This window comes from Sciurus carolinensis, chromosome 16, assembly GCF_902686445.1.
Source record: "Sciurus carolinensis chromosome 16, mSciCar1.2, whole genome shotgun sequence".
NCBI classification, from domain to species: domain Eukaryota; kingdom Metazoa; phylum Chordata; class Mammalia; order Rodentia; family Sciuridae; genus Sciurus; species Sciurus carolinensis.
The window spans coordinates 56374214-56439379 of record NC_062228.1 but is presented as its reverse complement, the minus strand read 5'-3'; the positions used below and the strand labels follow the sequence as shown (position 1 = coordinate 56439379).

Below are 65166 nucleotides of genomic sequence, written 5' to 3'. Positions count from 1 at the left end.
TTGAGTTTGGGGATTTGTCAGCAAGCCCTGGCCACGGGGCTGCATAGGAAGTAAGTGATCTCAACGGGTCCATGCAAGACTGAGGAGCTGGACGAGGAGACGGCAGGGACCCCAAGACAAGAAAAGAGTGCGCAGGACCGGGACGTGGTCGGAGGGACCAAGTCTAGAACAGTGGAACTTGATGACGGGTTCAGGGACATGAGGACCAGGAAGGACCTCTGGGCTGGGGCTGGGGCTCCGTGGTGGAGCGCTTGCCTGGCTCCTGAGGCACTGGGTTCAGTCCTCAGCGCCACAGAAGAGAATAATAAAGGTGAAAATAAATAAATAAAAATCAACATTTAAAAAAAGGACCTTTGGATTTCGGTCTTGATTAGGGTGGTTGGTTGGAGGGTGTGGGGCAGACTCAGGCTATCCAGTGAGGACCGAGTGCCCTGGACACAGACAGTGCAGACGGCTCTTTGGAGAATCTCCATGGGGAGGAGGGAAAGGAAGATTCAGGGTTGGGTGGTCTTGTCCCCAAGCTGGGGAGGGCCATCAAGCAGGAGGCATCGACTCCGGGGCAGAAGAGAGGAATGGAGGGGTGGATGTCATGGGAACCGTGCCAACAGAGCTGGCAGGGACGGGGCCTGTGTCCAGCCTGGGCCAGGTGCCCCCTCTGCACAGTTAGATCCCATGAAATTCCCTGCCATCGATGTGGCTATTCTACAGGAGAGGACACAGGGGTGAGACAGGTGAGTGGCCTGGCCAGGGTGTCACAGCCAAGAAGGGCAGGGTGGGAGAGGATGAGGCCTGCATGCAAGGGACAGGGGACACTTCGACCTCAACAAGGAGGGGGCCGTAGAGACCGGAGATGTTCCAGCCTACAGCAGGAATGTGAGCAGGGTCTTGGCTTCCAAGAGGGACAAGTGGAGACTCACTCGGATGCAGAATGCGAGGGGTCAGCTCGGGAGTGACTTAAACAGCCCGGAGGCAGTCCAGCCCAATGACTTTACTTCTCTGTGCCTCAGTCCCCAGTCCCAGAAACAGGGTGATAATGCTGCTGATGGTCAGGATTGGGTGAGTGTAGAATAGAGTAATGTCTGCACACAGTAAGAACTCAGTAAGTGGAAACTCCCCAGCGATTCCCAGCCTGTGTGTTCTGTCCCTCTCACATACCCCTACAACTGTCATCCAGGGACAGTTTCCTCATCTGTCACTCTGAGTGTGGTTTGGGGTCTTCCTTCTGAAAACAGCGTCTCTCCAGGTTCCCTGGGCCACTCAATGCTGCCCAAGCCTCTGGTCACCTTTCTAACAGACTCCATGCCACCGATTTTGTTCCTGGTCACTAAATTCTACTTTCCTTCCCCATTCCTGCCCTTTTGATTCAGGAGTGGCCCTGTGACTTGCCTGAGCCAAGGTAAGAGGGTAGAAGTGAGGTGTGACCTGGGCCGAAGCTTTAAAAGTCAGTTCGAGGTTCTGTGTCTCTTCTCCGTCATCCATGATGATCCATGATGGGTTGATAGTCACGTGCTATAATAGCCTGGAGTTCCAGAGTGACAGTAACATGCAGGTGACTTGCAGAAGCCTTGTGGTTCAACCAAGATATGCACCTTCCTTTTATTTAACTGAGATGTTGGGGCTGTTTGTTACTGAAGCACAGCACAGCCTATGCTGACTGGCATGTTCGCCTCTGTGCAGTCTGTCCAGTCAGCTTCTGCCATGTGTGCTCAAGAACCTGTACAGATGCTGAGGGAACAGACTAATGAGGAGCCTTGAGCCAGAGCCCACAGCACCAAAAAAGTCTGGGGACAAGTTCCGGGTACTCCCTGAACTTGTGTGTAAACTGCATTCTCCCAAAGAGAGAGGCTGTAACATTCATTGTGCTTTCAAATTGATCAGTGACTTAAAATATCCCAAGATATTGATTCTGGAGTCAGACTGCCTGGGTTCAAATCCCAACTTTGCCCTTCACCAGCTGTGCTGCTGTGGGCAAGTTCCTTAACCTCTCCGTGCCAACTTGAGCAAGTTAACCTCCATTACTTCACCTGTAAAATGGGTACAATGAAAGAACCTACCATGAAGGTGTGCTGCAATGATCAGGGAGGGGAGCCATCTGCGCACCTGCACCAGAGCTCGGTGAGGGGCCCCGGCACCAGCACACAGGGTCCCCATCGGCATTGGCTCCTCCCCTTCCCCGTCTACATTAGCCAGCGTCATCTGTGGTTGCAGATGAACTGCACATTCTCAGAGGCTTCATATGGTCAAGGTCTACAGTGACTGTGGTCAGGAGACTTTCCCCAGGACGCTGCCTCGCCGGGTCCCGTAAGTGGGTCTCTCTCTGCTCCGCTCCTCTTCCCTCCATCCCTCGCCTTCTCCATCTAGACCTTCACGTCCTCTGTTTCAAGGGCCTTCTCCTCTGTGAGTGTCAGGTCTCTCCTGCTGAGAAACGTGTGACTCGAGGCAGCTGCACGTCACTCCCCCGAGTCCTCGTGTTGACAGAGCGGTTTTAGCTCCCTCGCTGTCGGCTGAGGTCACTCCTGTGCATCTGGGAGCTGGGCTGGGGCTGGCAGGCGCAGGACTGGCAACCCTCCACGTGGCCCCTTCCTCCTTCAGGCTGTGCTGACCTCTTTCTGGGTGAGGGTGGGGTGCTGTGGGGCCCGGGGCAAGCTACGGAGCTCAGGACACTTTTTTTTTTTTTTTTTTTTTTTTTTTGGTACCAGGAATGGAACCCCAGGGGCGCTTAACCACTGAGCCACATCCCCAGCCGTTTTTTATATTTTATTTAGAGACAGGGTCTTGCTAAGTTGCTTAGGTCCTCGCTAAGTTGCTGAGGCTGGTTTTGAACTCGAGATCCTCCTGCCTCAGCCTCCTGATGAAGCCAGAACTGAGGACAGGCAGTTAGTGTAGAAATAGAGGATCGGGTCAAATCAAGGAAATGGAGGCCATGAAAGCCATCTGCCTCCGGAAGTTGGAGACTGCCCCTGGGAGACTGGAATGTCAAGGATCTCCAGAGCCCATTGAGTACCAGATTTCCCTGCTCTTATCAAGGACTACAGGCAGGGAGCTGCTCATCAATGCCCCCTGGGCCCTTACCTGGCTGAATCACCTTGGCCCTCCCCCTGCCTATCGCTTCTCACTTTATGCAAAACCAGGCCTAGTCACGTAGGCAGGAAGGAGAGATGAGCGGGGAGAGAACTGGAGAACAAAAGAGACCTTAACCTATAAAAGATGCAGCATGCGCTCACTTCTTGGGATTCTAGAACATCAGCCATGGCCCCTTCCCTCCCGGGAGAAGTCTGTATTGTTACTACTTCTAAATAAAACCCGCTTCATTCGCTTCCTCGTTGTGCTTCTCTCGTGTTCAGATCTCAACATTAGAGGGAGCAGAACTCGTCACCCGCAAACGGCGGTATCACGGAGCCGCTGGGATCACAGGATGTGCCACTGTGCCTGACTCAGCCTCATGTCATTCCTGATCCTCAAAGCAAGTCACAGATTCCAGGGGAGGGAAAGAGATGTCCCCTCTTGATGGAGAGGGGCAGGGAGGTAGTCGGTGGCCTTTCGTGGTCAGCCAAATAAAGCTCCCCAGGAGACGTCCACTCCTGACCTCCAGAGCAAGTGTGTTCCTCATGTGACAGGAAGGATTTGCGGTGTCATTAAGGGTCATGGGGCTGGCACTTGTCCTAAAGTGTCTAGACTGTCCCTCAGCGCGGCGGCCACAGGCCCAGGGAGATTCTAACGCACACAGAAAAGGTGATCTGAGGCTGGCAGGCACTGCCTTGAAGACTGGTGAGAGGCGACACAAGCCTACAGTGCCACCTTCCAGAAGCTTCCGGGCGCTGGAAGAGGCAGAGGACTGATCTTTCCCGGGGCTGCAGAAGAAAAGCCCCTGCGTGGTGGGCCTGCCGAGACTGGTTCCGGCCTTTTGGCTTCCAGCACTGTGAGGACAGACCTGTGTTTTGTTTTAACACTCAAGTTCACGCTGATTTGTTACCAAAGCCTCTGGCCTCCCGGGTCCTCTGTATCTCCACATCTTGAACTCTGTTTTTTTTAAATTGTGATAGAAATCCAGGCAAAACGTCCCACTGTGACTACTGTGGCCCCAGCAGCCGTCACCACCACCTTCTTCCAGAGCTTCGTATTCGCCCCAGAAGGACACCCCACTCTGCTCGGCAGTCCCTCCGGTCCTCCCTGCCCCAGCCCGGCAGCCGTCTCTGCCTTCTGTCCCCAGGGACTCACCTCTTGGGGACATCTGACTTAGGTGACCTTTCACACCTGGCTTTGTCCACAGAGCAGGGCGTTCTCGAGGCCCGCCCCACCTGGAGGGGACATCGCACTCACCCCTGGGATGGATGGCGGGTGCTCGCCATGTGGCTGGGCCTCACTGGTTTGGCCATTCTCCAGACCTGCGCTCCCAGGTTCCTTTGGTTTCTTTTCCAGGGCTCCTGGGCTTGCAGCATGGTAGGATTGGGAGGTGCCCTGGTCAGAGGCCTCCAGAGAAGCAGAATCAATCTGTGAGCATGGAGGGGGAGGGAGGAAGGGAGGGAGAGAGGAAGGGGGAGGGGGAGGGAGGGAGGGAGGGAGAGAGGGAGAGAGGGAGGGGGAGGGAGGGAGGGAGGGAGAGAGGGAGAGAGGGAGGGGGAGGGAGGGAGGGAGGGAGAGAGGGAGAGAGGGAGGGGGAGGGAGGAAGGGAGGGAGAGAGGGGAGAGAGGGAGGGGGAGGGGGAGGGAGGGAGAGAGGGAGAGAGGGAGGGGGAGGGAGGAAGGGAGGGAGAGAGGGAGAGAGGGAGGGGGAGGGAGGAAGGGAGGGAGAGAGGGAGAGAGGGAGGGGGAGGGAGGAAGGGAGGGGGAGGGAGGAAGGGAGGGAGAGAGGGAGAGAGGGAGGGGAGGGAGGAAGGGAGGGAGAGAGGGAGAGAGGGAGGGGAGGGAGGAAGGGAGGGAGAGAGGGAGAGAGGGAGAGAGGGAGAGAGGGAGGGGGAGGGAGGAAGGGAGGGAGAGAGGGAGAGAGGGAGGGGGAGGGAGGGAGGGAGGGAGAGAGGGAGGGGGAGGGAGGAAGGGAGGGAGAGAAGGAGGGGGAGGGAGGAAGGGAGGGAGAGAGGGAGGGAGGAAGGGAGAGAGAGAGGGAGAGAGGGAGGGGGAGGGAGGGAGGGAGGGAGAGAGGGGGAGGGAGGAAGGGAGGGAGAGAAGGAGGGGGAGGGAGGAAGGGAGGGAGAGAGGGAGAGAGGGAGGGGGAGGGAGGAAGGGAGAGAGAGGGGGGGAGGGAGGGGGAGGGAGGAAGGGAGGGAGAGAGGGAGAGAGAGAAGGAGGGGGAGGGAGGAAGGGAGGGAGAGAGGGAGAGAAGGAGGGGGAGGGAGGAAGGGAGGGAGCGGGAGAGATTGATTTTTTAAGGACTTGGTTTGTACAATCATGAGGACCAAGTTCAAATTTCGTAGGTCTGCCTGGCATGCTCTATGGAGACCCAGAAAGAACTGATGTTGCAGGTCAAGCCCAAAGACCATCTGGAGACAGAATTCCCTCTTCCACCAGGGACCCCTGTGTCTTTCTCTTAAGGTCTTCAACTGATCGGATACGGCCCACCCACACAATTGTTTTACTCAAAGTCAACTAATTTAAATGTCAATCTCATTTTTAAAATACTTCCGCAGCATCATCAGGTCTGGTGTTTGATCAAATATCCGAACATGTAGCCTCCCCAGGTGAGCACATACCATTAGCCATCCCGAAGGGTCTCTCCTCTTTGCCCCTCTCTATTCATCCAGCAGCCACTGCCTGGTCACTGTCCTTGGCTGAGCTCCACAGAAGTAAGGATGACAGGCAAGTGACTGACCTGGGAGGGACCCTAGGACACTGGAGTGTGGCAGGAAAAGGTTGGAGACATTGAAGGCCCTGTGGATGGCAGGCTCTCCCTGGAACCTCCAGGGGACTCTGCAGAACTGCCTTTGCCTTGCCGGGGGCTCCCTGCCTCCCTCTTCCAGAAGGAAGAAACGTGGACACCAAGGGAGGGGCCCTCAGGGCTGCCTCCTGGCCTGGCCTGGGGCCTTCTCCACACCTCCAGGCACCAGGAAGGGCTGGTTCCTGCCCTGTTTGTGTCCCCTCAGGTCTGCCTGGAGGACTGAAGCCAGACTCCAGGGAGGACTCCAGAACACACAAAGCGGGAAGAGGAGCGACGGGTTTCCCAGGCTGAGAGGAGCTCGGGCTTGAGCACCTCCCAAGACTCCTCAGCTGTCTCCTCTCCCTGTCCCTGCCCCCTGCCCCGCTGGCCCGGCCTCTCACTGCAGTCCCCTCCCTGGGAGGTGGGGGGAGGGTGTCGAGGATGATGGATGGAAAGGAGCAGCTGGGGTCAGCAGAGAAGGCTGACGACTGGAGGGCAGGGGCAAAAAGAGGAGCGGGGAGCAGAGGGCCACAGAAGGAGACAGGAGGGCCAGGGAGGCCCCAGGGATGGGGACAGAAGGACCCCGAGAAGCAGACATGGATCAGAAGTCCACTAACGTAAAAACAGCCGCTGGGGGAGAGCAGAAGAGAGGCAGGAGTGGAGGCCCAGGTGGAAGCCGGGCTCCCACCCCTTGGCCGGCCACGGGCACAGGGACACCAGGGACTTCAGAGGGTGGATGAGTGGCAAAGAGGGGCCCCGAAGGTGAGGCAAAGGTGACCAGAGACAAGGAGGTGCAGGGAAAGGAGGAGCTGGAGGAAGAGGAGGAATGGGAGGCCCAGAGAAAAGGCCCAGAGAGCAACTGGGGACAAAAAAGAAAAGTAGACGCAGACAATAAGGACTGGGAGGCTGGGAGAGGAAGAGCGGGGAGCCGCGCCCTGCGGGGAGCACTGTGGCCTGAGCTCTGTCCCCGCCAGGGCCAGGCCGTTCCCCCCGGTGGCCTCTGCTGAGCCATGGCTAATGGTATGATTGCTTGGTGGGGCGGGAGGGAAGAAGTGGCGGGCCGCGGTGACAAATGAGCCGCCAGAGTCGCGGCAGCGGTGATGGATGGCCTGGCGGGCAGGGGTGCGCAGGGGCGGGGGACCCACCAAGATAAATGTTTCCTTCTCCTGGAGCGGCGTGTGGGGAGGAAGGGGGACAGGGCCACTCCCCATTGAGGGCCCGGGGTGGAGGGGTGGGAGGCTGAAGCCAGGAGGACACGGGGGAAGCGGTGGCCCTAAGAGAGATACTGTCTAGACAAAGAGACACGGAGGAGAAGCAGACAGACAGACAGTCTCAGGCCCCGGGCACAGAGATGGGCCTCGTCTTCCCACGCCCCCAGAGTCCAGGAGGAAGGGTTGGGGACAGAGACTGGGCCCCTGAGGGAGAGAAACAAACAGCTGATGACAGAGAGGGGACACTGAGGCTGAGCTGGCAGCACAGAGACAGTAGGGGCCTGGCGTGCCCCTCACCCCATCTGCTCCCGCATCCTCCAAGGGCAGATCCTGGGGCCTCCAGGGTTCCAGGGTGGCCACTGCTTGAGGCTACACCGCGGGGGTCTGGGCACAGGTGCGCCCAGGGGCCAAGAGGGTCCTGTCTAGGTCACTGGGAGCAGCCCGGCAGGGCAGGGACCTGTGCTGGGGACACCGGGCAGGCTCTCAGAGGCTGGAGGGGGCGTGGCCTGGGGTCCTGGGGCGGAGACGCGGGGGTGCAGGGTCAGGACTGTCACCGCTGCAGAGCAGCCCAGAACCGGCAGCTTCCAGACACCTACCGGGGCCCTGTCGGCCACCACTGCAGGACAGGCCTGGGCTCCGGCCCTGCTGGGGAGAGAAGGGTCCAGCGAGGGCGTGAGGGACAGTGGGGAGAGAGGCCTGAGTTCAGGAAGAGAGAGGCAGGCCTGGGCGTGCATGCGTGTGCGTGCGTGTGAGCGAGCGTGCACAGCGCGGCGTGCATGGCTGGGGTAGCGCGGGAAAGCAGGGTGCCCCCACGCCCTTCCCGCCGGCATCGGTTTCTCTCCCCGACGCTGTTACTTTCCCTTTCCCGCATCCAGTCCCTTTCATTAATGAAGATTTATGCCCGAGCCCCAGTTCCTTTGGGGGATGGAGGGTCCTGGGCGCACAACAGCGCGGAGGCGACCTGAGGGCTCCGTCAACCTGCCTGTCTGCTCGCTCCCTCTCCCCCGCCCCCTCTGGGACTGTCCAATGAGGACACTGGACACTTCCTTCAACACCAGCTCAGGCAAGGGCAAAGGTGACTTTGGCACCCCTCCACACCCCAGTGCACTAATGGAGGCTGGGACCCCAGTTCCTCCATCCCTCACCCTGAGTCTCAGCTGAGGGTGGGGCGGGGGCGGGGCCGACAGAAGCTTGGCATCTTTAATTAAAAAGTGATTTAAATTAATTTTCTGCTCCAAAACCCCTATCTGGGGGGTGGTGTGCACAGCAGTGATTAAGGGCTCTCCAGACCCCCTCTCCTCTGCCTGCCTTAAAGGACCAGTGTCACCAGCAGCAGGACAGTCAGTGGTGATCAAGAGAGGGGGGGGGGGCTACACTTGTGGGGACGTAGGACTCAGCCAAACAAAGCCCCTGGAGTCCTGGCACACACTATTTTAATATTTTCTCCATTATCTGCCTCCAGCCTGAAGCAGGGTGGGGAGACGGAGGCCCAGGGAAGGAAGAACCTGTCTGAGATGTGTCCAGATTCCCAGGGAGACCCCAGGAGATGGCCATGGGAGCCAGGGTCAGCAGTGTGACCAGGGTGGGGGAGAGAAAGGACAGGAGAAAGTGGAAGAAAGAGACAGAGGCAAGGTGTGGGGGAGAGACAGAGAGAGAGCACCCAGGAGGGGGCTTCCAGGGGCCTGGGGAGGACCAGGCCACCATCCTGTCCTTGTCCTTGTCCTTCCTCTAGAGCCTCCCACTCACCCTCTCCCATCAGGAAGTGCTGCTGCGGCCTAACCCAGGCCTTATGCTGCAGCTCTCCCCAGCCGGCCTCACCCCTGTCCTGGGCTGGGTGTGGGGGTGCTCATTTCCATGAGAGGGGAGGATGAAGGCTCAGGGTGGGCCGTTTATGAGTCATGAAATGCACCTTTCCAGAGCCCGGCAGGGTGCGTCATGGCCTCCAGCTGCCTCCTCTCCTTGCCTCCTCTTTCCTTCTCTGAGCCTCTATTCTGTTCACTATGGGTCCCCATCTGCCCATCTCAGGATCTTTGTCACCTCCCCAACTTCCGCCCCCTCTCTGGGACTCCATCCCTTTTCTTTGAAGTCATGGTTTATAACTCATGGGAGTCAGGCATAAACCTTGGGCACCTCCCTGGAGAAAAACATGAAACACTGAGTCCAGGGTTTCCGTGCTATCTTAGGGGTCCTCAGGCCTCCTAACACCTGACTGTAGGCCCTGCAGGAGCCTCAGGACACCACAGGATAAAGACCCCTCGTGTAGACAATGCCTGCCATGCAGAGCCAGAGGAGGTGGCACTCCTGTGATCCCAGTAACTAAGGAGACCCAGACAGAAGAACCGCAAGTTCCAGGCCAACCTGGGCAACTCAGTCAGACCCTGTCTCAAAAAATAAAAAGGGCTGGGGATGTAACTCAGTGGTAGAGCACCCCTGGATCCTATGCCCTGTACCTCCCTCCCCCCAAGCCCCCCAAACCAAAAAACCCACCAAACAACAAAAAAGAAAAGAAAGAGCGAAGGAGCCAGAGCAAGCCCACTGCAGAGCCCAGGGGTTAAACCCTGGCTGCTCTCTTCTGCCCCTGCCTCTCTGGCCTCTTCACAGCAGGTTCCTGCCCCAGGGCCTCTGCACCTGCGCTCCCTGGGGATGCTCCTCCTCAGCCCACAAGTCTCCCTCCCTCACCTCCTTCAGGTCTCTGCTCCAGGTCACCTCTGCTGAGGGCTCCTCTATATAAATCACCCCCATGCACATTCTGCTTTGTTTGAGAGTTCCGGTCACTTCCAGGCATCCTTTCCTACATACACATTTATTTACTTGATTTTTCTCTCTCCTCCTCCCATCCTAAGCCAAGGTGAGCACTGTGAGGTTGAGAAGTTTGTCTTTTGTTCCCTACCTCATGCCCAGGACACCATCCCGGCACACACGGTGGACTCTATAAATTGCAATGAACAAATCTTCCTCTTTATCTCACTAGAACGTCCATTTCAAAGCTTGTCTTAGGAATCAGATAGGAGCCGTGGCCCTTCTCTCCCACATGCTGTAACCAGAGGCGCAATATGCCCTCGATTCTGGAGATTCACAGCCTGGCTGAGAGCCCGAGGGGACTTGAGGATGAGGACCTTCTAACAGGCAGGAGTCAGAGCCCGGCAGAAGCACAGAGGGAGGCGCGCACGCGCACGCACACACACACACACACACACACACACACACACACACACACACACTCCAGTACTCACCATCTTCAGAGACAGGAGCAACACACGCTTCTGCACACACACTCACACACATTTGCCCCCAGGAATGGTCCAACAACCAGACATGCGCCCAGACACCGGCGCGACACGCACACACACGCACATCAAGGCACGCAGGCCCAGGGTGTCCGGGTCTCCCAGGGGAGGGCGGGCCGAGGGCTGGGGGGAAGCTGAAATATCGGAGTTTGGTGCCTTCCTGCCTCCTGATCTCTCTGACTCGGTCTCAGTTGACACCGCGCAGAGAGACACAGCCCGGGAGTCCCAGCGAGGGCAAGGAAGGGTGGCAAGAGGAGCGGAGGGAGAAAGCCCGTCGGAGACCCGGGCGGCCGAGGCGGGAGGGCGGCGCCGGGAGCGGTGCAGGAGGGTGGGACCCGGCGGACCAGACCCCGACCCCGGGGCCTCGGATACAAAGGCCGCGGGGACAGCGGCTGCGAGGCGGCGGGGGCGGGGCGGGGCGGGGAGCGCGGAGGGGGAGGGGAGGGGAGGGGAGGGGAGGGGAGGGGAGGGGAGGGGAGGGGGCTCCGGCGCCCGCCCCGCCCCGCCCCGCCCGCGCCCCAGCCGCCGGCGGACAGTGGGTTAAGCATCTCCGCTGTGGAACTTCCGGATGTGACCACAGAGAGGGAGAGACCCGGAGCGGGGAGCGGGCGCGGGGAGCGGGAGAGGGGAGCGAGCGCCGGCACCGCGCCGGCCGCCGCCGCCGGACCCGCCGCTGGGAGCCGCCCCCGCCGCTGCCCCGGCCGCGGGCCGCTCCGCTGGGCCGCGTCCTCGCACCGGCACCGCGCGGCCACGGGCCCCGGGGCGGGGGCCTCGGGCGACCCTCGCCGCGGCTGCCCCCGCGATGAGCCCCCGGCTGTGACCCCGCGGGGGCGGGCCGGGTCCATGCTCCGCGCCGCCGCCCCGCCCGGCGCCTGCCGCTGACGGCGGCGGGTGGGGGGCCCGGCACCCACCTCCTGCCGTCCCCGGGGGGCTGCCGCCCCGGGCTGCGCCCTCCCCACCCGCCAGGCTCTGGAAGGACCCTGGAGCGGCCGCTGGCATCAGCCCATGGCCCGGAGGGTAGGAACGGGGACAGGGACCCCCAGCGCCCCAGCCGCTCTTCGCGTCCCCAGCCCAGCAGTCCCGTCTCTGGGGCTCCAGCCCGGTGGGCCCATCTCGCCCTCTCCACCCGCGTCTCTACCTCACCCTCTCAGCCCCGGGGTCTCTCCCTCTCTGTGTCTCTCTGTGCCCCCTCTTTTGCCTCTGCATCCCCCACCTCCCTGACCCTTGGCGTCCCCTTTCTGCTCCTGGGTCTTCTCTATCTCAGGCCCTTTATCCCTAACCCCCACCCCATCCTCTTCCTTTTCTGCTCGCCCCTCTCCTCCCGCCCCGTCTACTTTTGTTTGAGTCCCCTACTCCCAGGCTAGGGGTGGGGACAGTGCTGGGAGAGGTGGGGCTCTCCAGGCTGCTGGACAAGGGATTCTCTTTTTTGGTCTTGGGGACGCGCGAGAGAGGAGACAGGAGAGGAGGTGAGCACCGGCTTTGGGAGGGTGGGGGACGGGAACATGGTAGGAGGTGAGTACCCACTTCATAGAGGGGTGATGAACAGCAGGAGCAGTTGGATTCAACTTCAGGGCTCTGGAGAAGTTTGAAGAGGAAACCAAAGAGCGAGAGGGAAGAGAGACGCAGAGCCTGGGCCGCTAAGGGTGTCCAGGGTGAGAGGCGGAGCCAGGGCAGGAACACTCCTGTGCTCCGCCCTTGCCGGTCCTTCTGCATCTTGGAGCCTGTGTCTTCATGGCCAAGGACAGGGCTTGACCTGGCGATAGAAAGGTCCCTTGACTTCCCAGGCGGCGGGGAGGCGCTTGGTTCCCTGATGATGGAACTCAGAAATGGCCTCTGGATGCTCTGGACTCTTTGGGGGCTGTTTGTAGAAGTGTGTTTGTAGGTGGCTGGGGCTGTCTTGTGCCACCTCACTCATGTGTTACCCATTCATTCGTTCCTGTGCCTGGTGTCCCGCTGTGCATGTGTAGGGGCCTCTAGGGTAATTTGGGGGATGGTACTCTAAGCCTGCAGGTTATAGGGGATGTGCACCAAAGTGTATCTGGGGGGCGTTGGGTGTGACTGACACACGAGAGGGCACGTGGGTTGTGTGTATGCGCCACGTGGTGGGGTGGGCTGTGACAAGTACTTGACACATTCAGACGTGCATATTTGACAACTGAAATGAAATGGAAGTGGCAGAAGCTGCGCGGGGCATACAGGCTATGTATACATGGTGCCCTGTTTCTACGGAGGTGTCCTGCCAGAGCTTCTCTCTCCCCCCTCCCCTTCCTGCAGCCCCTCTCCCTGTCATCTCTGTGTCTCTGACTCTCTCTGCCCTCTTCCCTCTCCTGGCAGTCACCTGCCAGACCACCCAGGACCCCCACCCGCTGCTCCAGCTCTTCCTCCAGGTCCTCCTGCCACGTGCCAGGGATCCCTGACGGGACACTTTGCACAGTCCAGGACACAAGGGGAAGCCCTAGGACAGGGCTTTCAGTTTCACCCAGACAGCTCCACAGAACACTGGAGGGTTAAGGGAGCAGGGGACACTTGGGGACATCTGGGAGCACATCTGGGCCCTAGGGTAGGGAGGCTCTTTGTCTGGGCGGCTGAGTCTTGGGGTCTCTGACTTCCTGGGGCTCCCTCTCAACTTCCCCCAGTACGATGAGCTGCCCCACTACCCAGGCATCGTGGACGGGACAGCAGCCCTGGCTGGCTTCTCTGAGGCAGTGCCCTCAGCACCCCGGGCCCCTGGGCCCTATGGCCCCCACCGGCCTCCCCCGCCCCCGCCCCCAGGCTTGGACAGCGATGGCCTGAAGAGGGAGAAGGATGAGATCTATGGGTGAGTGGGAGGGTCCTGGCTTGTCTGCATCTTTCGCTGCTGTCTCTCTGGTCTGGTCCTTTTGCATGTCACTTTCTTTCTGGGTCCCCACTCCCTTCTGGTTACTCCATACCTCCCCTCATGGACTGTGCTTTCCTGCCTCCCCCAGACACCCGCTCTTCCCACTGCTGGCCTTGGTCTTTGAGAAATGTGAGCTGGCCACATGCTCGCCCCGAGACGGGGCCAGCCCTGGGCTGGGCACACCCCCCAGCAACGACGTCTGCTCCTCTGACTCCTTCAATGAGGACATTGCTGCCTTTGCCAAACAGGTGGGCAGCCCCATACAGGGAGCACCTGGAGGCCAGCAGGGCTGGGCGGAAGGGAGGAAGGATGTCCCTTATGGCCTCTCTTTTCCCTCCAGATCCGCTCCGAGAGGCCTCTCTTCTCCTCCAACCCAGAGCTGGACAACCTGGTGAGCCCTCCCCTGGGCCCCCCATCGGAACTCTCCTCTCCTGCCCTCCTATGCCTTGACTTGGTTGAGGAGGGGCAGAGAAGTGACCACTGGCTGTGTTCTGAAACCATGATCAGTGTCAGCCGTTTGCAGCAGTGTAGACCTGGAGTTTGAGAACAGACTGGTGGCCTGAGTTCAGATCCCAGCTCTATAAGTCAGGGAAAGTGGTCCCAGCTCTCTGTGCCTCATGTCCTGGTGGGTAAACAAGGGGAGAGGACAGGAGGAGAAGGAGAGGGGAGAGGGAGAAGGGAGAAACTCCCTGAGCTCCAGTCAGAACTTCCTATTGGCCAAACCCTTTGGCAAAGGACTCTGGGAAATGTGGTTTGCCAATGAAGGGTGGGAAAGCCAAGGGCAAAGGGCATGGCTGGCGCCTGCCTCTCACTCCCTCTTGTGATGGAGGCTGCTTCTCTCTCTCCACCTCCACCCGACTCCCTCCTTAACCCTGGTCTCCTCTCTGCTCCATTCCTCTCCATCCCTGTTGCCTCCGTCTCTCTTGCTGTCACTGTCTTGCTCATTCTCTTTCACTCTTTCTGTTTGTCTTCCCTTCTTTCTTCCTGCTCCCCCGGCCCCACCCCACCTTCTGCCCATCTTCAGATGATCCAGGCCATTCAGGTGCTCCGGTTCCACCTGCTGGAGCTGGAGAAGGTGAGTGCTTCGCACCTGCCTTGCCCGGGCTTGTCCCCACCAGTTTCTGCCCCTCTGGAGTTGAAGCACAATGCTGCCCCCACCCCTGTGCACCCCAGTCCTGGCCCCCGGGTGGCGCCCCCAGTACCCCGGTGCCCCCCCAGGTCCACGACCTGTGCGACAACTTCTGTCACCGCTACATCACCTGCCTCAAGGGAAAGATGCCCATCGACCTGGTCATCGAGGATCGGGATGGCGGCTGCAGGGAGGATCTTGAGGACTATCCAGCCTCCTGCCCCAGTCTTCCAGAGCAGGTAGGCCCAGGATGGGGTGCCAGGTGTCACCCAGCAACCAGGGCCAGACCTAAACACAGTGGGAGGGCACGCCAAGCCACACCTCAGATGTGGGATGTTGGTGGGGCAGCTTCGCATGAGGTCACATGCCATCTACACAGCAAATGCACAGACGCAGATACAGCTAGACCACAGAGAGGTGCGCATGCGCACACACCTCAACAGCGGCGGACACCACCTATTGGCTCAGCTGTACCCACACAGATTCACACACAGCTACCCAAACAGGTACCGCACTCCCACTCTACAGACCGCTGTATAACCAAGTCCTGAAACACCTCCAGCCACGCAGCAGCATGGCTCCTCGGGCTGATTCAGCACAGCCATTCTAGAGCGAGCATACGCAGCATGCGCACACACTGGGTCACACGGCCTGCCGGATGGAGCTAGAGCCAAACAGCCTCAGATCCAGCCTCAGATCCAGCCACGAGCGGATTGCGACTAACCACGGTGCCCGCACATGCGCACACACAACTCCAACCAGTCCTGCTGCTGCACGTAAGCGCACGCTCGCTACAGCGCTCCACAGCTGCATAACCCCAGATCCATCCTCCGGGGTTTGAAAATAACCCCCTTCCCCGCCCCGCGACTTGGATACAGCTGCACAGTCAGACCCAGCGAAACAACAAGCTGAAGTGGCACTGGCTCGGATTCAGTCTGGCACAGTTTCATGGACCACCTAACAGCTCTGTGGGGCCCGACCTGCCACACTGCGGACAGAGAACAGTGAAACTTTGAGGACCACACAGGGGTCGACATCACTAGCATGCCCAGCAATGACACAGCACAACTTGGGGCCTGGGGCTCACGGCAGCCTCAGAACAGTCTCAAGGACCAGTCGTCCCCGACCCCATAATACACACACACCAGGGAGAAGCCCTGGGGGTTGATGATCGGGTTCAGCTCCTCTGGGGCTCCTATTCAGACTTCAGAGCCTCAGATACTCCTGTGGCAGTCAGCCGCAGTCACACCCACCCAGGGAGGCGTGTATCCACTTGTGCAGAAATCACAGCGACCACACACACAGTCTCACTGGGCTTGACGGTACACACCTGTGATCCCAGCTGCATCTGCAGTACCAGGAACTCAAGAGGCTGAGGCAGGAGGATCGCAAGTTCAAGGCCAGCCTGGACAACTTAGCAAGACCCTGTCTCCAACCAAAGTAACAGAAGTCTGGGGTTGGAGATTCGCTCTAGAGCGCTCGCCTAGCATGCATAAAGTCCTGGGTTCCTTTCCCAGCACTGAAAGAAAAGGAAACAGAAGAACAGAACCTATGATCAGCCAAGTCAGACACAGCCACACAAGCAAAGCACAGGCGCACACAGCCACCAGTGCTGCCACACGCCACGCCACACCCTCTCTGGGGAGAACCAGGCTCTCAGGGGCCTCAGGTACACATGCACATTCAACAGGGCATGTTCATTTACGGGCCTGTGGCTCAGGACAGCTTCAAGGTCTTCGGCTTGGATATACTCATGGGCAGCATGGGTCAGATCTGGAACCATAAGAGCTACAGGTGACAGCCACGGACATGATCACAAGCTCTGGGACCTGAGTGATTCTGAAATTGAACACAACTCATCTTAAAACACACCCTGTTGCACAATTCCACACAGACCTATGGAGTCTAGGGAAAACCCCTCTGAGTCCCAATGGGAAGCACATGGCACATCCACACTGGGTGGTGTGGGAGGGGCTGTGTACACCGTTGGTGGGCTTGAGCAGAGGTGGGTACCCCAAGTTCGGCAGCTGTTCCCACCCTCAAGTCTGAAGGATAGGGGAGGCAGTGGTTTCCAGGGCTAGAGAGAGGAGCAAGATGTTGCTGAGACCTTTGGTTGAAAGACACAGCAAATCTGCAGCCCCCTGGCAGAAATCAACCCAGTCTTATACAAAATGACTAAAGAAATCCTGACACGGTGGCTACAGGTGGGTTGGCCCCTGAGTCACAGCTGGAGCACAGGGTAAATCCAACACATGACCAAGTCTCTCAAAGTGTGTCAGAGTTTGAGTAAAGAAAATACAGCCCCTGGCAGACACAGTGGCTCACACCTATAATCCCAGCTACTCAGGAGGCTGAGTTAGGAGGATAACAGGAGAATAGCCTCAGAGACTTAGGGAGACCCTGTGTCAAAATAGAAAAATGCTCAGCAGTGGAGCTCATGCCTAGCATTTGGAAGGCCCAGGATTCAGTCCCCACTGCTTGGGAAAAAATCAAGAAAAAAGGAAACAGTCCCCAAATCCCTGCTCTGCAATTTTGAGACCCTAAAATATCTGAAATCTCAAAGTTTGGGTTCCCCACTTCATAAGTCCAGTGCAAACTCATTTGGCAGCAGAAATCTGACCTGAACTAATGGGAGGCTATTTATAGCCTTTATTTATTCCACTTAGTTAAATATCCATCCATTCTGCTACAGAAATGTTAATGAGTTTGATGATGAGGTTATGGCCCAGACCCTGCTGGGGTGATTAAGGAAATACACCGTGTATGTGCTGATTTCCTGTTTAAAGTGAGAAGTTCTGAACTCTAATTGCCCCTCATCCCAAGGGTTCTAGACACAGTGCTGTAGACCTGTATCAGCTCATATTTCCTGGGTGATGGCTATGTGCCATTACATAAATTAGCTCACTGAACACACATTGACGTGAGAACTGTTACTGTTCTCTATTTTCCAGTGGAGGAAACTGAGGCACAGAGAGGTGATATGACTTGCCCAAGATCACACAGCCAGGAAAGGAAAGAGGGAGAAACAAGCTTCACCCCTAGGAGTTCCAGCCCCAGAGCACATGTCCCCTGTGCTGTTTGGTAACCCAAGTCTTGGCATTGACTCCCAACTCATGTTTTCTAGAATAACACATGGATCAGAGACCATGACGACAGTGGGTCTGTACAGCTGGGGACTCCAGGTCCATCCAGCGGGGGCCTGGCCTCCCAGAGTGGGGACAACTCCAGCGACCAAGGTGAGAAACTTGGGAGGCAGAGAAGAAGCGTGGGGGTTGGTCTGAGGATCGAATTTAGACTGCAAGGAGGACTTTCAGAGGGGCACAGACAACTGAGGTCTGGTGTCTAGAGCAAGGGTTCTGGGGTCCTTGGGTCCCCTACTCCTCACTGTTCACTGATGGGGCATGCCCGTGCCCCGTCAGGAGATGGGCTGGACACAAGTGTGGCCTCTCCCAGCTCTGGGGGAGAGGATGAGGAGCTGGACCAGGAGCGGCGGCGGAATAAGAAGAGAGGGATCTTCCCCAAGGTGGCGACCAACATCATGAGAGCCTGGTTGTTCCAGCACCTCTCGGTGAGAACCCTGCTGCCAGGGGCAGGGTGGGTGTGGAGGGAGATGCAGGTGGCTGGTCCAGAGACGGAGCCCCCCAGAGGAACCTGGAGATGAGACTAGCAGGGGAGGGAGGCATTGAGGAGGACTCCTGGAAATGGGGAGGACAGGAGCAGTTCTCGGCACTGCCCTGTGCCGACGCCCATGGCCGGTCCTCAGTCACCCGTCCATCCAGACACGCCCCGTGAGAAGGGCCTGTTACTGCCTTGGCTGAACAGACGTGGAAACTGAGACCCAGAAAGGTTAGGGGGCTTGCTATAGGTCACACAGCCCAGAAGTGGGTGGAGACCAGGCAGTCTGGCCTTAGCCACCTGTCACGCTTGCTCATGGAGACAGGCAAAAACAGAGTCAGGGAGAGGCTGAGGAACAGAAGAACAGGGAGAGAAAAGTAGAAACTCAGAGGCAGGAGGGACTGAGTCACAATGTAGGGAGTCACAGGCCAGGGCCACACACACGGGGTGGGGTGGGGTAGGAACAGGGTAGGGAGAGGCGGCCGGGGCCCCAGCTGAGCAATGGTGGGCTGGGTTGCCTCCTCCCTTCACGGTGGAGCAGGCCCTCCCTAAAGCCAGCTGGTCAGCTAGCCTCGAATTGCTGGAAAGGCCCGGCCCTGGGTAATTGCTGGAAGCTTGGCTCTCCTGCCCCTGCTCCTGCCCAGCCTGTGCCAGCCATCCCCTGACCCGCCAGGCCAGGCCTTGGGGGACCAGATGGCACCTGGGCAGGCAGAGTGACTCTTGCCCGTGGATGCAGCACCCATACCCCTCAGAGGAGCAGAAGAAACAGCTGGCACAGGACACGGGGCTCACCATCCTGCAGGTCAACAACTGGTGAGTACAGGAGGGTGGGCGGCCGTGGGCCAGCGCGGGGTGGGAGGCGGCGCTGTCCGCGGTGCTGAAGGAGGCCCAGCCCCTGGAGCCTCTGCTTCTGCCCTACCCGCCCTCTCCTCCTGGAGCTTTCCCTGCTCCTCCCGCCTCTGTCCTGCCCGCTCTTTACATGCCCTTCCCTGTCCACGGCCAATTCCCAGGTTCATTAATGCCCGGAGACGCATCGTGCAACCCATGATCGATCAATCCAACCGCACAGGTACCAGGGGAGGCGGGGAGGGAGAACCTGTGGTTCTTAGCAGTGTCAAAGGCGGACGGGGCCTCTGGGGCTCAGCCTACACCCCACCCCAACCCCTTCGTAGGGCAAGGTGCAGCCTTCAGCCCAGAGGGCCAGCCTATGGCGGGCTACACGGAGACTCAGCCACATGTGACTGTCAGGCCACCGGGTAAGGCCCCACCCCCACTCCCGGCTCCCCCTCTGCTCAGTTCAGTGAGGCAATGGCTAGTTCATATAAGGGGGGCAGAGGACGCAGGATCTCCTGGTCCCACCTTTTCCTGGAAAACTTGTTTCTTCCAACCCCAACCCACACACGGAAGGAGACACTTTTTCTTAAAGAGCCAGCACCCTCTTAAAACATTACTCTGTCTATCTTGGTAGAGCAGCCAGGGATGAAGGAAGAAGTGGGAGGGACAGAGGGGTATCATGAGTGAGGACACCCACTAACTTTCCTCTTTGGTCTTCCAGGCTCAGTGGGAATGAGTCTGAACTTGGAAGGAGAGTGGCATTATCTATAGAGGCTGAATCCAGGAGTGTGAGTCCCCCGTCTGGGGTTACACAACTCTCAAACCTCCGTGTGGTCTCAAAACTCCCAACTCCAGTAGTGGGCTCATCCACAGCAGAGTCTGCCTGGGTCCCTGGACTGAGGGTTCTCCAGGGCTTGATGGAAAGATGATTCCTCAGTCAACGCACCTGCCCACCCATCCACCCTTCCACTCACTCCAGCGTCTGTCATCCATCTGTCAATCTTCTACGCCCCACCCCCCACCCCTCCACTCCCTGCCCACTGGAGAGCCATCTAACCAGTACACTCACACACACACTCCACCTGCCTCCCCACCTCCCCATTCACCCAGCAACCTCCACAAGACCCACCCATGCTATACTCACCCTTTTATCCATCCATTCACCCACCACCCAGCAAACCTGCACTGCTCAGAAAAGCAGACCAGCATGTGCAAAGGCCCAGGGTATGGAGGCAGTTTTGGTGTCTAAAGCAGATAAAGCCTTGAGTCTCTGTGGCTCCCTGGTGTCCTCTGGACAGAGTCAAACTCCTTACTTTAGTATCCAACCATCCAGTACACATGCCCTGAGCCCCTCAGTGCCCAGCCCTGTGCTGGGAGGTGCTGGGGACATAACAGTGGCCATGAAAGCACAGCCCTGCCCTCCAGGGCTCACAGTCCAGTGGGGAGACAGGCCCATCCCCCGACAGTGATGACCCAGGATGGGGGCCCCTTGATGTGGAGGCCTGGGAGTGGGAGGAGCCCAGCGAGGCCATCCACCCAAGCCTGGAGGTAGGGCTCAGGGAGGGGCGTGTGACCCAGACCAGAGCATTCACAGAGGGCCACCTGGAGGAGACAGCTCTGGAGATGGCAGGAGGAGGGGACCATGACAGAGGGGACCGTGGCTGTGAAGTTCCGGACTGAGAGGTCTCGGGCTGCTGAGGTGGGGTGTAGGTTGCAGGCAGGCGGGTGAGGCCTGGAGGCCCGGCCGTGGGGCCCTGGGGCCTGAGCCTGGGAGGAGCGATGGGCGGGTTTGATGGATGGATGAAGTAGGTTGTGGGGGCTCAGCTCTGCATGGCCAGGTGTGGGACAGAAGTGGCCTGTCCTGAGTGTCAGGTGACCTCTCACAGCTGTAGCAATGGGGGGGGGGGTCTTGTCCCGCGTCCCCAGCTCCCCCAGGCCCTTTCCTCACCCTGTCTCTCGCCCCCGTCAGTCCTCTCTGTCTCCGTCTCTGTCTCTGTGTGTCTTGCTCCCAGTCCTCACCCGACTCTCTCCATGTCCCTCCCCTTTGTCCCCACTCCTCCCTCTCCATCTCCCACAATCCCTGCTCTGCAGTCCCCTCCTGTCCCACCTCATTCCTCTGTCCTCTCCCTGCACCGTCCTCACCTCGGGGCGGGTGCACAGAGGGGCTGTGTGACCAGCCCCCACACCTCCCAACGTGGCCTCTCCTTGCCTCTCCAGACCCCAGCCTCCAGACGTGACCACCAGCCTGTGCCCATTTGGTCCCTGCCAGGCCCTCTGGCTTCAGGACTCCAGCTCCAAAGGCCCCTCCACTAAATGCCTACCTCCCTGGGGCCCCACCGGGACATGGGGACCTGAGCATCCACTTGAGGGTCTCTCAAGGACAAAGACAAGACCTCCAGGCCCTGTACCCACGTCTGCCTTCACCTCTCCCTGGGACCTGAGCTGAGAACCTGGGCGTGGTCTGCAGAAGATGGTGGCCAGGGCCCCACCTCCAGGACAGAGAAGGGACTGGGAGTGGGCTGGGGCCATCGGGGAAGGAGGGTCACCTGGATCCGACGTTTTGGAGAGACTCCTTCATCCTCCCACTCCATCCCCCTTCTCCCTCCCCTACCTCCCTTCTCTGATATCTTCTACTTTTTTTTTTTAAAGATAAAGACTTAAAAACAAAACCACCAACTAGAGTTCTTGTGTCTCTTTTAGGATTTCAAACCCTCAGAACTTTGAGGTTCAGGAATCTGATAATATAACAATAACTGGTAGTCTTCATCCGCTCTCTGCTTGGGTGCCTGGGTACCTCGGTTAGCTCCTGCTGTGTAGCAAACTGCCCTGAAACTTCGTGCTCATTATGTGGTGGCCTGGTATTTTATATGAGGCATGGACAGAACTTCTGGTGGCTTTAAAGGGCCCACTTGCACATCTACTGTCAGTGGGGACCAGTAGGGGCTCCACTCTGGGTACTGACTGGCTGGCCACAGGGGTGACAAGAGTGAAGGACCAAATGGCTCTAGTCAAACAGGAGGCTGCTTTGTTCGCACAGAGGCGTGACCCGGCTCCAGGGGGCCCCAGACTTAGACTGTCATTATGTAAACTGCATTCTCTTAGTCACTTTGAAATTTCAAGGCCGGTCAACCCAGAACCAAGGGAGGAGAAACAGACTTCACCTCTTACCAGGTGCGGCAGGGTGCTGCAGGGTCACATCACAAGAGATGTGGACACAGGAGGAGTAAAGAATTGTGGCCACTTTCGCATCGGTCTTTCACACTGGGGCTCACGTCCTCATCCTGCTGAGCAGGCTGACCCTGAGCAACCTGTCCTTGCCAGGTGCTCAAGAACAGTGCAAACCGGTGGTTGGATGGGGGTTCAGATCTTCCCTCTGGAATGTATTTGCTGTGGCATCTTGAGCAAGTGGCTTCCCCTCTGTGGGTCTCAGTCTCCACATCTGGAAGATGGGGGCAGTAGAGAGTCTGCCTCACAGGATTGTTGTGTGATTAATGAAAACATAGCAGAGAATGTGCTTAGGCTGGGGCCTAGCGTGTGGTAAGCACTCGGTCCACAGCAGAGGTGGGTGCTAGAGATGTGACAGAGCGCTTTCCTAGCATGTGTGAGGTCCTCGCTCAATACTGAGGCTCAAAACCTGGGCTGACCACCCACAGGGCTCTGAGCTCACCCGCCCTCTACCTGCTCAGCGAGACACCGAGAAGGCTCAGCATGGCGTACACTCCTCTCTAGGGGTCCTTGCTCTCCTTCATCTTTCTCCACTCCATCTTTTCCGGTCTCTGCCTCTCTGTCCCCAGCCTCCCTCATCTCAGAGTCTCAGGTGAGCTGTCTCCCTCTTGATGGCCTCACCTCACTTGGGGTCACTCAGGGCCCCTGCCTCCTCCTCAGCTCTGTCCTTGGACCCCTCTTGTGCTCACAGTCGGGAAGACCGCCCACAGGATGTTGACGGCGACTGACACGGCTAAGCGTGTGGCCTCACCAGTGACCCAGGCAAAGTTCCCAGATGAGCTCATGCAAAAACCGCTCCTGGAAACATCCAGGTGTGGCCAGCAGAGCAACAGACAGGGTCAAATCCTTGCTGTGCTGCTCACAAACATGTGACACTCACTTGTTCACGTGCAGAAACACCTTTCACACGGTTGTCCTTCAAGAAGCTGCAGCTTAGAGTCCCTGAGAGGCACACAGGGACCTTGAGGCCCTGGGCCCAGCTCCACCTCCCTGGGAGACTAACCCTCTTGGGGTCTCCAGACACTCATCCACTCAGAAGGTCTCCTCTCCATTCACTTATTCTTACAAAAAACATCTCCTGAGGACCAGTCCCAGTCTGTCCCCATCCTGTGACATCAGTGGACAAGTCAGACAACATGCCTGGGCTCAGGAGCTGACACCTAGTTGTGAGACTGCCAACTAAAAAATGAAAAAACGTAGCCCTCAGTGTACATAGGGGACTGGTTCCAGACCCCCTCAGGGAACCAAAATCCCAGATGCTCAAGTTCCTTATATAAAATGGGGTAGAATCTGCAGAGAACTTAAGCGCATTCTCTCAATAGTTTTTGTTTTGTTTTGTTTTGGTACTGGAGATTGAACCCAGGGGCACTTAACCACGAAACCACATCCTCAGCCCTTTTATATTTTTTAAATAGAGACAGGGTCTGGTTGAGTTACTCAGGGCCTCGCTGAGGCTGGCTTTGAACTCCTGCCTGAGTCTCCCGAGCCACTGGGACCACAGCCATGGCCACTGTGCCCAGCACATTCTCCCCTACACTTTAAATCACTCCACATGCCTCATGATGCCTAAAACAACGCAAGTGCTGGGTAAGTAGTTGTACTGCTGCGTTGTTTAGGGGACAATGACAAGAAAGAGTCAACATGCTCAGGACAAACGCAATTACTATTTCTCAAATATCTCCCATCAGCAGTTGGTGCAGTCCATGGGTGCAGAACCCACTGTGCATGATTTAGTCTCTTAAAAGGTGACAATGGTGTCATAAAACGCAGAGCAGTGTCCGGATGGGACTGTGGGTTGCCACTCTGTGGATTTGTTGACCCTTAGTAGGCACGTGCTGGGCTGCAGGAGCCCTATACCTACCAGCCACCAGATTGCCCCTCTCAGGCAAGGAAACTCAAGCCCAGAAGGGTGAAGTTGGTCACCCAAGGTCACACTGCTGGGGCATGTAGAGCCCATTTGAACCCAAGAGGCCTGACCCTGCGGCTTATGCTCCAACTACCCTGATCACAGCATCACATTTTAATAAGAGAATTCTCTAAGATCCTATCATTTGAGTGCTGGGCACTCTAACACTGAGCTACAGCCCAGCCCTTTTTATTTTGAGACAGGGTTTTGCTAAATCGCCTGGGTTGACCTCCAACTTGCCATCCTCCTGCCTCAGCCTCCTGACTCACTAGCATTACAGGTGTGCACCACTGTACCAGCTTAAGATCCTATGATTTTCTAAAAGTCTAACATGAACTATTTTGTGGGCATGATGTTGCTTTGTTACTGTGATAACTGTTTATTTCTCCCCAAACTCCCCAGGACCATAGTGGAATGGACAAGGGATGGACAGCAGAAAGGACTTCCATCACCCCCACCTTTGAAGGCAGTAGGTAGAAGGGTTTTGGGAGAGAGGTCTGCTTCAAGAGAGAAAGTTGCACCCATATGACCCCTGCCTGGCCCAGGGGAAGGGTCTCAGTGGCTGGCAGAGGGGAGACTGGAACACAGGCAAGCTGGGGATGGGCAGCTGCCCCCTTCCCCTGGTGACTGGAAGTGCCTCCCACTTAATCCTCTTCAATTAATCCAATTGCATGTGCCATTAAGGAGACAGGAAATTGGGTGGAGGTTAATTGTAACTAAAATAACTTCCACTTCCTGTGGGGAGGCACCAGCTGCTGACCCCTTCACATAGTGGGTGGGCACGGCCCAGCGGGAAGAGTCCCCAGTCTGGGAGGTGACCCGGGCCCAGGCTGCAGTTGAGATGGAGAGGGTAGGGTTCGGGGTCAGAGGTCGTGGCGTGTCAGCTGGGGAGCATGCAGCTGTGCAGAGGGGTCCTTGGAGCTGCAGCCTCCAGGATGTGTGTGCAGCTGAGCCCCTTCCTGAACCTGGGGTGTGTGCGTGTGAAAGAGAGACTGGGGAAGGACTGTCCATGGCTGTACCCGTCACTCCAAGCCTGGGTACAGGTCGTGTCTCTCTGAGTTGGCCTCTGTGCCTACAAGGCTCAGGATCACCTGTGTGTGGTTGGGACTGTTCGTGTCCTTGGGGGCCACTTCCTATGTGTCCACAACAGCCTCTGTGTGTGACGCTGTGTGGGTGTGTCCGTGATCATGGGGCTGGGTGGAGGGCACGGGGTGAGGGCACGAGAGCACCTTGCATGGTCCAGGGCTGGTTCTGGGAGTCCTGCTGGCTGCCCAGCGAGCCATGGCCACTGGGAGTTGCCCTCCACGAGCCCGTGGCATCACTGTCTGTGATCGCCGTGCTTGGGGAAGGCAGAATCCTGGGGAACAGGGGCCCAGTGGTGGCACTTCATGGCCAAGGGCAAGATGGGCATGTCACCGTGATGGGCAGCAGAGGCAGGTAGTCTGACCCACCAGAACCATGGCATCAGCGGGCACTCAGGGTGTTCTCAGAAGGGCAGTTGGGCAGGTTTAGGTGGTCTGGGTGGCCAGTGCTGCAGAAGGACAGCAGGGTCAACAGGGCACGCAGGGGACAGTGGTCCCATCAGACTGTCACCTAGCATTGCTGTACCATCTGGTTGTGTAAGCACACCTCACACAACAGTGAAATGCCCTACCAGCACACTTCTCAGGCTGTCCCCATCGCCAAGCAACGGGAGACTACATAAGCAGAGTTCCAGGTCAAGTGGGCGGATGTCTTGACTGGAGTCCTAAAACAGAGCTACGGTCCCTCCCCCAGTTCCCCGCCATGAGCCATTCACAGGCCCAGAACCCCTTGGAAGAAGGCGGCCAGGTTCCTGGAGGAAGAGCCCTGGTCACTATGGAAGTTTATATTGCTGGTCTTTCTCCCACCTTCCCCGAAGGAACCTGTGGGCCGCTACCAAGGTGACTATGCACTGCGGACACGGAAATAATCAGACCTTCTGGGGTCTGCTGGACACTGGCTCCAGGAGGCTGGGACATCACGGTGGCCCTCCAGTCAGCAGGGCTAGGGCTCTTCCAGGATCCACGGGTCAAACCTCCGGCGTGTCCCACAGTGGGCTCCATGGGTCCCTGTTTTAGTCAGATTTTTCACTGCTGTGACTAACAGACCTGTCAAGGACAGTTTTAGAGGAGGGAGAGTTTATTTAGAGGCTCACGGTTTCAGAGGTCTCCGTCCACAGACAGCAGACTCCATTCCTTGGGGCTGGAGGTGAAGGCAGAACCTCACGGTGGAAGAGGCTGCCGGAGGGAAGCAGCTCACACGGTGATCAGAAAGCGGAGAGGGGGTCCACTGGCCATATAGAACACATATACCCCAGAGGCTCGTCCCCAGTGACCCACCTCCTCCAGCCACAGCCGCCCACCTTCAGCTACCACTCAGTCCCGTCAGGGGATGAGTTCACCCACCGGGCTAAGGCTCTCACAGCCCGATCACTTCTCTGAGCTCTCGGGGGACCTCGCACCCAAGCCGTAACAGTCCCCAAGCCCATCCTGTGGCTATTTCCCCAGTTCAGGACCCCTCGGTGGAATAGACATACTTGGCAACTGCCAGAGTCCCCACCGTGGTGTCTGGTTGTGCCGGCCAGCGGAGGATGATGCTGTGGGGGCCAGGTTGATGCTCGAAGGCTGAGGCCTGGGACGTGTGCCCGTACGGAACTACCACTGAGGCCACCTTGGGTGTGTCCTTGGCAGTGTCCCTGTGTGTGCGGTTTTGAGTCCTCTTGTGAGTCAGGTGCCCATGACTCTGGGGTGCCAGCTCCATGCCTCAGAATTCCAGGAACTCAGGGCCACCATCAGGAGGCTGAGCAAAGTCCACCTGGAGTGGACAGACTGGGGGTCAGGGTCGACTTCCCAGAGGACGATGAGGTGGGCTGAAGGGGAGACGCAGGTTAGGTGGGGGAACCGAAGGTGCACAGGCCCTGAGGGTGTGGCTGGAGGGGGAGCAGGCAATGAGTCTGGCTCCCTCCATGGGGGTCTGGGGAGCCATGAGTTTGGGGGTAACTTTTAATAAGATAAAACTCACCTATTTAAAGTATGTAATTATTCAATGGCTTTTTTGTTTTGTTTTGTTTTGTTTTTTTGGCTTTTTTTTTTTTTTTTTGGTTCCAGGGCTTGAACCCAGGGGCATTCGACCTCTGGGCCACATCCCCAGCCATTTTTATTTTTAATTTTCAGACAGGGTCTCCCTAAGTTGTTGAGGCAATCCTCCTGCCTCAGCCTCCTGAGTCACCGTGCCCAGCTTCACTGGCTTTTAGTATATTCACTAAGCTGTGCATCCATCACCACTACCAATTTTAAAATGTTTTAACACCCAAAAACCCTTGTACCCCAGACCTCTGCCCTGGCAACCACTAATCGACTTTCTGTCCCTATGGACTTGCCTCTTCTGACAAGTCACAAATGTGGAATCACACGCTCTGTGGCCTGTGTCTGGCTTCTCTTACTCAGTGTTCTGCTTCCCAACATCACTCCCACTATAACTGTGTCCAGGCTTAATTTCTTTTAATTGCTGAATAATATCCCGTTGTCCTGGAAGAACATTAAGCAGAAAAGGGACAGAATCAGATTTGTGCTTTGTCCTCAGGTGGATTAGAAGGAGGTGTTATGGGTTGAATCATGTCCCTGAAAGGGTCCATCCAAGACCTGGCAGGGGAGAGGTGAGGAGAGAGGGAGGTGAGGACATGTCCTCTTCATGTGTCCCAGGGGTGTAGGGACAAGGATGTCATTTCTTCCAAAGTTGAAGACAACTAAAGGTGCATTGAGTGGTGATTGTCAGGTGGTGTTCCCGTGGTGGAATGGCAGTCTGCAAACAAAATGATGGATGGGGGAAAAGAGTGAAAAAAGATGGGACTTAGTTGTTGATTGGATGCAGCAGGTGAGAGAGAAGAAAAGTTCATATCTACATCTGGATTTCTGACTCAGGAAGTAGCCTTATTTATCTCTAAGGGGACTGACAGCTTGATTGCTTTTCCTATTGCGCCAGTGGTAATTGTAGCTTATGTCTGCTGTCTAATATAGGTTGAGCATGCTAACCTGAAAATCCCAAAACCAAAATGCTCCAAACTTGAAAAAATTTTGAGCACCAATATGGGGCCACAAGAGGAAAACTCTACACTTGACCTCATGGGACATGGTGCAGTCAACACACAGGTAGACTGAAAATATTCCATGAAATTACCTTAAAGGCTGGTGGTGCTGCTCAGTGGTAGGGCCGTTGCCTATTATGCACCAAGTCCTGAGTTCAATCCCAGCACACACACACACACACACACACACAGTTAGCTCCAGGTTATATGTATGAGGTGTATGTGAAACATAAATGAATTTTATTCTCAGATTTGGGTCCATCCCCAAAATATTTCATTATGTATATGCAACCTTTCCTAAGTCCAAAAAAAAGTGTTTAATCTGAAACTCTTCTGGTTATAAATATTCAGATGAAGGATACTCAACCCGTGTGTGCAAACAATATTCTAAGCTTGGGGACTAAAGCATTCCACTCTCACAACTTTGGGAGGCAGGAACTATTGTATTCATTTCTCAGGTGAGGAAAGAGATGTGCAAAATGAGGACAATAATGCTCTCCCCGTCTACTCCTGGCTCTCTTACTGATTTAGCAGTGATCAGTCTCAGGGTCCCCACACTGTCATCTGTTGGGCTTGCACTATGGTTGTGCAAAATCTGTACACCAAAAACTATGAAACATTGGTGGGAGAAATTTAAAACCTTTTTAAAAAGTTGTAGGGAGAGATATACCATATTCATGGATTGGAAGATTTAATGTTGTTGAAATGTCAATTCACCCTAAATAACTATACATATAAGATAATCCCAATTTAAATTCCAGAAGGCTTTTGTAGAAATTGACACACTGACCCAAAAATGCATGTGCATGTGGGTTGGGGGGCTAATTCAGTCTAGTGCACTTGCCTTGCATGAGGCCCTGGGTTCAGTTCCCAGTACCATGAATGAATGAATGAATGAATGAATGAATGAATGAATGAATGAATGAAATGTGTGTGCAAATGTATCAGACCTACAATAACCAAAACTTTTTTGTTGAGGAAGGAATTTGGAAGATTTACCCCACATGATTTAAGACTTACTATCATACTAGTTATCAAGGCAATTTGTAACAGGCATGACCTTCAATAAGCAGATCAATGTGTTAATGAACCTAAATTGGACAGAGTCCATTGATTTTCACTGAAGTTGTCAAATTAATTCTGTGGGGAATGGATTGTCTTTTCAAAAATAGTGGGACATTCATATACAGAAAAATGAATACTGACCTTTGACTCACATCACTTACAAAAACTAACTGGAAATAGATCTTTTTTAAAAAAAGGTATTATCTAAAACTATAAAATTTCTAGAAGGAAACAGGACCTTGAGGGTAGACAAAGATTTCTCAGGTAGCACATACAATGTACAAATAATAAGAAAGAAAATGATTGGTTGGATTTCTCAAAATTAAACATTTCTGCACTACAAAAGACAGTCAAGAAAATGAAAAGGCAAGTGTAGTTTTGGAGAAAATATTCATAATGGACAAATCTGAGAAAGGTCTTCTCTTCTGAATATGTAGAGAATGCTTTCAACTCAAAGACAAATGACCTTTTTATAAGAGAGAAAATACTGAAGTTATCCACCAAAATAGATAAAACAAGTAATTAATAAGCCTATGTCAAGATACTCATATAAGAGAAAAAATACTGAAGTTATCCACCAAAATAGATAAAACAAGTAGTTAATAAGCCTATGTCAAGATACTCAACAATTGCAGTTATCATGAAACTGCAATTAGAACCACCATAAATATCATTAAAATGGCTAAAATAAGGGGTAAGGATGTAGGTCAGTAGTAGAGCACCTGCCTAGCATGCACAAGGCCCTGGGTTTGATCCCCAGCACTGCAAAACAAAAACAAAAACAAAAACAAAATGACAAAAATTAAAAATATTGGCCCAATTGGTGATGGGTGGAAAATGAAGTCTCCACAAGGCTTATTTCATGCAGGATTGTGAGAATGTCAAAGGTACGCCCTGTCTGGAAAGAACATCACTACAAACTAACAACTTTTCCATCAAGGCCAGCCACGTACACATAATGTCACATGGCCTGGTGACCTCACACCTGGCTTAGCTGGTGTGAGCGTACTCTGTGATGTCCACACAATGTCCCAATCTCCTGATGACGCACTTCTTGGAACCTGGTTCCTGGTTGAGCAAGGCATGCTGGATCTCCCCTGCATGTCTCCCCAGGCATTCAATGGGCAACCAAAACTTCTGGTACAGGCAAAGGCCATAGAACTCACCCCTGAGGGGTGGTAACCCCTGGGCACCCCGCATCAGACAGATACCCCAAAGACCATCTCTGGGAATTAAGTTTCCAGTCTTCTCCAGTAGGTTTCTTTGGACTCAGTCCCAGAATGGACTTCCTGAGTCAGAGACCTCACGTGTGCCTGAAGCCTTGTGGCACCCTCTTAGGACATTCCCTTCACCCTCACACACACGTTGCCTATGTGACATTCACTTTATTTTATTTTTCTTAAGATGGAAAAAAAGAAACAGAAGAAAAACAGAACCAGCCTCGATAAACCATAGTATTTTTTGGAAATTTGACCAGGCAGCAGGTGGGTGAAGCTCTGAAATCAGTCTTTCCTTTTGTTATGGTTTGGATATGAGGTGTCCCCCAAAGCTCCTGTTAATACAGGAATATTCAGAGCTGAAATGATAAGATTATGAGAACTGTCACCTAACTGGTCCTTCCTAATTTAAATGGATTACCTGGGTGGTAATCACAGGTGGGTAGGGAATGGCTGGAGGAGGGAGCAGCTCACCATTTGAGTTGGTGCCAGTCTGGGGCTGTTTTGGATAAAGCTGCTTTGAACATTCACACATAAGACTTTATGTGGACACGACTTCATTTCTCCTGGGTAAATACCTGGTAGAATTGTCCTCATAAGCCGAAGTGCACGTTAAAGGAAATGCTCACACAGTTTTCCAAGTAGATCTTCCCTTTTATGTCCCACCAGCAACATCAGAGTTCAGTCAATCTCCTCTGTGGTTTCTGTTTGCATTTCCCTGCTGGCTAAAGAAGTGAGCATCTTTCAGGATGCTAAATGGCTATTTGGGTATTTTCTTGTGATGTGTCTGCGAGTTTGGTCCATTTCCTTTGGGTTGTCCTTTTCTTCCTGATTTGTAAGAGTTCATTATGGGTTCAGGTTACAAATTCTTTTTTTTTTTTTTTTTTGGGTGCTGGGGATCGAACCCAGGGCCTTGTGCTTGCAAGGCAAGCACTCTACCGACTGAGCTATCTCCCCAGCCCCTCAAATTCTTGTGAATATATGCACCGCAAATCTCCTCTTCCAAGTCATGACCCATCTTTTGACTCTTAGTGGTGCCTTTGGATGAACAGAAGTCAGTATAGTCCTGTTGGTTTTATTTTCCTGGGTGATCAGCACTTTTGCCTCACGTTCAAGGTATCTGACAACTATTTATTGACCACCTAGGTTCCAGGCCTGATCATTCCAGGCACTGGGGACAAAAAGTCCAAACTTCATGGCTAGGAACCTTTCCTCTCAGATGCCTGCTCATGCACAAAGCTAGGTGAGGATATTCTCTGCAGCCTGCCATGGCAAATTGCTGTTTCTGTGATGCAGTAAGCAGAGCGGGGTTTGCTATGATGCTACTTCAGATCAAGCTTCAAAGCTGTTCATTGACACCAGCTCTCTCAGAGACCCTGCACTTAATTTTGTTTGTAGTTCCACAATTTTTTCCAAAAGAAGGCTCTGAAATTGTATGAGCTTCAACCCCCACAAAACCTTGGATCCAGCCCTGATTTTTCTCACTTTTTTCACTTGTGCCACTGGGGATGGGTCCCAGGGCCTTCCACATGCTAAGCATGTGCTCTACCACTGAGCCAAACTCCAGGCCCCAACCCCAACTGTATCAGAAAACCAGAAGCCATGACACCTGCTAACTGGGTAATGCGTGGAGCTGTACTTGGCTGTTACCTGGGAGGAGGAACAAGTGGAGACAGCACAGAAATGTGGGTACAAACAGGGACTCAGGATCCCCGCTGCCTGTGTCCAGATCTCAGCTGTTACTACTGGTGGTGTGACCTTCTAGTCCTTTCTCAAGTCTACTTTTGTTCCCCTCATTTCTACCATAGTCTTTATGACGGTGTCACAGGCTAGGCTTGGTGACTTCCAACATCTTCCCCTCAGCTGGGCTGAAAGCAACTACTGTATTTCCCAGGATCCCTGGTTGCCAGATTCTAGATGAAAAATTAGGTCCCAGTGATAAGACTCCTCCCATAGAGGAGACTCAGGAGCAGCCTCAGAATCACAGCCAGACGCACATTAGCAGCAGTAGCCTCAGAAACAGCAGGGCCCTGGCAGTCGGTTCTGTGCTGTCCTGGGCGTCATTCCCCAGGGCCTGGCCCTGAGCTTCCTCCTCCAGCCCCCAATTGTGTAAGCACCGGTTTCCCTGTAGTCAGTCTCTTCCTGTTTAAAACACCTGGAGGAGTTCTATTTAGACTCCAATCCCTGCCTGGGACCATCATGATTTGCATTTTAATGTATGCAAAATATATACTAGGATTTCCCAAGTTTCCATATCAAAATGGCACTTCTGGGGAAATGGAGTTGAGCTGTGTTCATTCATCAAGGCAAAAAATCCAACAGTGTGACAGAGAAGGTAGGGCCTCTGAAGTCACAATGTGCTGAAATGTGGCAAATGCTTTATGTTTTTAATGTGCTAAACCACACTGATTGATTTTCAATTGTCAAACCAACCTTGCATTCCCTGAATAAACAACACTCGGTCATGACACACTATCCTTTTTGCATTTTGTTCAAGTTTTGCAAAGGACTTTTGTGTCTATGTCCCTAAAGGGTAATTGCCAGTTTTGCTGCATTGTCTGGATCTGGTTTTGGCAGTGGAGTAATGCAGGCCTCAGAAGACCAATCAGGAGGGGCCTCTTTCTATGCTGTGGAGGGTCCATGTTGGCTGGTCCTACTTCCTCCTTCTATGTTTGCTAGACGTCACTGGTGAGCCAATCAGAAGTTTTTGTTGTTTTCAATGATGAATTCAATGTACTTCATAGAGTTCTTCAGCTTATTTTTTGAGTGAGCTTTCAAGAAAATTATCCATTTCAACTGAGTCGCTGAATTTATTGGCATCAAGTTGTTTGAAATATTCACTATCCTTTTTGTTTTTCCTTTGTGGTATTAGGGATTGAAACTAGGGACACTTCACCACTGAACTCCAATCCCAGTCATTTTTTATTTTTTACTTTGCAACAGGGTCTTACTATGCTGCTCAGGCTGGCCTTGAACTTGAGATCCTCTGTGTCCAGTCACTGAGATCACAGTGTGTGCCACCATGTCCAGCCAGATTCACTATCCTTTTAATACCTGTAGGATCTACAGGTGTCCTGCTTTCCCTCCTATGCCTCCCCCTAACCCCGACCAATTATATCATTCTTTTCAAAGTATCAGCATTGTTTCATTTATTTTCTCCACTGTTTTTGCAGTTCTATTCCTGGCTTTTCTTTTTTAATTCCCCACTCTCTCATAAGCATAAATATCTAATTTCAAAAACCAGTAACAGGCAACACCTATAGGCACAGCTACTCAGGAGGTTGAAAGGGGAGGACACTTAGACCTAGGAATCTGAGGCCAGACTGGGCAACACAGAAAGGCCTCCACCTCAAACAAAACAAAACAAACAAACAAAAAAAAACTCTAAGTTTAAATAAAAATAACCAATAACAGCTGCATGTGTTAGGAGAGCAGACCTAACTGGGTCCTTACACTGACACCAAAGTAGGAGCAGAGGTGGAGAGGTGACCCTTGCTTAAGGACACACAACACTACATGGCAGTCTGAGGTTCAAGCACACGTCCTTTCTCCACATCCTTCAATTTGTACCTATTCATACCCAGTCACCCATTTATTGGCCTCCCCCTAAAACTAAGTGCTAAGAAACTGACATTTTAAAATGAGAGGGTGGCCATGTGGACATTGTGGAGAACAGCATTCCAGACAGAGGGGACAGTATCTGCGAAGGTCTTGGGGAAGGCAGGACAGGCATGTGCAGGGGCAGAAGGGGCCTGGTGAACCTGCAGCCAAGGACCGGGTCAAAGTATTGGGAGATGAGATCCTGAGGCAACCTGAAAGTAAATCTGAGCTGGGTTTTAAACAGGGGGCCACCAGGCTGTGACCGCACTTTCCTGTAGCTTCTGCAGAGAAAGCACTGTGGGAGGTGGGATAGAAGCTGGGGAACCAGCACTAGTCACGTGAGGGATGGCAGTGGCTCCAGGTGGGACCAGGAGAGGAGGGGGCACGTCAGTCAAAGAGATTGGCTGAGAGGGTGTGCAACCTGAGGGAAGGGCCAGGACAGCAGCCAGGACGTGGGGGGTAAAGTGCCCCTTACTATGACCTGGGGGTTGCAAACCCCAGCGAGTAACCCAAACTCCTTGGTTGGGAGAGGTCCAGACGGACACATGGAAGATAAAGGACGGGCTGAATGGAGCCTCAATAAGCTGGCTTGCTGCACTGGGGTCAGCCCAGGGAGAGCAGGCAGCGCGATGGGCGTTGGCTGGGGTAGCCTGGGACTTGCGCGCACTTTCAAGGAGGCAGAGTCGGCATGAGACTTTATTTCCACATCCCTCCGGGCTGGGACACAGCCACAGTTCTGAGCCCAAGCAAGGGCTGCACACGGTTCCGGGCCTGGTCGGTGGTGGAGGACAGGCAGGCCTGCAGGCAGGGTGCCGCACTGGGTGAGGAGGTGGCCAGGGTTCCCAGCCCGGCTCAGACATGCTGCCTGCGATGCCGCAGCAGCTCGGTGGGCGTGAACATGAAGTCCTTCTGGCAGGCCTGGCAGTGGTAAGGCCTCTGCAGGGCGGACGCCTTCTGCAAGGGCTTGGGGGTGGCCTCCTCGGGGCCTAAGAGGAGAAGGAGGCCGTGAGGGGCGCTCCGCTGCGGCTGCTGCTCCCACCCAGTCCCAGGTAGCTGCAGGGCTCCGGTTCTCTCCTGGCCCTTGGGGAATCCAGTTGTGCCTCCCCTGGGAGGCCTCCCGTGACTGAGCTACACATAGGCCAGTCTCTAGTGCGTCCCCACCAGTGAGAGAGAGAGAGGCAGAAGAGAAATACGGAAACGGAAGAGAGACAGAGCACGCCCTGGGAATGGGTCAAGGTGGCCCTGCCACCATCTCCCCTACATGTGTGGTGTGCTGCAGGAGATACTGCGGGCATCCCCTGGGCACCAACAGTGTGGACACAGCTGAGGCAGACAGCTGAGGGACGGAGAAAAGAACAGGAGACACAGATGCACACAGAGAGACCAAGGAAAGAGAACCACAGTGACCACAGACAGGAAAAGGTGCTCCTGCCCCTCCCTGTCCTGGGTCCCTGCGTTTGACAAGGCCCATGTGTGGCACCAGCCAGGGCCGGAAGCCTGAGGTTCTCAGTCCCCAGTGTCCAGGAAATGCGCAGACACACAGGACGCAACATAGGATGGACGGACAGCTGGCAGACACAGGGCCAGACCCCCAAAGCCCCATCCTTGCCTGGGGCGAGGTCCTGCGGTGCCTTCGGGCAGGTGTTCTCGTGGGCAATGCGCTCCAAGGGCGTGAGGGGCATGTGCAGGCCACAGTGGGGGCAGGTCCAGAAGGCGCGAAGGCAGTCGCTGTACAGGTCCGTGTCGCTCTGCAGCAGGCAGGCCGTCGTCAGACTGCCTTGCCTCCCCATCCCTCTCCCCAGTCTGGAGCCCTTCCCAGAACCCTTCAGGCCTGAGGTCCCAGGTGGAAACCATGTCCCTAAACTAAGTGGGAATGTGGTTGGTGGGATGGGGGTGCTTCCTAAAACCCCAGCTCCAGGACAGGAGGGAAAGGGGGCCTGCTCACCGTGAGGCAGTTGTAGGTGAGGAAGTCAGTGACAGTGTAGCCCCCCTTAGTGGGGTGGGGGGACAGGGTGGAGTTGCCAAAGAGGCCAGGGAGACTGGGGGCAGCCGTGATGGTCTGGGGTCCCACATAGAGGTTCTGGGCTTCCAGCCCTGTGAGCCGCCGGAGGCTATAGGGAACCTAAGGAAGGAGAAATAGGAGACAGACTCAGGGAAATGACAGTTAAGCACCTAGATCCAGTCGTGCCTGAAGCTTCCTCGGACTCTCAAGTTATGCACCAAATACTTAAGCCAATCACACCTTGGTTTCAGGGACTGACGACCTCAGGCTTGTCTTAAACACGCCCTGATGCCCCATCTCCCCTCTCAACTGCCTTCCCTAGTCTTCCTGTCCCAGGTGAGACCACATCCAGACCTCGAGTCTGGCTACCTCACCCCTTCTCAAAGCATAGCAGCCTTGCTCCCCTTTCCCTGCTCACGGGGTTCCTGTGCTTTCCCCCAAGCCCTCTACTCCTCTAGAAAGTCAACCTGGACTATGCCCCTCAGTCCCCGTAGCAAGGTAGAATCAGGAGCCATCCTTGATCCCCACTTGAGGTGGGCCCTTACTTCAGGTCTGCTCTCAAGTCTGCCTTTTTACGCTCCATGTGCAGACACTCATGGCCTCCCCCAGCCTCCTGAACACCTGTAACTATTAGCAGGGGCAGCGCACCCCTTGCATGAAGAAGGTGCATCAAGGCATCTGTTGCTGCAGGTGCTACAGGGCAGTGGCCAGCACGGAGGCCCCTGGAGAGGCTCCTGGGATCTAATCCTGACTCCACCCTTAACCAGCTGTGTGGCCTTGAGAAAGTCACTTAACCTCTCTGGCTTGAAAAGTCCCAAAGGTGCCCACACTGAGTGACTGGGAGCTGGGCCTGCCGCATCCTCCGCCCTGTCACTGGTAGTACCTTGGACGCCATGAACTGCAGCAGCTCCCTGCTTAGTGCTGCCACCTCCTTGCAACTGACCACAGGAGTCATCTTTTCTTCTTCCTCTTCTGGCTGCCACCGCTGCCGGGCTTGTTGAGATAGCTGCTGGTCCAGGGCTCTTTCCCAGTGGGCGCGGAGCCGCACGGAAGCTGCCAGGAGCTGGACAGCACTCTCACTGTCCGCAAGCTGTAGCTCCAGCCAGCCATCAGCTACCAGGCGGGAGCAGTCACCATTGGTGTCAAGGGACCGACTGAACAGCAGGAGGGACTAGAAGGGAGGAGGAGGCAGGAGCAGAAGTGAGGGTCAGGATGCCATCTGGATGCCAGGCTCCTGCCCACCCACTCACCACCCACCCACCTTCCTTTCAATACCTCCATCCCTCCCCCACCACCCTGTCCATCTGTCTAGCCTTCCATCCACCCACCTGCCCCTCCACCTGTGCATCCAGTGTAACCATCCGTCCACCCATCCACCCGCCCCACCCCCACCCGCACCTACAGCCAGGTGCTCTTCCAGTGCTGGAGATATAACCATGACCAAGAAGGTCCCTGCCCCCCACACTGACACCTGACTTGGAGAAACAGACAAAGTATAAGAATGAAATACAAAGTCTGTCCTGAGCCACAGCCAAGACAAGACAGGTGTGGTGGAGGGCTTGGGTAACACGAGAGGAAAGGCCTGCATTTTAAAATGGGGCTGAGATGACTCACAGGCATAGATTCCATGGAGGGGAGACCCCAGACATGGAGGGTGTGCTCGCCCATGGGGACAGAGGCAGGGAGGCGAGTACCTGTGATCACCTGTGTTACCTGTGATCACCTGTGCAGAGTTTCCTGACACTATCTCGGGGAATCCTATGGAGGATAGGGGAGGCGGGGGGAGCAGGACTGGCCGTGGACTGATATGCTGCTGGGTGGTGGCACATGAGGGTTCAGCAGACTGTTCTGCACACTCTCGTGCACATTTAAAATTCACCATCATTGGGGCTGGGCTGTGGCGCAGTGGTGGAGGGCTTGCCTGACATCTGTGAGGCACTGGGTTTGATCCTCAGCACCACATAAAAATATATGAATAACATAAAGGTATTTGTTTTGGAAGCTGCCCTGCTAGCAACGTCTCCCTCCGCACCCTGCTGACCACCAGCGCCCTGTTCCTTCCCCAGCCTGCTTGCCTCCTCATGGTGCTGGCAGGAGCTTCTGGCACATCTTTTTTATTAGTTCATGTTTACTGTCTGCCTCGCCATCACACAGGGGCCTCCTGTGAGCACACGGCCCAGCAGCAGCAGTGCCCAGTGCGAGGCGGGCACTGGAGACATTTGAGTGAGTGTGGGGAAGAAGAGCCCACTCTCAGGTGTCACTGGAAGTCACGGGCCTTCGGAGGAGATCGCAAGTCTCTCTTCCCTCCATGCTTCCTGGGGCTGAAGCCAGGGGACCCTGGTACAGGGGACATCCAACTGATGTGGGGAGGCATCAGCGTGCAGCCAGTGACCCCGAAGCTCTGGAACACCCCTCATTCACTGTGACTCAGGCAAGTGGTTCAAGTCATGTGCCCTGTGGTGCCCAGGCCTGCCTCCTCCAAGAAGTGTGCATCAGGGCTATAAGGGTCACCAAGGCCAGGCCTGCACAACAGGTGGGACACGGCAGAGACTGCTGGCAGAGACTTTCTGGCTACAGACACAAGAAAGGTTCATCTGCCACCTGAGTGCATCCTTGGCCACCCCCGAGGTCCAGCCACCATCCTTTTCCACCTGGATGGTGACAGCTGCTTCCATGCTGAGCTTCCTGCATCCCCCACATCAAAGGTCATCCCAGCTCTGCGAGAGCCTCCCAGGTTTACCCCTGACTCGCCTCCATACCCTCCCCCACAGGCTCTCTTCCAGCTGCTCCCTGAGTACCAGGCACCTCAAGCCCTTTGCAGGTACCAACCATCTGCCAAAAATGCTCTTCCCTCAGAGATCCACATGGCTCTGTCCCTTCAGGACTTTGCTCCACTGAACCTTCTCAGTGAGGCCCAGCCTGATCACCTCTTCTCATACCATGGCTCTCATCTGTCCTCCCAGCCTTGGGAGCCCAAGAGGGCAGGGGCAGGTCCTGCAGCTGTGTGTACTACTGTGTCCTCTATGCCTAAAACGGTGCCTGGCACACAGCAGTCCCTCCACAACTAACCAACGAAGATCCATGAATGAAAGACATCAGTCTGCAGCCAATGTCTGCAGCCAGCTCAGGTGGCAGGCGATTCCTCCAGGCCACCTCCTGCCCTCTGCTCTGGCAATGTGGTCATCAAACAAGGAGTTGGGGCAGAGACCTACCTGGAGGGCGGGAATGCGGACACAGTTCACCAGGTATGGTTTATTGGTCTCCAGCAGGGAGACGAAGGTGAGCAGTTGGTGCTTACTGCTCATCTTGTCCTTGTCATCTAAAAGGTTGGAAAGGACAGCTCAGGTCTACTCCCACCCACCCAGTTCACCCACCTGAACCCCCATGCCCATCTGTCCCCAGTCCCCAGGGCCTTCTTGTCCCTCAATTCACACAACTGTATAAAGGGTATGTCCACAAGATGTCTGCAACCTTTTAAACACTCTGACATGATGAGTGTGAATGTGACTGTTGGCTGACATTAAGGAGCCACTGTCACTATTGGGGTGATTAACAGCATTGTAATAATGAAAACCTTGGTCCTTATTACCATCATTAAAAAATGACATGATGCCTGGGATCTACTGTAAAATGCTCCAGCTAAAGGGAAACCGGGGGTGGGGAGCAGGGGGGGAGGGGGAGGAAAAGAGAATGCCCCAGCAGGGAGGAAAGAAAGTGGAGGCAGGACAAGGACGGTCAGCGGGGCAGCTCCTGCAGCTGGCGAGGCCTGAGGGCGTGGTACTGCCCCTTGAGTGGCGGGGAAATTTTCAAGATTAGACAGAGGACAACAATGAAACAGGAGAAAGGTAACTGGCTAGGAACTGACGGGGTCACGGTTAGGGAGTTTCAAATGCTGTCCTCCATGTTTAACTGAGGAGCCCCCCGCTTTCCAGGTTAACACTTGGTGATGAGACAGGTCGCTTTTGGACACATAAGGAGAGAGATGAGCTGTGTTCCTGAGCTTGGAAGAAACGGAACCATGGGAGGCGCCTGCCCGGCCCGCCAGGCCCCTGCATAGTGCCTGGCCATGCGTGTGCACAGGGCCCAGAACCTCCCACTGCAGGACCAAGCTGGGGAGCTCAGAGGACCCACAGGACAAGTCCCTTGAACAGTGCTGTGCTCCCAGGCTGGCTTGGGTCAGTCTGTCGGGCCTGGCCCTAGAGCTCCCCTGGATCCACAGGTCCCAGAACAGCAGTACCAGCACTGAGAAGCTCACCCAGTCAGCCCTCCACCACTGCCACCCTCCCATCCCACCTGGGCTACTGTACCTTGGCTCCGTTCAGCGCCGGCAGCCTCCTGCTCCTGTGCATGCAGCACCTCAGGGCTGTTGGTGAAGACGCAGGTGGGGTGGAGCACCGTGCCCTGCTTGGCCTGGGTGTGGAAAATCTGCAGAGGCCAACAGCAGTGCTGGGGCAGAGGCCCTCAGACCTGTTCTTCCCTGATGCTGGGACACTTTCCCTCCACCCTCCTGGCCAACTTCCCTGCCCAGTCTCAACTCTGACGCCTCTTCTCCCAGGAAGTCCTCCCTGGGACACAGGGCCGGACCAGATGCCCCTGTGGAACTCTCCCCTCAGGATGCTCTCTCTGGTGATCTGTTCTGCGACCAGCCTATTCCCTCGCTGCACAGTGAGCCACATACAGGTAGAGCCAGAGCTGCTTCATCACCACTGAGTCCCAGAAGAGTGCGGGTGCATGGGGATCATGCTGAGCAAGTATGGGGAGCGGGGTCGGTGGGAGAGGCTCACCTGGTCTGAGTCCTTGCGGCCACTGTTGAATGCATCGGGCACAGCCAGCTGGGGGTAAAGGCCCCGGCCCAGCACCAGCTTAAGCAGGGCCAGCTGGTCACGGGTCAAGTCCTGGGCTGAGCTGGCAGCTGCTTGCAGCTGCTCCAGGTTGTGCCGAAGCTTGAACTTCACATCCTGGGGGAGCACGGGGTGGGGGTGGGTGGTTTCAGGGGACCCTCCCCACACTTTGTCTAGGGCCATGTGCTGGGATACAGAGCCAGCAGCTGTCACATACCAAGGCAGGGACCCTTCAGAGCCCCAGACAGAGCCATGGCCCATCAAACCCTCAGGACAGGGCCCTATGATCTCTGTTAACTCTCCCCTCAACTCCAGCACCAGACTGCCCACCTGGATGTCCACACTGTCATCGGCCCCTCGGGGGGCTGGGCCAGCGTGGTCCTCGTCACTGGAGAAGTCAGCAGGGTCCTCCTGCAGCCGCAGCACCTTTCGCCTGCGGCCCCCACCCTCTTCGTGCTGCCGCTTCAGCTGGTGCAGGGCCCGGCGCTCGCGGCGCTGCTGCAGCCGACTGTAGCTGTCGCCTGGGGTCACTGCCTGGACCTCAACCAGGAGCCCATGGTCCTCCAGCAGCTCCTGGGGATAGATGAGGCGCAAGTGAGGGACAGACTCAATGGGCTCTGGACCTCCCTAAAGGACTGTGGCAGGAGGGGACTGTGTAAGAACAACCCTTGAAAGTCAAGTGCAGTGGCACATGCAGGTGTTCCCAGCTGCTCAGGAGGCTGAGGGGGGAGGATGCAAGTTCAAGGCCAGGCTCAGCAACTTAACAAGACCCTGTCTCAGAAAAAGGGCTGGGGGCTGGGGATACAGCAGGGTGCAGTGGTGGTAGAGGGCTTGCCCATCATGAGAGGCCCTGGCTTCAAACCCCAATACTGAAAAAAAAAAAGCCCTTTGCACCAGGCATGGATAACTGCCCCGTGGGAAAAGAGTCGGGACCACTGCTGGCCTCAGGAGCACCTAGGAAGGGCACAGGAGGGAGACAGGAGTGAGGTCAAGGTGGCTGCTCTCAGGTCCTCCTCCATAGCCGCCTCCAGGCTCTTGTTACTCTGCCCACCCACTCCCCTGTCATGGGCCTCAGGGGGACACACCATTGCTTCTCAGACTGTGGTCCTTCTACCAGCAGGAACTATACCTGGGACATCTGGTTCCCTGCTACGGGGTCCCGGGTCTCCAGTCCAGACCAACCTAAGTCAGAATCTTGAAGAGGAGGGAATGGCATGAATCTGGATCTAATGGACCCTCTAGGTGACTCTGAGGACACTACACCTGAGCCCCCTTGCCCTCCACCTGCCCACACCTGTCAACAACCTTCAAATGACCCAATCTGATGGAACCATTTCCTGCTGAGCCCCTGCCCAATGGAGGAAGCAGAACAGTGTGTGTGCACATGTGTTAGTGCAAGTGTCTGTGTGTGCAAAAGGGCACAACTTCCATTAGAGTCTCAAAGTGTCTGAGCCACGGCTCGAGAAGTTGCAGGCATCAAGAGACTGAGAGCACCTGGGACAGGAGTGACTCCCAACACGGGAACCCCAGAAATTGTACAGTGGGACCTCAGTTGGGTGATCACCCATCCTGAGCCTCTACCTGTCTGCAAGCAAAGGCAACGGACTCTCATTTTTCCTTCATCCTAGGGATGCTGCCCAGTCACCTGTATGACGAACTCATCCAGAACCAGCTCACACAAGGTACTGTCCCCTACCAGCCAGAGTTGAAGCTGAGGCCCAGAAACCCGGAGAGAGGAGTCCAAGGTCACACGATCAGCATGAGGCTGCGCCTGGATTTGCTGTATGGACATGCTGGCCCCAACTGCCCCTATACTGCCTCCCGGCACTCAGCCTGCACTGCTGGCCCAGCATCCCTGGTCCAGAGGGCAAATTCTTGTGAGGAAGCAGCATGTCATGGCTGATCCTGCCAACCTCCAGGAAGCCCTCCTGGATTCCTATCCCTTCTTGGCCCTGCCCAGTCTGCCCCCATGCTGTTCATCTGCTGGGGGAGGTGGGTGTGGGTGACTCTGATTACCATCAGGGAGCACAGGTGAGTGTCCTGGAGTGTGTGCACCACAACCTGACGGCCCCCACCTCACCTTGAACTGGCGCCGCAGGTTGGCCATCTCATACAGCCGATGCTCCTCTATCCCCCGGCGGCGGCACCACTTGCGCGAGTTTCTGCTCCGCTCGGACTTCACCTGGGTACAGATGCCAAGGTGTCAGGACCTGGGTGGCTCAGAGGGTAACAAAGCTGCCCACAGCCCAAAGAGTCCCACTCTGGGCTCTCCAGCCCCATGGACTCTCCCCCCACAGTCCCCTCAGCACTGTCACTGATTAGGGCTGAGTCTGTCTCTCTATGCTGGACTGTGCACCCTGGGAGGGCAGGGATGGTCACCATGGACTCCCAGCACCGCCCTGTACAGAGCCGAGGCTGGGGCCAGGGCTCAGAGAATGTGTGTTGGGTACACAGACACACGCTAAGGTGGTCTTTCTCCAAAAGGCACTGGTTTTAATCCACTTTAGAAACCCCAGGCTCTTTAGAGACCTGGGTACAATCTGTCTTCCACCCCAAGGGTACAAAGGGGACACAGGGCCCCCAGGCAGGCTGTCTGTGGAGAATTCAGAGTTCTCACCTGAGGAGCCACCCCCTCACACCACCCTGTGCCCCCACCCTGTGCAGTATACAGTTGGGCCCCACTGCCAGCCTCACCTGCACCCAGGCATTGAAGACATTAAAAAGCGTGAAGGGGTCACCCTGGTCACTCTCCAGGGGCCTCCGGGCAGCCGCACACTCTAAGCTGTTCTGGGCACTGCGAGTGAAGGGTGACTGGACACTGAGGGCGGCTGCGATGGTGAGCACAGGTTCCGCCAGGTTGAACATGGAGCCCAGGATCAGCATCTTCCCTGGGCGGGCAGGAACTGAGTTGAGCCTCCTGGGCACAAGAGGGCAACCCTGCTTGCCCTGGGGCTCTGGGAGCACTGAGTCACCCTCCCATCCACATCTCGCACCCTCCTCCCCCCCTCGCCCACAGAGGGCCTGGGGTGACAGATGGGTAGATTCCAACCCACATGCTGGACTTCCCTGGGCACATGACCTCTGGCAAGTGCCTCAGTTTCCCCATCTATCAGGTGGAAATGACCATGGTTCCTGCCTCCTTGAGACATGGTGGTCCTGTTTAGTGCTGGCCACAACTCAGCTACACTTCTATTCACAGCTGACTCCCAGGCATTCCCACCTAGCACCTAGCTGGAGTCTCCTCCTGGCACCCCTCCCCACTGCAGTGCCACCTGCACTGGCTGCAGCGGTCTGCTCTGGTACACAGCCAGAGCTGACTTTGTGCCTATCAATAAAGCTTCCCTGTCTGTGTAACTCACTGTGAAGGCAGAGAAAGGGTGGGAGGCAAGGAGGAGGGAAGAGAGACAGGGACAACAGGAGCGAGGACAAGAGGCCATGGGAGGCTGCAGAGGAGAGGAAAGTGGCAGAAATGCCACCTGGTGTGGCCCGAGAGCTGCTGGAAACTTTCCCACCTGTCAGCTGTCAGTGGGGACTTGGATGACCTGGCTCTTGGGACCAGAGCAGACTGGGGGTGTCCTGGGAGCTTGGGCCCTGCCGAACTTCTTGCAGCCATGGCCTGGTCATGTGCTAACCCTCGCACGGTTGCACCAGCAGACACAGAAGGGCGGTAAAGCAAGGCTTGGGGCCAGGTCCTCCAGGCCCCCCAGGGCTGTATGTTGTCCTGGCATTCCGTAGCTGTCACCAGATCCCTCCACCTAACTCTGCCTGATTCCCATCTATAAAATGGGGCAGCAGGCTCCCCGCAGGGCTGCCCTAGGCCAACTGCTCCACCCAGTGAGATAGATTCCTGGGACCCCGCCTGGCTGAGAGAACCCCCAGGAAAGGGTCCTCTGTGCTCTTTGGGCCTCGTTTTCCCCATGTGGGTAGTGCACTGCTACTCCCAGCCCCAGGAGACAGGGGGCATGAAGTGCCTGGTATCACGTCTGGTAAAAGCCAGGTCCTCTCGTGCCTGCTCCACATCCTGGGGCACATACTGCCTCCCCAGCCAAGCCTCGGTTTCCTTAGCTGTCCAGGGGGGCAATGAGAGGCCCTGCTCTCAGCAAATGAGGAAGAAAGGCTGTAAGTCCACTGAGGCCTTTCTTGGTACAGCAAGTGGCCTGCAGCGTTCTTCTGCTCCTCAGCCCCAATTCCCCTCACTCTAGCCCAGCCTTCCAAAACCAACAAAAATAACCACCATTTAGCCCTGGAGGCCCTTGGAGTCCACAGTAGTGGAGCCCACAGTAGTGGAGCCCCAGTGGTTGCACCAATGGGGGACTTTAACAGCGGTTACAAGATAGAAGGTTCCCTTCAGCAACACATTTAGGAAATGGCACTTCATGGCCCTGTTGAGATGGGAGACTGGGCTGCAGGCTGTGGTGGAAATGGAACATCTTGATTTGGGAGAATCGGGCACGAAGAATTATCTGGCTTGGGAAGCTCCTTGGGAGGGGCGTGTATGACTCAGGAATGAGCAAGAGGAAGAGAAAGCCAATTTGTGACACCATGATGACCACAATATGGGCCCACCAGGGCAGAGTGGGAAAAAGATGTACAGAATGGTGGGGGAGGTCTAATCTGTGGGAAACCCAGGATTCCTGCACCGGGGCTCAAGGATACCCCACCTGCCTGTCCCTCCCAAGGGAGACCCCAAAAACACACCAAGTGCTGGACAGTCCCAGGGGAAGAGCTTGTCTTTTACATCACTCATTCACGATCAAGGTGCTTTGTGGCCTGTGCTCTGGCCCCAACACACCTCAAGGGCGGCGCCTGCAGGTCAAGGTAAACATCCTAAGATACCAACAGTGTGCCATGGGGCAGCAGCAAGGACAGGGTCTCAGGGCTGATGGACTCCAAATCCTCAAACACCCACTTCTGTGGAGACAAGGAGCAGGGACTCTGCTGTGGCCTCTAAAGACCTGACCTCGGCAGCACTGGAGCTGCCCTGGCTGTCTCCACCAGGCTCCGTGCACCTGGCCTTTCCCGGCCCTTCAACCATCAGGCTGACGCCTTACTTTTCTGGCCACTTCCCAGCCACCTAACACCCAGTTCCATTTAAACACTCCAGTTTCTCATCCAATTCAAACCTCATCGCCTGACCCAGGGCCAGCGGGGCCTTTTGGTCTCTGTTAGGATGTCACTGTCTCAGTGGGCTCCCCCACGGCCCCTCACTATGGCTACCAGCCCTGCTGCCTGCAGTCTCCCCTTCACCCCCTGTGGGAGCTTGGAGGGCAGGAGCTCTGTGTCCCTCACCGTGGGAGCTCTGGCACCTGGAAGGGGCCTGGCTGGGCACGTGCTAAGGAGCACCCAGCGAGCTTTAACTACTGGTTGAGATCTGCCTCTCCCTGGCACTCACTCCACTCCTGGCTGTTCCAACATGCCAGGCATGCTCCCCGCTGGAATGCCCCTCTGCCAGTCTGCACTGCCCAACACAGCAGCCATTGGCCACGAGTGACCACTCAACACTTAAAACGTGCCACGATCAAACAGAAATGTTCTGCGAATGCAAAATGCACGCAGGATTTTCAAGACTTAGAGTGAAGAAAAATAACATAATTTGTTGAGGGCCGTCCTGGACAAGATGGCACCTGGCAGTGAGCCAAAGGGCACTGGATACCAAAATAAGGAAGTACCCAAAAAAGTTGTTTGCCTACTAGTTCCTTGGAGATTTATGACGTGTTAACGCCAGGCTCTAGGATTGGCTATCTAGTATCATGCCGCACGTGGACAGCTCGTGATTCATATAGTGCTATGCTGACATTCCTCTGCATGCTCTCCTGCGTGAGAGAAAGCTTTGCTATAATTGGCTGATAAGCTAGGAGCCTGGGGGAGGAGAGAGGGAGAGGGTAGGAGAAGGGAGATAGTGGCAGAACAAAGGAGGCAGGAAAACAGGGAGGACGCAATAAATCTCGTCAACTAAAGATTGGTGGTGTCTCCTTTCTCCACGCCGGTTCCGTTGGACGGAACAATAATTTTTATATTGATTACATGTTAAAATTATGATGTTTGGATTTATTGGGTTAAATAAGGCTAGGTGTGGTAGTATATGCCTGTAATCCCAGCAGCTCAGGAGGCTGAGGCAGGAGGACCACAGATTCAAAGTCAGCTTCAGCAAAAGCGAGGCACTAAGCAGCTCAGTGAGGTTAAATAAGACATTATCTAAATCAGTTCTACTGCCCAGTGTGTTCTGGCTACCTACAGGGCTTGTGCCCCTCATCTCCATTTCTCTGCACAAATGCTACTTTCCCAGCAGTGACAGGAGGCCAGCCTGAGGGCTGCATTAGGCAACTCAATGTCCTGGCTACCCCAGCTCTCTACCTGCTACTCCCTCTTCTCCGTGACAAAAGGCACTTCACCTGTATTCCTGATCTGATGCTGCTTTGTCCCCGAGTACGTCGGCTCCTGAGGGCAGAGTGGTGTCTGTCCCATCCATTGCTACATCCCCACCACCCACAACGGTGCCCAGCACAGAGCACTTGTGAATGAACGAACCAGACCAGGGAGGGCACAGACTTGCCTACACATCACTCAAGAGTAACAGGTGAGTGGTGCCCTGTGCCGTCATCTGGAGGGGATCCTCACCAATCACGACGTCCACAGGCAGCTGGGCTAGCAGAGACCCAATGGGGGTGAGGGCCTCCAAGCTGTCCAGGGCTCCTTGGTCCCGGAGGTAGAGAATGGCGGTTTCCAGACTGGCTGGTGGTGGGGGCTCAATGAAGGGGAAGGTTCGGGGATCCCCCACATCCATGCTCTTCATCTGAAATGAGAATCCAATGCCTCCAGGATCAGGGAAGAGGTGAGCACCTTAGGGCACAGGGTGGGAAATGGGTGGGAACCATAAACTCCTATTCCCAAAATGTCAACATCAAGGTCCATCATACAGAAGGAGGGGGCTGATGTCTGTATGTCTGTCAGCCCCACACATTTTCCACCTGACCTTTACTGTGGAGGAGAAGCACAAAGTCTAAGCCAGACCAATCCCACTTTCTCAGCCCTGCCACAGCTGCTGACTACTGGAATGAGCACATGACCTGAGCTGGGCCAATCAGAAAACTTCCCTGGGACTTGGCACACTAGAACTGGCAAAGATAAGTTTTGGCACCTTCTGACTGTGAGTAGCTAGAATGGAAACCCCAAACTGGTCTGGTCATGTTTCTCACAAACTGGAAACTAGCCCACCACAAAAAGGAGAAATCTTTGGGTTCTTCCTAAACTGGATGCGCCTCCTCCCAGACAGACATAAGAAGTGATAAAATTCTCTCATCTGCCTACAGGGGTTTGAGTTGTGTTTGTCTCACTCATGAACTAAAGAAGCCTGATTAATTCAGGGGCCCAGCAGGTGGCAAGGAGAATGAGGTTCCAGCACACGCCTTCACTGGGCCCAGCGCTATATACACAAGCAAGTCCCTTTCTGGTGACGAGATGAAGGAAAGGCTGGCAGAGCACCCCGTATGACTGCAGAGAGTGAGAAGAGCACTCCCAAGGCCTGCTGCCAGGCCTTGGTCCCAGGCTATAAGTCCTAGCCACCAGCTGGCAGCCAGCTGTTCACTGGCCCCTTTAACCAAGCCTTCTCCTTGTGTCAGAGAGCACCCAATACTCACTAAAATCAGACCATTAAATTAGAAGCTCTGGGAGGAAGGCTGGACGATTTCTTTTAAGTCCTCCAGGTCATTCCACACCCCTGGACAACTGCTGGAGGACATGTGTTCTAATTCTGCTGAAAAGACAGGATGAGAAACTGGCCAGAGGCTTCAGGAGAAGGTACTCATGACCTTAAAACTTAAGCCCACAAAGAAAGGCAGTTCCTTGCTTACACCTCATGATGGTAAAGGAGGAAGTGCCAGGCACACCAGAAAACCCAGCAACTCCAGAAGTTGAGGAGGGAGAATCGTAAGTTCAAGGCCAGTCTCAGCAACTTAGCAAGGCCCTATCTCAAAATAAAATAAAAAAGGACTAGGGATATAGCTTGGTGGTAGAGTGCCCCTGGGTTCAACCCCCCACTACAAAAGAAAATGAGGGGGTAGTGATGCCCATGACTGCCAGAGCCGTAAGCATGAAGCAAGCTCTCATGCCTGACAGACTCAGATGGAATCCTGATTCTGCCATTTACCAGCCATGTGACCTGAAGTAAGTTACTCTGCCTCTCTGTGTATTCTTTTCTTCATCCATATATCAGGAAAATATTATCTACCTGATGGAGTTTTTGTGAGGATAGAAAGGGTTATATACCTAAAACCATAGAACAGTGCTGAGTCCATAGGAACCACCAGACAAGTGGGCTTTGTAATCATCATCATAAGGACACCTGCTGACAGACTGAGGTTGGAAAGATGGAGAGAGCCCAATCTTCCTTGACACCACTGCTCCATCTCAATAACTAAGTCTATAGTCGTGGGCCTTCTTGTCACGGGAAGTCACAGATTTTTCTGTACTGTTAAAGCCAGGATTTTTGAAGTGGCAGGATATGAGTCAGGAGTAGTCACTGAGCCCATGTGGTGGGTCACAATCCACCACATTCTACCTTCATTTTGGAAAATGAAGGTAGAATAGAAAACACCATGTGGACCCCCACAGGAAGTGCTGGGTGGTGCCACTTCCAAGCTCACAATAGGCAAGCCCATGCAGACTCTATCGCTCATCTCACTCTCCTCTTCCTCTTATTCCTGAGCACAGACTACCCTTCCCAGCCTCCCCTGGGGTTAGGTGAGGCCCCAGGACTAGCTCTAAGCAGGACGGGAGCAAAGTGTCCACTTGTGGTCCTGGCCCCAAACCCATCTGTCCTCATGTCTCAGAATCTTGCCCTCCCCAGATGGATACAGATGCTGAAAAGGCTCCCAGGAAGATGACAGGGCCACAAGAGGGATGGAGACATCCGTGAACAGAGCAAACTGCCTGCCAATCCGAGACCTAAGATTCTGTTGCATTAGCTATTTTGTGATTGGGCCTATTTGTCACAGCAGCCCAAGCTGTGTGAGCTAAACTGAGACAGAAGTCATGACACAAAACATGATCAACAATGACTTTTAAAGCCACTTCCAGGGTTTCTTGAGCTGAAAGCATTCTGACTGTGAGTCAAAGCTTTAACCTTTGGAAGGGACGCATTGCTCTCGATGGCTTAGCCAGCTCCTGGCACTGGAATCCTGGGACTGGTCCTATCTAAACCCTGCCTGAGTTCCTCCTTGGCACCAGTGGGCAAGACACAGTTCCCTCCCAGGCATGCCTCACCTGCAGCACCAGCGCATCCAGAGCCACCCTGCGAATTTCTGGGACAGGGTAGGGGGCAAAGGCATCGTAGTCGGATTCGGCGTATAGGCGGAAGCAGACTCCTGGGCCTGTGCGACCAGCCCGGCCCTTCCGCTGCTCTGCGCTGGCCTGGCTGATCCAGAACTCCTGCAGCCGCTGCAGTTTGGCCTTCGGGTCGTAGCTCATCTCCTTCACCTTCCCTGCATGGGGAGGGAGTGCTGAGGGAGCATGGAGAGCAGCTAGGCCTGGCATGGCCCTCTACACACCTGGCGCTCCAAACATGTTTTAAATCAACAGCATGTCAATGTTTAATTGACAGCATTTTAAAAATGTTTTAATGGTATGAGATGCTAGAATGCTTTGCCACCAACACCACTCCAGCACCCACTGACACCTCAGAGCACTAACACTAACCAAGATCTATTCCGGGCCGACCCTGATGTTCTCTCAGTTTTTCTTCCATTCCCTATTCACACATCACTAGAGTCTGGATAGGGAGTGGCCCCCGAAGGTCCATGTGTTAAGGCTTGCTCCCTATCTTGACACTACGGGAAGTGCTAGGCACTCTGAAGAGGTCTTCAGGTCCCTGGGCACGTGCCCTTGAGGGAGACAGTACACTTTGCCTACCCTCTTTTACTTCCCAGCCATGAAGCAATCGGCTTTGCTCTGACACAGGCTCCATGATGCACTGCACAGGCCCAAATCAATGGGGTCAGTCAATCATGACCTGAAACCTCAAAAACTGTGAGCAAGATGAATCTTTTCTCTTTAGAAGTTGATTATCTCGGGTATTTGTTACAGTGGAAGAAAGTTGACCCAAATGTCTTTTATTTCTCAAGTCTTTGCTTCTTCAGAGGCTGTCATCTGACACATCTTGATGAAGCACCTATACTATGTGCAGGCACTGTAAGAGGCACTAGGGATAAAGCCATGGACAAAACAGAGGCCATGGCCCCCAGGACTGAAGAGAACACCAGCTCTTATCCATTTTAAGACCGAGCTTAAATCATGTAGCCTTAAAAAAAAAAAAAAGTTTTAAAGGCCAGCCATTTTCACATTTTATTGTATCTGAAAATGGGACATGCCTTTAAATCAACAGCATGTCAATGTTTAATTGACAGCATTTTAAAAATGTTTTAATGGTATGAGATGCTAGAATGCTTTGCCACCAACACCATCCCAGTGCCAATACAGGAAATAAAGGAAATGTTCCAGGCACCCAAGTGAATTAATTCATTTAACCCTTACAACCTGAGGGAGGTACTGTAATATTACTGCCATTTTGGAGCAGTGACATGACCCTGGACACAATAGCTGGCCCCAGTGTCTCCTAACAACTAGGCTGACTTTCCAGAGAACATTCTCTTCAGGAAGACATAAAATCAAATAGAGCAACATGGGAAGCAGAAATGGAAGCAGGGGGAGATCCTTTAGAGGGGCCAGGGTTGGCTTCTCTGAAAGGGAGACACTCATACAAATCCTGAAGTAAGGGGAGAGGTTGGGCCACACGGATATTCAGAGAAAGACAACTCTCAGCAGAGAGAACAGGTTAGGCCCTGGGGCAGAAGCAAGCTTGGAATGTTGATAAAAATTAAGATGCTGCCTCTCCTCCACAGACCCAATTGCCACCTACTTCCTGCAGTCCAGAGCCCCCTAGCTATTTCTGCCTATCTCTCTATCTCTGCCCCCCCCCTTTTTTTTTTTGGTACCAGTGATTAAACCTAAGGGCACTGGACCACTGAGTTCTTTATTACATTTTATTTTGAGACAGGGCCTCACTAGGTTGCTGAGGCTGGCTTTGAACCTGCGATCCTCCTGACTCAGCCCCCACCAGCCACTGGGATTACAGGCATGTCCCTCCATACCTGGCTTGGGACCCATATCTTTTCAAGGTCCTTGGGGTTGTGGTGGGAGCTGGAAGCAGTTCTTACCAGAATCTACTACGAAGCGGATCCCATCGATGGTGACTGAGGTCTCAGCAATGTTGGTGGAGAGGATACACTTCCGGACTCCAGGCGGTGCCACGTCAAATACCTGGGGGAAAGAGAGGAGGCATCAGAGACTAACTTAGTCAACAGACCTGTTCATCCAATGGCCTCCTGGATGTTCCATGGGCACCTCATATTTGTGATCTAAAATGGCCTTGACATCCTCCACTGGATCTTTTCCTGTGGAACCCCAACCTTAAAGGTGGATCACATCACCCCATCGCCTGGGCTATCCTGGCCCCTCCCTCTCCCTCAGCTCCACCTGAACATCTTGAACATTTCTTGAATTCCCTCCCTTTCCCCACAAACCCCAGACCCTTCCCTGGTTCAGGTCCCCCTTTCCCACTCTAGTCCTGTGCCAGACTGTCTCCGATTCCTGGGCCTCTAGTCACACCCTCGAATTCACTCCCCACACAGCAGCCAGAGGGATCTGCTAAAGTACCAACTGGCACTGCTCTGCCCCTTGCTCCTTGCTCAGAACCCTTCTAGAGTTCCCCAGTGCCTCAGGACAAAGTCCAAGCACCACAACAGGTCTTCAGGCCCCTGTGGCTTATCCTCACCCACCCCTCCAGTCCCACCTCTCCTGACTTCCTTTTCACAATCTGGACCCCAGACACACTGCATACTGTTTCCCTGTTACCCACTTTCTTTCACCATGGGCCCTTTGCACAAGCCCTTCTCTTGGCTCTAAGAAACAGTTAAGCACAGTTGTTAAGAGCAGGTTAAACAACTATGGCCTGCAGACCAAATTCAGTCTAACATGTCTCTATAAAGTTTTAAATAAAGTTTCATTGAAACACAGACTCACTCATTCAGCTTATGGCTGCTTTTATGCTGTGGTAGCAGAACTGAGTGTCTGTGACAGACAGTCTTTGGCCTGCATAGGTGAACATATTTCCTCTTTGGTCCTTTATAGAATGTTTGCCAACCTCTGGTTATGAGCTCTAGGGCCAAATTCCCCAGGTCACCGCCTCTTTCAGTTGAAGCCCATGCAACTATGCACAGTGCAGCTCACAGAAACAGGTTTGTGAAATCCTCAGTGCTACGTGTAGCTGCCTTTGACCTCCTCCTCCTTCCCTGACCCTCAGAGACCCCCATCTGTCCCTCTCTGCCTGGCTTTACATGATACCTTGTCCTGGTCAGCCACAGAGAGGGCGCTGTGCAGTGGCAGCACCACCCAGCGTTGGGTGTGGCTGGCATAGGTCTGGGCAGCCTCCAGCACAACACTGATCTCCGCCATGCCACTGAGGAAGACCAGGAGGTCCCCCCGCTCCTCGGGTGGGTACTTATTGTCAATGGCCTCCAGAACCCTCAGGAAAGGCCGTGGGTCCAGCTTCTCTGACTTGGATGTCGTTGGCTCTGCCTCCTGTGGCTGGTAGACAACCTGTGACAAGAGAGTCCCCAGATGAAGCATACCCTGCTGCTTCAGGGCAGAGCTCCAGGGTGAGCAGTGCAGGCTGCAGGGAAGACAGAGCGGTCAGGCAGCAGATGGCACAATCAGTGGGTAACTTCCAAGGATGTAATAAAGAAGCAAAGTACGAAAAGTAACTGGAAGTCTTCTGGGGTTTTGGTAATGTTTGATTTTTCAAAAATCTGAATATCAGCTACTACAAACATGTGCTTAATAGATGGAAAGTAACTGAACTATAGACTTCTTCTCTGTGTATTTTTTTCTTGAAGTGCTGGGGATTAAAACAAGGGGTGCTCTACCACTGAGTTACACTCCAGCCCCTGCCTCTTTTATGTTTTATACTGAGATAGGGTCTTACTACGTGGCCCAGGCTGGACTCAAACTTGTGATACTTTTCCCTCAGCCTTCCAAGAAGCTGGGATCTTAAGTGTGTACCACCACACTCAGCTACATGCATGTTCTTTTGTGTTTAATATATGACATATTCAACAAGAAAAAATAATCTAAATGGTGGAACCAGGCCTAAAGTACTAGAAAAACATTTCTCTGGAAGTTATTTATTTATTTATTTATTTAATTTTCCTTTTCTTGGTACTGGGGACTGAACCTGGGGACACTCTACCATTGAGTTACATCCTCAGCCCTTTTGTTTTACTTCTTATTTTGAAACAAGGGTCTCACTAAGTTACTGAGGCTGGTTTTGAACTATGATTCCCTAGTTCAGCTACCTCTTTCTTTTTTGATGGCTACTTATAATGCAGATTCATGGTCATTTAGAATCAGAAACCACAAGTGATAAATAAGTCCTTACCACAAGCTTCAACTGTAGACAAAAACAACTACCTAGGTCAGGTGTTGCGTGGGATTGGGAGGGGCGTCACTCCCAGGGGATGTGCATCAGTTTCTGCAGACATCTTGGATTATCATGACTCGGAGAAGGGAATGTTCCTGACATCTAGTACACAGGGGCCAGGGATACCACTAAATATCCTACAAGGACAGCGCCCCCCACCACCATGAATTATCTAGCCCAAAATTTCAAGTCTGCTGACTTTGAGAAACCTTGCACCATGAGATGGCAGAGCAACAAGGAAGAAGCCCAGGTCACTGAACAAGTATATGGAACAGAGATGCCTGGAATGGCCACAGTTTTATAAGAGAAAGATACATTTTTATCTTATTTTAGCCTTTGTATTTTGGGGTCTCTGTTATTATTTTATTTATATATTATTTTATTTATATATTATTTTAGCCTTTGTTATTTGGGGTCTAACAAGCACTTAGCACTATACCTGGCACACTGTAAATGTCCAAAAATCAAAGTCCTTAATTGAAGAAATGGGAAACAGAGCAGTAAAGAGAAGAGGCTTTTCTGAGTGTGTCCAAAGACCAGGTTGGAGGTCTGGGGAAGCACTAACCGTGATGGGGAACAGCCTCCCAGGCACCTGCACCACGGGAGCATTGCCAAAGTAGCTGGAGAAGAGTGAGATGTTGATGGTAGCCGACATGAGGATGACCTTGAGGTCAGGCCGCTTGGGCAGTAGGCCCCGCAGGACACCCAGGAGGAAGTCATTGTGGAGGTGTCGCTCATGAACTTCATCCACGATCAGGACTTCATACTGGGGCAGGCTGGGCTCCCGCTGGATTTGCCTCAGGAGCAGCCCCACTGTCAGGAACACGATTTTGGTGGCTGCTGAACGTGTGCTTTCAAAGCGGATCTGGTAGCCGACCTGGGGTAAGAGGGAGGGAGATGTCAGGGTCAAAAGAGGACCTTGGGCCTGGCCATCAGATCTCTATCCTGCCTGAATTGAAAGTCTGAGCCAGTGCCATGCCTGTGCATCAGACCCTGGAGCCCAGTGGGCTTGAGTCTGGATCCCACCACTGCTACTTAGTGCTGATGTCCTCGAGCTAACAGTCTACCTTAGAGACATGGTTTTTCTTCCACATGCTGTAGGAATAACCTGAGACAAAGCGCAGAAGTATCTGGCACACTGCCTGGTGTATAACATTCATTAATTATAACAGTAATAATCATCCTTTGAGTCTTCACTACCTGCCAGGACTACGCTAAGTGCTTTGTATGTATAGTTCATTTCATCCTCAAACCACCATTTATTTGATATCGGAACTATTATCTTGATTTCATGGATGGGGAAATTGAGGTCATTCATCCAAGTAACACAGTTAAAAAGAGGACTTGAGAGGAAACAGACTTTAACCCCTACCTCGCATCATCCACATACCCAAATCAATTCCAGATAAAGATGAACTGTGGTTATAAATGGAAAATCTCTTGGGGTTGGGGTTGTGGCTCAGTGGTAGAGCACTTGCCTGGCACATGTGAGACTCTGGGTTCTATCCTCAGCATTGCATATAAGTTAATAATTAATTAATAATTAATAATTAATTAAAGGTCCATCAACAACTAAAAAATTTTTTAAAAAACCTCTTAGGAAAAAAAATAGAACTATATTTTTTTTTTTTTTTTTTTTTTTTTGCAGTACTGGGGATTAAACCCAGAGCCTTGTGCTTGCAAGGCAAGCACTCTACCAACTGAGCTACATCCCCAGCCCAATAGAACTTCTTTATGACCTTTATGTACACAAAGTTTCTTAAACAGGACCCAAAGAGCACTAACCATAAAAAGAAAGTGACAAGTTGGATTATATCTAAGAAAGTTAAAGGCAACTCACAGGGTAGGAAATAAGAGTTGCGATACATAAATTCTACAAAAGACTCACATTCAGAATCTAGAAGGACCTATGAATCAAGAACAATGCAAAAGACAAATGGGAAAAAGACTTGAATAGACAGACATGTCACAAAAAAGATCTCCAATGGCTAATATCTATTTAAAAAGATCTTTAGATTAAGACCCAAAATTCAAATATGTGATATCACTACACATCCACCAGAAAGCTGGAATGAAAAAAAGCAGCAGGAGCTGGGGAGATAGCTCAGCCGGTAGAGTGCTTGCCTTGCAAGCACAAGGCCCTGGGTTCGATCCGCAGCACCGCAAAAAAAAGCAGCAGTACCAAGTGCTGGCGACAATGTGGAACATTATGCTGGTAGGAGCAGAAGTCAACATACCCACTCTGCACAATGGCTTGGCAGGATCTGCTGAAGATCAACACACCAGCAATTCCACTCCAAGACACCTACCCAACAGAAATATGTGCCAAAGGACACTAACGGGCATGTTCTAGAATGTTCTTAGCAGCACTATTCACAAGACCTGAAAGCGGAAATCCCTCAAATCCCTATCAACAGAAAGGATAACCAGACAGTACCTTCATAATAGCATATGGTACAACAGTGAGAATAAACAATGCGCACCCACACACCATACTTGACAGGAATCTCACAGACCTAATGCTGAGGGACAGGGTTCAGACACAAAATATAATGTATGATTGCATTTATAAAAGGCAAAAAAAATCTGTGGCATTCTATTACTAAGGTATGATCACCAAAATCAAGATCTATCATGAAGAATGATGATGATCCTTCTCTCAAGGTAGGAACAAGAGGTTTACGGGGAGGTTTATGGGTATAGTAGCTTCAGCTTTAATCTGGGTACTAGTTACATAAAGGTATTCAATTTGTGAAAATTAACTGACATATACTTATGAGTACTCTTATGTTTAGAGTACTGTCATTTTAACAACAAAAACTTTTAAATTAAAGAGAAGGGATTAGAACCCTAGAGATAATTATTAAGAAAGAATCAGGCTGGAGATGTCATTCTGGGGTACAGCACTTGCTTGGCATGTGGATTCAAACCCCAACAGGACCAAAAAAAAGTGTCCTTAATAACATTGTTATTATTTATTTTACAGACAGTTTAGAAAAAGATTGATGTAAATTTTGGACATCTCCCACTTTTTTGCTGTTAAAGTGTTATTACTTGCATCTTTGTTACACAGACCACATACAAACCAATCTATAGATAAAATTCTAGAAAAATCACCTCTGGGTCCAGGGGTAAGTGCTTATTTTTTCTTGACACTGCCTTGTGGACAATCAACTTATTTCCCAATATCACAATGACAAAACTGGGAACCTGATGTCCCACTCACCTGTGAGCCATACTGACTGAGGCTCTCAAAGCCAACACGCTTGGCCAGTGAGATGCAGGCAATTCGCCGTGGCTGGGTACATGCCACATGACTGAAGCCTGCAGCCAGCAAATACTGGGGTACCTGAGTGGACTTGCCACAGCCCGTGTCTCCAGCCACCACCACCACCTGGTGCTCCTTCAGTGTTTGCAGGATGCGGTTCCCATACTGGGCAATGGGAAGTGCTGCACGCTCACGCTGCAGTTTGGCCAGTCGCCCAAAGGCCTGCTTTTGGCCAAAGTCCAGGTAGTGCAACAAGGCCCGGCGGAACTCAGACATTCTCTCTGGGGGCAGGCGACTGCCTGGCCCCCGAGAGCCCCGAATGTCAGGGCTAAGGATGGAGAGGTTGATGCGGTAGCGTGGGTCATAAGTGCGAGGCAGGTCAGCCAGAGCTGGGATCTGGTGTTTGGGATGACCAGGGTTTTTCTCCTCCTTCTTGGAGGTCTTGAGAGTCTGGAATCTCTGCAGGCGTTCAAAGAAGGTCCAGAACTTCTGGCACTCCTCGGAACCCTGACGGATATAATTCTCATCCCGAAAGAAGGCATCCTCCAAGAGGCGACGTGTCTCTGGACAATTCCAGTCCCATTTCTCTGGGGCCTCTTCCTCACTGGGAGTCCAGTGGTGGCCTCCGTGATCCCTATCCTCCCTTGTCCTGGGAGGAGGCATGCTGCTTATCACAACGCGGTCACAAAATTGACCTCAGTTCTGATCATGTGGACCATATATTCTCATCCATTCCCTGCCTCCAGAAGAGGCCAATGTCTGCAATAAGGAACCACTTTTTCTTCAAAGAGCTAATTTTCCTTCTCTTCCCTGGTTCAGGATCACCACATTAAAAAAGGATGGTGGCCAGGGACCAGGTTGAGCTATTGTCACACAAGCCACCTCATGACTCCTGCAGTGATCTCTAGGAGGGACAGAAGTTCTTTCCAGGTTTCAGGCCCTGGATTCTGAGAGAGAGAATAAAAGCCATTTGTTCATTTTCAGAAATAATTACCAAATGTCTGCTATTTGTCAAGCACAAGACAGAAAAGAGGAATAATGAATAAGACACCTGAATCCATACAGATTACAGTGGTCACACAAGAAACACTTCACCAGACTATAACAGTCCAGTGACTGGGACTGTAATAAGGAAGCCCAGGGATGTGCAGGAGCCCAGAGGTACTGCCTGTGCTTGGGAGAAAGGGAAGGAACCCCAGAGGAGGGAATATTTGACCTGAGACTTAAAGAACTATAGTCAAAAGCAAAATCTTGGGCTGGAGTTGTGGCTCAGTGGTACAGCACTTGCCTGGCATGTGTGAGGCTCTAGGTTCAATACTCAGCACCACATACAAATAAATAAAATGAAAGATCCATTGGCAACCAAAAAAATATTAAAAAAAAAGCAAAGTTTCGCTTTGAGAGGCAAAACACAGGTGTAATCTAATGAAAGACTAAGGCCAGGGCTCTTAATCTGAGGTCCACTGAGCTTCGGGACACTAGAAACCCCATGGGAACTTTTACAAGTGCTGTGTATGTATTGTTTTTGCCGGTCTGGCACACTCCTTTCCCCTTCTTCTGATGAAAGTATCTGCCTTCCTTTGGAGAACAGCCCTTTAGTTCCACAAGGTTCTGTTGACCTTTAAGTCCAAGAACTCATATTGGCTGGGCAAGTGAAAAAAGGCCTTACCATGGAACTCTAGTCCCCCTTTCATCAGAGACTGGTCTGAGCAGAGGACACATAACTCAGTAAGGCCCTTCTTCTCTGCAATTCATCCTTGGTTACTAGGAAAGAAAAGCTCCCCTTTTATCTATGGTGACTAGACAAGTTTGCTGGTTATAGCTCTGGAGTTTTAATCTTTCTGGAAATCTATGCTAGAGAAAAACTCACATAATGAGCAAAATGAGGCACATGCAAGAATGGTCACTATGCAACTACAGGGACAGGGAGATGGGGAAGAAGCTGGCAGCATCATTTAGTGCTCCAGGCTTCATTCCCTTCAACCCTCCACTTCTTGGCTACATAAGAAAAGGCCCTACGCTTTAAGTTGGGTTCTGAACTCAGGTGAAAATGTCCCACCTAATAAAGCACAAACTCTTGTGCCTGCAATTTCCTGGAGGGAAGTTCATCACTGAGATGGGGCTTATGACCTTAAAAGGGTTCAGAGCCTTCTTTAATACAGGATTTGGAGACAGGCAGATCTGGGTTAGAGTCTCATCACTAAGTAGGTGTGAGGCCATTAGCAAAATGACTTCTTTGGTTTTCTTCACCTATAAAATGAGGGCAATATCCATCTGAAAACACTGGAATGCTCATTACCTAGCCAGGCACAAAGTTGCTAAATAATAACTAGTATTTAAGTCCTCAAGTGCTTTTCCCCACAGGAAGATAACCAACGTGGGAAAAGAGCAGGAGGAACAAAAGGCACACAGCCTGGAAAAGATGGCACACAAGGCCGCAAATCACCTTTATAATGGTATTAGCAATGCTTTTTACCTACTCTGCCTTCCATCTCTCAAGGGCCATCATGGAACAGAGTTCAGAGATTGTCTCTGCAGTCCCAGAGGTAAAAACTCAGGCCAATTTTGGGAATTACTAGACCTAGAAATTAGTTTCGAATGGAGGAAGACCTCATGAACTGGCAAAGGTGTTTCCCACACATACAGCAGTCAATGTGCAACATGCACTGCCTCTTGGTAAACACAGGAGCCTGGGGATGCCAGGGATGCTTCAGGAGGAATTCCTGTTCCAGGAGAGGAGAATGAGGCCTGAAGAGTACGGTGACACAGAGGTGGCGATTCTCACAGAACAGGGACAAAGAAAAGGAGAGGGTTTCTCTTCAGTGACAAACTGCCTAAACACACTGGGCCCAAAGAGAACATTCGGGTCTCTCAAGGAATCTATTCTCCTAGGTTTTTAGATCATCTGGATCTTCCAGTTTCTTTACAACTACATCTCTTACCAATTGTTGCCATTAATTCTCCAAGGCTCACATCCCTCAGTGGGTGTTTCCCTCTCTGTCCACCTTGAGGCCTTGGTCTCTTTTTCAGATCACCTTACTCATCATGCCATCTATCTCTCTTCCCTTTCCTAATCTGGTACCACCTCTATTCATTTATCTGAGTCGATGTTTTAGTTTGATTATCTCTGTAATCAAGTCTCTCTTTCCCCAACCTGCTTCAGATATCCATTTGAGTTTCTCCAACTTTGCTTTCTGTCTGAATCTTCTTTCCTGTTTCTCCATCTCTGCCTCCCAGTTCGCTATAACCACCTCTTCATTTCTCCATCTACTACTTTGTCTCCAATGGTCTGAATCTTTAATACCCAGGATATATCTATGTATTTTAAGTGGCTTTTCTCACAAATCTAAAAAAGTCCTGTTTTACTGAGCCGGAGGTCAGGTAAGTAGATGAGGCGGATGAGGAATTCCAGCCTCGCGTTTCCAGTTCCACTTCCTTTCTCCATTTCTCGCATCTCCAGTTTTTGCTTCTCCTGGCCCCTGCGGCCACCTTTCCATGTCTGTCTCTGCCTGGTGACCAGCCCCTCGTCCTCCTCCACGTGGCTGCGCTCTGGGGTCTGACTCGGTTCCTTTCTACTCTCCCTCCATCTCTCCCTGAGCCTCTCGGCAGCCCCCGTCCACCCGGTGCCCTCGGTCTCTCTAGTTTTCGGCTTCCCTCCTGTCTCGCGCCTCAGTTTCTCGAAGCTTCTTTTCATGCCTCCATCTCTTACAGTCTCGGGCCTCCCTCTCCCCCAGGTTGTCGGGGGTCGCTCAGGCGCCTTCCCCGTCTGTTTCCGTCAGTCCCCGCGCCCTCCTCGGGCTTCCTCCCGCATGTCTCCTCATCCGAAAATGTCCCTCACCCCGCGGCTCGCTCCTAAGCTACCAACACTCAGCCCGACTCCGCACGCCGCCGCCGCCGCCGCCACCGCCTACCCGCGCGCGCCCCGCCCCTCATCTCACCGACAGCCGCGGTCGCCCCCACTTCCGGGTCCAAGAACGCCCCCTCACGCGCGCGAAGTCAGGTCTGCGCCTGCGCAGCACCCCGCCCCGCCCCACCGCAGACAGAAGAACCAGTGGGGAGCGGAGGGCGGGCGAAGATCCATTCTGCGCCTGCGCACAGCACAGCCTGCCCCGCCTCGCTTTGGGCGGAGCCTCGGGTGACTATGCGCCCTCTAGGGGCCGTAGGAGGCATTGCCGTAGAAATTAGCAAGCGCCTCCTTCCAGGTCCTCACGTCCACCCCCGCGATGGACACCTGCACCCCAGGAACCCCGGACACCGGGGTTTTAATGCAGCCAGGAAGCTAACTGTGCCCAGGCACTATTAAAGCAGTCCTGTGATCACGCTGTGAAGGTATAGTTCTCTAATAAATAATCAAACACAAACCCCAACTCCCTGAAGGCAGGGGCCATCTGTGTCTTGAATACCCTGAACGCCCCCCTGCTCAGCGCAGTGCCTGACGCGGAATAAATGGTCAGCAAGTGTGTGTTGAGTGAGTGACCAAATGAGAAAAGTAAGCCCTCTATAGCACTAGATGTGCCAACCATTGGGGGACTGATCTTCAGTTTCCCCATTGAAAAAAGGGGCTAACATCTACTTTTCCCAGGGTCGCGGGTGTTTGGTAGTGGTGCTGGGGGTGGAACCCAGGGCCTCGCTTATGCTAGGCAAGCACTCTACCACTTACCTACATTCCCCAGTCCGACTTTTCAAGATTGTTCGAGTGGAAAAGTGTACATAACCTGTTTTCCACCACTTTATATACAGGAACTCAATAAATGTTAAATATTTTATTTTTATTGGTATATGCTTCCCATCATTCCCTTTTCCTTGACATAACATTACCCAGCCAGGTGCACCCCTGTAATCCCAGCAGCTTGGGAGGCTGAAGCAGGAGGATCACTGAGTTCAAAGCCAGCCTCACCAACTTAGCGAGGCCCTAAGCATCATAGCAAGACCCTATCTTTCAATAAAAGATTAAAAAAAAAAAAACCAAAAAGGGCTGGGAGATGTGACTCAGTGGTTGAAAGCCCCTGGGTTCAATCCCTGGTACCCCCAAAAAATAAAGCATTACCCTAAGAAGGGACAAACTTCAGATCAGGAGTCTTAAGAAGGGACAAGCTTCAGATCAGGAGTAGTTTCTAAAAACTGAGGGGACAACTGTGAACAAAAAAAGACAAAAGTCCCTGTTCCCAGGGAGTTCACATGTCAGTGGGAGATAGAGAGACACAAAAATAAAAGTAAATAGAATGTTAAGCACTTGCCTGCTATGAGGAAAAATACAAGGCAGGAAAGGAGCATATGGCATGATGCTGTTTTAAGAAGCTGGTCAGAAGACATCTTCCATAAAATAGCATTTGAGCAGAAGGCTGAAAAGAAGTTGAGAGCCATGGAGACACCTGGAGGGGAGGCATCCCAGGAAGAGGAAGCTGCAAAAGTGAAAGCTGAGATGGGAATGACGTGATGAGCTCCAGAAGCATCCAGTAGGCTGGAGGGAGAGAGGACGGAGGAGTGATAGGGGGCCAGGTGGGTGAGGAGGGGGACACCATGGCAAAGACTGAGGCTTGTACTCTGAGTGAGGCCGGAGCCGTGGGAGGAATTTGAGCAGAGGAGGGACATGAGACATGCTCTGCCCTTGGCTTTAACAGGACTCTCTGGCTCCCCTGTGGAGAACAGATGGTAAGGAACCAAGAGAAAAGGGAAACTAGGAAGGTGGCCACTAAGAGAAAGAGAAATGGCAGCAGCTGGGCGCAGGTGGTGGCTGAGGAGATGGCGGGCACCGCCTGGGTTCTGGAGACCTCTTGGAGAAAGACCCAGAGAGATGCATTGACGCACTGTCGATAGAATCTGAGATAAAGAGGGATGTCAGGAATGATCGTAAATGTTTTTGTCCTGAGTATCTGGGTATACAGAGCTGCCATCCACTGAGATCATGAAGATGTGAGAGGAGGGCTGAGAGAGAAAATCCGTGCTCTGTCTTGCGCACACAGGCCGAGCGGCCGAGCGGCCATTATCCAAAGTGCTTGGGACCAGAAGTGTTTTGGGATTCGTATTTTTTTCAGATTTTAGAATATTGGCGTATATACATAATGAGATCTCTTGGGCATAGCACCTAAATCTAAACACGAAATTCATTTATGATTTATATATGTCTTCTACACAAAGCCTCAAAGGAAATTTTACACAATCTTTCAGCATGTCTAACATTTAAAAAAAATATTTTTAGTGGTAGATGGACACCATTTACTTTTCTGGGGTGCTGAGGATCAAACCTGGTGCCTCACACGTGCTGGGCAAGCACTCTACCACTGAGCCACAACCCCAACCAGGATGTCTAATCTTGTAACTACAACACATCACATGAGGTCTGCGCGCTGAGGAATTTTCCACTCATGCCATCGTTTCACTCAAAAATTAGGGATTTTGGAGCATTTTGGATTTCTGGTTTTCACTGTAGCGATGCTCGGCCTGTATTAAGTTTAGGTTAGTGGGGTTTTTTGTTTGTTTGTCTGTTTGTTTTTGTTTTTTTTTTTTTTAGTTGTTGGTTTTTGCAGGGGTACCAGGGATTGAACTCAGGGGCACTCGACCACTGAACCACAATCTCAGTCCTATTTTGTATTTTATTTAGAGACGGGGTCTCACTGAGTTGCTTAGCACCTGGCTTTTGCTGAGGCTGTCTCAGCCTCCCAAGCCACTAGGTACTACAGGCCTGCACCACCACACCCGGCCTGGGTTAGTTATTGACCAAGTGTGAATGTCAGATGAGCTGCTGGATATAATTATCAAACATTTGGGAAATAACTCTGAGAGAAGACGATTCATACATTATTATCAAAAGAAGAAGCAGCAGAAACAAATTAAGAATTTTACTTAAAATTTCCAAACAAGGCCTACAGTTGTTTAAAAAAAAAAAAAAAGAAAGAAAATCAGAAGAAGGACAAGTATAACGCTGCCGAGATAGCTCCTGTTGGAGAAGAAGGACAATTATAAATCAGGAAATCACAACCTGCCAGGCACAGTGGTGCACGCCTGTAATCCCAGCGGCTCTGGAGGCTGAGGCAGGAAGATCACAAGTTCAAGACCAGTCTTAGCAACTTAGTGAGACCCTGTCTCTAAATAAAATATAAAAAGGGCTGGGGATGTGGCTCAGTGCTTAAGTGCCCGTGGGTTCAACCTTCAAAAGAAGTCACAACCTACCGACAGTAGGATTGAGTAGCACACTTGAAACTAATTCTTGGAAAAATCAGCAAGACATGGTTCTTTGAAAACTTAAACAAATCAAAATTTTATTGCTAAAAACAAACAAATATCACCAATAAGCAAACAAGAACAAAAACAAGGAAAATTTACATTGAATTTTAAAAATAGATTATTTTTAATGATTAAGGGAATTTTATGTAAAATTGCACAGAAATACATTTGGAAGCTCCCAAGAAATTCACTCTTCTTTAAAAAAAAAAAAAAAAAGGCTAATGAATAAGGTCTGAAAGAATTTAAACCCTACCAAAGTTGTTTTTGAAAGTTATCAAAGAACACCCAAGTGATACCTGGCCCTGGTGGGTTCATGGACGGATTTTTTTTAACCTTTCAAGTAGCAATATAAATTGTCCGAGGGGGGAAAAATTCATT

At 53.2% G+C, this 65166-nt stretch overlaps 2 protein-coding genes across 7 annotated transcripts; one reads left to right on the top strand and one right to left on the bottom strand.

Annotated features, from left to right (window-relative positions):
- Positions 1 to 10964: 10964 nt before the first annotated feature.
- Positions 10965 to 21452, top strand: Meis3 (Meis homeobox 3). 2 transcript variants are annotated; one of them, XM_047529900.1, is made up of 13 exons: positions 10965 to 11365; positions 12985 to 13166; positions 13315 to 13474; positions 13567 to 13617; positions 14251 to 14301; positions 14496 to 14594; positions 17480 to 17591; positions 17775 to 17923; positions 18707 to 18783; positions 18981 to 19039; positions 19143 to 19226; positions 19526 to 19592; positions 21022 to 21452. In XM_047529900.1, exons 1-12 carry the CDS (start codon positions 11354 to 11356, stop codon positions 19573 to 19575), a joined length of 1086 nt encoding a protein of 361 aa, XP_047385856.1. In that variant the 5' UTR covers positions 10965 to 11353; the 3' UTR covers positions 19576 to 19592; positions 21022 to 21452. The 2 variants fall into 2 exon arrangements, with proteins under 2 accessions (XP_047385856.1, XP_047385855.1); XM_047529899.1 differs by having other exon boundaries at positions 10966 to 11365; positions 14445 to 14594.
- A 12983-nt stretch (positions 21453 to 34435) lies between these two features.
- Dhx34 (DExH-box helicase 34) lies at positions 34436 to 61571 on the bottom strand. Of its 5 annotated transcripts, none has more exons than XM_047529969.1 (17): positions 61503 to 61571; positions 57523 to 58511; positions 54862 to 55173; positions 53162 to 53416; positions 51976 to 52078; positions 50027 to 50244; positions 47384 to 47558; positions 43460 to 43653; positions 42846 to 42947; positions 41096 to 41338; positions 40709 to 40882; positions 40232 to 40349; positions 39137 to 39243; positions 36808 to 37095; positions 35868 to 36044; positions 35532 to 35670; positions 34439 to 34908 (listed from the first exon to the last, which is right to left on the bottom strand). In XM_047529969.1, the coding sequence occupies exons 2-17, from the start codon at positions 58225 to 58227 to the stop codon at positions 34775 to 34777; spliced, it is 3444 nt and encodes a 1147-aa protein (XP_047385925.1). In that variant the 5' UTR covers positions 58228 to 58511; positions 61503 to 61571; the 3' UTR covers positions 34439 to 34774. The 5 variants fall into 5 exon arrangements, with proteins under 5 accessions (XP_047385929.1, XP_047385925.1, XP_047385926.1 ...); XM_047529970.1 differs by lacking the exon at positions 61503 to 61571 and adding an exon at positions 60507 to 61404; XM_047529971.1 differs by lacking the exon at positions 61503 to 61571 and adding an exon at positions 60209 to 60400.
- Positions 61572 to 65166: the final 3595 nt, after the last annotated feature.

Bases quoted from the DNA above. Each gene is read 5' to 3' on its own strand.
- Meis3 (XM_047529899.1), top strand. The intron at 13,618-14,250 runs GTGAGCCCTCCC...GCCCATCTTCAG, and splicing joins ACCCAGAGCTGGACAACCTG to ATGATCCAGGCCATTCAGGT. The intron at 17,592-17,774 runs GTGAGAAACTTG...GTGCCCCGTCAG, and splicing joins GGACAACTCCAGCGACCAAG to GAGATGGGCTGGACACAAGT.
- Dhx34 (XM_047529969.1), bottom strand. From the start codon at position 58,227: ATGCCTCCTCCCAGGACAAGGGAGGATAGGGATCACGGAGGCCACCAC. The intron at 53,417-54,861 runs GTTAGTGCTTCC...CTCTTGTCACAG, and splicing joins GGAGGCTGTTCCCCATCACG to GTTGTCTACCAGCCACAGGA. The intron at 34,909-35,531 runs GCAAGGATGGGG...TTCTCCTCTTAG, and splicing joins ACCGCAGGACCTCGCCCCAG to GCCCCGAGGAGGCCACCCCC.